The following is a 72,089-nucleotide window of genomic DNA, read 5'->3' on the forward strand; positions in this document are numbered from 1 at the left end:
GAGATGGGTGCAATGAGGAGATGGGTGCAATGAGGAGATGGGTGCACTGAGGAGATGGGTGCACTGAGGAGATGGCTGCACTGGGGAAACGGGTGCACTGGGGAAACGGGTGCACTGGGGAAACGGCTGCACTGGGGAGATGGCTGCACTGAGGAGATGGTTGCCCTGGGGAAACGGTTGCACTGGGGAGATGGCTGCACTGAGGAGATGGCTGCACTGGGGAAACGGGTGCACTGGGGAGATGGCTGCACTGGGGAGATGGCTGCACTGGGGAGATGGCTGCACTGGGGAGATGGCTGCACTGGGGAGTTGGCTGCACAGGGGAGATGGCTGCACTGAGGAGATGGCTGCACTAGGGAGATGGCTGCACTAGGGAGATGGCTGCACTAAGGAGATGGGTGCACTGAGGAGATGGGTGCAATGAGGAGATGGGTGCAATGAGGAGATGGGTGCAATGAGGAGATGGGTGCACTGAGGAGATGGGTGCACTGAGGAGATGGCTGCACTGGGGAAACGGGTGCACTGGGGAAACGGGTGCACTGGGGAAACGGCTGCACTGGGGAGATGGCTGCACTGAGGAGATGGTTGCCCTGGGGAAACGGTTGCACTGGGGAGATGGCTGCACTGAGGAGATGGCTGCACTGGGGAAACGGGTGCACTGGGGAGATGGCTGCACTGGGGAGATGGCTGCACTGGGGAGATGGCTGCACTGGGGAGATGGCTGCACTGGGGAGTTGGCTGCACAGGGGAGATGGCTGCACTGAGGAGATGGCTGCACTAGGGAGATGGCTGCACTAGGGAGATGGCTGCACTAGGGAGATGGCTGCACTAGGGAGATGGGTGCACTGAGGAGATGGTTGCACTAGGGAGATAGGTGCACTGAGGAGATGGGTGCACTGAGGAGATGGCTGCACTAGGGAGATGGCTGCACTGAGGAGATGGCTGCACTAGGGAAACGGCTGCACTGGGGAGACGGCTGCACTGAGGAGATGGCTGCACTGGGGAAACGGCTGCACTGGGGAGACGGCTGCACTGAGGAGATGGCTGCACTGGGGAAACGGGTGCAGTGTGGAGATGGTTGCACTGGGGAGATGTCCTCCGAGTATTTTGGCGTGCTCGGAGATTTAGTTTTCGTCCCCTCAGCTGCATGATTTATGGCTGCTGGACAGCCTGAATACATGTAAAGAATGCCTGTTTGTTAAGAAATCCCCACATGTATTCAGGCTGTCCAGCAGCTGCAAATCATGCAAATGCGTCAACATAAACTAAATCTCCGAGCACGCCAAAATACTCGGAGGACACCCGAGCAACGAGTATACTCGCTCATCTTTATTAATAATTTTATACGGCCCCCGAACGCTTTTATAAAATTCCAAATGGCCCTCAGCAGAAAAAAGGTTCCCCACCCCTGCTCTAGCACAACGGGCTGCCCGCAACCCCGTTCTGAATTCGTTTGAAGTCTAAAAGAAATTCCCTTCCACTAGGGATTCCCTTTCTCTCTGAACTTGCGAAGGGGATCCCAAGCTTACACCCTGCATTCCCCAGAGGACCTTCCATCATTTCTACCGGCGCTGGATCTCCCTATCTGGCCAATCTTGCCTCTTGGACCCGCGAGCTCGGGAAGAAGAGTGAGACACGCAATTTCTCCAACTGCTGCCTCTGCACTGAGGAGTTCCTCTCACCCCCCGTGAGACTCGCCGCAAAAGCCAAAAGTAGAAATCAGCATCTGCTCCAGAGGCCTCAAGACACAACTGAGCCTTATTTGAGCGCTATTAGTCAGCAAGTGTCAATATTTCTTTGACCACAGATGCATTTCTGTACTCATGCATTTTTGTATTCACCCTTCTTTATGGTTTTGTACGCTCTGCCCACAGAGGTTTAACATACGGCTTTGTTACAGCAACATGCTGTTGTGTTTTTCCTTCGGGATGGGGCTATGCAATGTTAACCTACAATCATATGTGTTGATTGTTGGTGTTAGGCTGTGTGCACACGCTGCGGAAAAGGTGCGGATTCATCCGCGCGGATTTTGTAAAATCCGCAGGTGAAACCGCAGGTCAAAATACCTGCGGTTTCACCTGCGGATTGCTCTGCGGTTTTGCCCTGCGGTTTTTCATCTCCTCAATGGAGGAGATGGCAAACCGCAGGAGAATCCGCAGAAAGAATTGACATGTCAATTCTTTCTGCGGATTGAAAACCGCAGATAATCCGCACGGAAAATTCCGCACCGTCTGCACTGCGGTTTTTGATTCCCATAGGGAATCATGGTACTGTAGCGGCCAAAACCGCTGCGGAACCGCAGCAAAATCCGCAGCGTGTGCACACAGCCTTAATCTTTATTTCCTGTTAATTGTTAGAGCTGTTCCTCTACCATTACCTCCACTCATTCGTGATTCTCAAACTCCTAAGTGATAAACATCTATCCTTTGTTTATGCTGCAGTAGCTATCCAACTGCTTTTCTATTATTATGTTGTTAACTATTCTTTCTTTCACCCTTTTCTCCTTGTTTTTCACGTGGTTATTAGGTCTACCCTAAGCGGCAGTGGCGGATTATAATGAGGTCAATTTGGGCAGTTGCCCCGGGCCCAGTGGGGTTAAGGGGCCCACAGCCCAGGCCAGTAAATTGCCCCATTATAATCCGCCACCGCGCAGGGCCGGATTATAGGCAGGGCAGGCGGGGCTTCAGCCCCGGGGCCCCCACCACAAGAGCTTCTAAGGGGGCCCCCACCACATTCCTGCTGGCTGCTGCAATGGCACTCCATCTTCTCCCCACCTAAAAGTGAGTGACCGTGGGGGCGGCATTATGTGCTCTGCTACCAGCAGCATCTACAAGTAGCGTGAACGCTGATGCTGCTGGTAGCGTGCAAAGGCTTGTGATGAGATCACAGGAGGGAAGGTGTCAGGGCCCCCGATCATGTGACCCCTGTCTCCTCCCCTCCTGTGACCTCATCACAGGTCCTGTGCGCACAGCACTGAGAACAGCCATGTATGTGGAGTGTGGCTCTGCGGGTGGAGGTCGGTGCTGGAGGCCCCATTATTCTCTATGTGGAGTGTGGCTCTGCGGGTGGAGGTCGGTGCTGGAGGCTCCATTATTCTCTATGTGGAGTGCGGCTCTGCGGGTGGAGGTCGGTGCTGGAGGCTCCATTATTCTCTATGTGGAGTGTGGCTCTGCGGGTGGAGGTCGGTGTCGGAGGCTCCATTATTCTCTATGTGGAGTGTGGCTCTGCGGGTGGAGGTCGGTGTCGGAGGCTCCATTATTCTCTATGTGGAGTGCGGCTCTGCGGGTGGAGGTCGGTGTCGGAGGCTCCATTATTCTCTATGTGGAGTGCGGCTCTGCGGGTGGAGGTCGGTGCTGGAGGCTCCATTATTCTCTATGTAGAGTGTGGCTCTGCGGGTGGAGGTCGGTGTCGGAGGCTCCATTATTCTCTATGTGGAGTGCGGCTCTGCGGGTGGAGGTCGGTGCTGGAGGCTCCATTATTCTCTATGTAGAGTGTGGCTCTGCGGGTGGAGGTCGGTGCTGGAGGCCCCATTATTCTCTATGTGGAGTGCGGCTCTGCGGGTGGAGGTCGGTGTCGGAGGCTCCATTATTCTCTATGTGGAGTGCGGCTCTGCGGGTGGAGGTCGGTGTCGGAGGCTCCATTATTCTCTATGTGGAGTGCGGCTCTGCGGGTGGAGGTCGGTGCTGGAGGCTCCATTATTCTCTATGTAGAGTGTGGCTCTGCGGGTGGAGGTCGGTGTCGGAGGCTCCATTATTCTCTATGTGGAGTGCGGCTCTGCGGGTGGAGGTCGGTGCTGGAGGCTCCATTATTCTCTATGTGGAGTGTGGCTCTGCGGGTGGAGGTCGGTGTCGGAGGCTCCATTATTCTCTATGTGGAGTGTGGCTCTGCGGGTGGAGGTCGGTGTCGGAGGCTCCATTATTCTCTATGTGGAGTGCGGCTCTGCGGGTGGAGGTCGGTGTCGGAGGCTCCATTATTCTCTATGTGGAGTGCGGCTCTGCGGGTGGAGGTCGGTGCTGGAGGCTCCATTATTCTCTATGTGGAGTGTGGCTCTGCGGGTGGAGGTCGGTGTCGGAGGCTCCATTATTCTCTATGTGGAGTGCGGCTCTGCGGGTGGAGGTCGGTGCCGGAGGCTCCATTATTCTCTATGTGGAGTGTGGCTCTGCAGGTGGAGGTCGGTGCTGGAGGCTCCATTATTCTCTATGTGGAGTGCGGCTCTGCGGGTGGAGGTCGGTGCTGGAGGCTCCATTATTCTCTATGTGGAGTGCGGCTCTGCGGGTGGAGGTCGGTGCTGGAGGCTCCATTATTCTCTATGTGGAGTGCGGCTCTGCGGGTGGAGGTCGGTGCTGGAGGCTCCATTATTCTCTATGTGGAGTGCGGCTCTGCGGGTGGAGGTCAGTGCTGGAGGCTCCATTATTCTCTATGTGGAGTGCGGCTCTGCAGGTGGAGGTCGGTGCTGGAGGCTCCATTATTCTCTATGTGGAGTGCGGCTCTGCGGGTGGAGGTCGGTGCTGGAGACTCCATTATTCTCTATGTGGAGTGCGGCTCTGCGGGTGGAGGTCAGTGCTGGAGGCTCCATTATTCTCTATGTGGAGTGCGGCTCTGCGGGTGGAGGTCGGTGCTGGAGGCCCCATTATTCTCTATGTGGAGTGCGGCTCTGCGGGTGGAGGTAGGTGCTGGAGGCTCCATTATTCTCTATGTGGAGTGTGGCTCTGCGGGTGGAGGTCGGTGCTGGAGGCCCCATTATTCTCTATGTGGAGTGTGGCTCTGCGGGTGGAGGTCGGTGCTGGAGGCCCCATTATTCTCTATGTGGAGTGCGGCTCTGCGGGTGGAGGTAGGTGCTGGAGGCTCCATTATTCTCTATGTGGAGTGTGGCTCTGCGGGTGGAGGTCGGTGCTGGAGGCCCCATTATTCTCTATGTGGAGTGTGGCTCTGCGGGTGGAGGTCGGTGCTGGAGGCCCCATTATTCTCTATGTGGAGTGCGGCTCTGCGGGTGGAGGTCGGTGCTGGAGGCCCCATTATTCTCTATGTGGAGTGCGGCTCTGCGGGTGGAGGTCGGTGCTGGAGGCCCTATTATTCTCTATGTGGAGTGCGGCTCTGCGGGTGGAGGTCGGTGCTGGAGGCTCCATTATTCTCTATGTGGAGTGCGGCTCTGCGGGTGGAGGTCGGTGCTGGAGGCCCCATTATTCTCTATGTGGAGTGTGGCTCTGCGGGTGGAGGTCGGTGCTGGAGGCCCCATTATTCTCTATGTGGAGTGCGGCTCTGCGGGTGGAGGTCGGTGCTGGAGGCCCCATTATTCTCTATGTGGAGTGTGGCTCTGCGGGTGGAGGTCGGTGCTGGAGGCCCCATTATTCTCTATGTGGAGTGGGGCTCTGCGGGTGGAGGTCGGTGCCGGAGGCTCCATTATTCTCTATGTGGAGTGGGGCTCTGCAGGTGGAGGTCGGTGCTGGAGGCTCCATTATTCTCTATGTGGAGTGTGGCTCTGCGGGTGGAGGTCGGTGCTGGAGGCTCCATTATTCTCTATGTGGAGTGTGGCTCTGCGGGTGGAGGTCAGTGCCGGAGGCCCCATTATTCTCTATGTGGAGTGCGGCTCTGCGGGTGGAGGTCGGTGCCGGAGGCTCCATTATTCTCTATGTGGAGTGCGGCTCTGCGGGTGGAGGTCGGTGCTGGAGGCTCCATTCTCTATGTGGAGTGCGGCTCTGCGGGTGGAGGTCGGTGCTGGAGGCCCCATTATTCTCTATGTAGAGTGTGGCTCTGCGGGTGGAGGTCGGTGCTGGAGGCTCCATTATTCTCTATGTGGAGTGGGGCTCTGCAGGTGGAGGTCGGTGCTGGAGGCTCCATTATTCTCTATGTGGAGTGTGGCTCTGCGGGTGGAGGTCGGTGCTGGAGGCTCCATTCTCTATGTGGAGTGCGGCTCTGCGGGTGGAGGTCGGTGCTGGAGGCCCCATTATTCTCTATGTAGAGTGTGGCTCTGCGGGTGGAGGTCGGTGCTGGAGGCCCCATTATTCTCTATGTAGAGTGTGGCTCTACGATTCGTGACCCCCGTCACGTGACGAGGGGGGCCCACAGAGTCTGAACTGCCCCGGGCCCTGGCTACCCTTAATCCACCCCTGCTAAGCGGACAACCATCCTCAAGGTGCAGCTAAAAGAAAATCCTAAATCTATCCAAAGGCAGACTTAAACATCACTTCCTTCAATGTGAAGAGTCTTATCACCCCAGAAAAACAAGACCAGATCATCCTCCACTGCCACAGACGTTATGTACACATCAACGTCGTTTGTTTCCAAGAAACTCATTTCAAATTTAACCATTCCCCTAAGATTAAAAATAAACACTACAGAAACTGTCATTTTGCCAATACTCCCGCCTCACCTTCAAAAGGAGTCACAATTGCGATCCATTGATTCCTCACCCACCAATCGCTTGCTCTACCGAACCAGACGCCAGATACATAATACTCTTCCTATCCATGGAAGGCCAAATCTTTACTATTAAGGTCTACTCCCCAAATCAAAATCAAGTAACCTTCTTATCTAATTTAATTTACCATTCCATTCCACTAGTAAAAGGTTCTGTGGTCTTATTTGGTCATCTTAATATCACCCTAGAACCAACTCTGGACAATTCCAAAAGCAAATCTCATCTCTCCTATGCAGCTATTAAGCGTACCAAAAAAGCCTTCACTCAGTTACAATTATTTGACAATTGGAGAATGCACTGAGTTTTTATTTAACTCCACACTGTTCGTACAGTCGCCTGGATTACATTTTGTTGCATTATATTACTCTACCATGGTTGGTTTCTACCAGCATAGGAAACATCCTCTGGTCTAACCATGCTCCAGTATATTGCTCTCTAAAAATTCCCTCCGGTCCTACTAAGACTAAGTGGTCCTGGCAAGTGAATGAAGCATTACTCACAGACCCATCCAATTAAACATAGACAACTTTATATTAGATCACTCATCTGATGACACTTCCCTGCCTATCAAGTGGAGGACCTTAAAATGTGTCCTAAGAAGGGTGTTCATTAAGCATGGCATAAGAATTGAGAAGGAAAGATCCCAGGCACTTAAAGAGGTTATACAGAATGTCACGAAACTTGAGCAATTACCAAAATATTGCCTTTCTACACTCACCCTCAGGGATCTCTGCCAGATTGGAGGTCAAGAGCTTATTGGAGAGCTTTTATGACCGCTTTGTACAAATAGGGCGTGGCAAATTTTATTAATACAGAAATAAGCCTGAGAGAATGCTGATGTGGGCTTTGAGAGCTAAGATAGAACAAAACCATATCCCCTTCATTAAAGATGCACGTCGCTCTCGGGTACTCACCTCCTCCAAAATCACCAGTATTTTATAGATCCTATTACTCTAAGCTATACAAGCTTCGTGAACCAAATTCAAACGTTATCCCAGCTAATATTTCCTCTTCCCTGTTCAAAAAATTGCTTGAAGAGGTTATTAAAAACTTAGAAATTCCCTTAACCCCCCCCAAGAACTTTCATATATAATAAAAGAACGCCCAGGGAATAAAAGCTCAAACCCGGATGGTCTTACCACTACATTTCAGCTAGTTACTTTGATGCTTCAAGCTTTCAACCATATTTTGGAATCTTCTCTCTTTCTGACACAAGCCACTTCTGCACAGATCACAATTATTCCCAAAATGGGAAAGGATCTTCTTTTGTGTATCAGTTATTGTCCATTTTCACTACTAAATGTTGATATAAAAATGTACACCAGTCTAATAGAAAATAGATTAAATCCGCTTCTTCCAGAGCTTATCCACCCAGATCAGGTTGGCTTTGTTCCTGGAAGAGAGGCCCGAGATAACACCCTCAAAACCCTAAATATTATTAATTTTGCCATCTCTCAAGAATTCCCACTTATGATCTTATCTCTGAATGCTAAAAAGGCCTTTGACAGGATTTTGTGGCACTCCATTGACCAAATGCTGGACTTCATGGAGTCAGGCCCAGTCCTAAAAGCTAAAATGTTAGCTCTTCATCAGTCACCACCCGCAAGACTTAAAATGAATGGTTGTCTTTCTGACCACTTCTCAGTCCATAAGGGCACACGTCAAGGTTGTCCTCTATGATCTCTACGATATGTGTTTGTTATAGAGAGTCTAATGAGAGCTATTAGAAACAGCCCTGACATCCGAGGGGCAGTTAATAGAGTTGAGCGTTACCGAATAAGCTGCGGAGGGAACCCGGCTTCCTGGATCGCATCGGCTGATCAATTGTTCGGCTCCACAGCTGAATGTGTTGCGGCTGTGTGCCAGTCACGATACATACAAGGAGGGCACAAAAAATAGGCTCTCGATGCATGTGTTGTGACTGTCACACAGCCGCGACACATGCAGCTGCGGAGCCGAACAATTGATCAGCCGATGCGATCCAGAAAACCGGGTGCCCTCTGCAGCTCATTCAGTAAGCGCTATAGCTTGCCGAATAAACAGGGACCCAAGCAAATGTGCTCAACTCTAGCAGTTATTAAAGACCAAGGATATAAATGTTCTGCATTTGCAGACAACCTTTTATTATATCTTTCTAATCCTCATATATCTCTCCCTTCCTTGGTGGCGGAATTGTACATGTTTGGGAAATTTTAAAATACTGTATATACTCGAGTATAAGCCAAGCCGAATATAAGCAGAGGCACCTAATTTTACCACAGAAAACTGGGAAAACGTATTGACTCGAGTATAAGCCGGGTATATATTGCCCCCTCATCCCTATCCTTGTATGCATGACTCCTCATCTCCATCCTGGTCTGCATGACTCCTCATCCCCATCCTGGTCTGCATGACTCCTCATCCCCATCCTGGTATGCATGGCTCCTCATCTCCATCCTGGTATGCATGGCTCCTCATCCCCATCCTGGTCTGCATGACTCCTCATCCCCATCCTGGTATGCATGGCTCCTCATCATCCTGGTATTCACGGCTCCTCATCCCTATCCTGGTCTGCATGGCTCCTCATCCCTATCCTTGTATGCATGACTACTTGTCCCCATCCTGGTCTGCATAGCTCCTCATCCCCATGCTGGTCTGCATGACTCCTCATCCCCATCCTGGTCTGCATAGCTCCTCATCCCCATCCTTGTATGCATGACTACTCATCCCCATCCTGGTCTGCATAGCTCCTCATCCCCATCCTGGTCTGCATAGCTCCTCATCCCCATCCTGGTGTGCATGGCTCCTCATCCACATCCTGGTCTGCATGACTCCTCATCCCCATCCTGGTATGCATGGCTCCTCATCCCTATCCTGGCCTGCAAGGCTCCTCATCTCTATCCTGGTTTGCATGGCTCCTCATCCCCATCCTGGTCTGCATAGCTCCTCATCCACATCCTGGTATGCATGGCTCCTCATCCCTATCCTGGTCTGCAAGGCTCCTCATCTCCATCCTAGTATGCACGGCTCCTCATCCCTATCCTGGTCTGCATGGCTCCTCATCCCTATCCTTGTATGCATGGATCCTCATCCCCATCCTTTTATGCATGGCTCCTCATCCCCATTCTGGTATGCATGGTCCTCCCATCCCCATCCTGATCTGCAGGGCTCCTCATCCCTATCCTTGTATGCATGGCTCCTCATCCCTATCCTTGTATGTATGACTCCTCATCCCTATCCTTATATACATGGCTCCTCTTTCACATCCATGTATGCATGGCTCCTCATCCCCATTCTGGTATGCATGGTCCTCCCATCCCCATCCTGATCTGCAGGGCTCCTCATCCCTATCCTGGTATGCATGGCTCCTCATCCCTATCCTGGCCTGCAAGGCTCCTCATCTCCATCCTGGTATGCACGGCTCCTCATCCCTATCCTTGTATGCATGGATCCTCATCCCCATCCTTGTATGCATGGCTCCTCATCCCTATCCTTGTATGCATGGCTCCTCATCCCTATCCTTGTATAAATGGCTCCTCATCCCTATCCTTATATACATGGCTCTTCTTCCACATCCTTGTATGCATGGCTCCTCATCCATATTCTAGTATGCATGGTCCTCTCATCCCCATCCTGATCTGCAGGGCTCCTCATCCCTATCTTTGTAATCATGGCTCCTCATCCCCATCCTTGTATGCATGGCTCCTCATCCCTATCCTTGTCTGCATGGCTACTCATCCCCATTCTGGTATGCAAAGTTTGTTTAAAAAAGTTAACTTTTCTTAACTCCCCCTCCTCAGGTCCAGCACTGAGTCATGGCTCTGTGATTGCCTGCAGCGCTGATGTCATTTTGACAACTCTGCAGCCAACAATTAAGCTTAGCAGCTCTGAGTTCTTCAGCTTGAGTAGAACCCCTGAGATTCTGGATTGGCTGCAGCGTCACTGTTTGTTACACCAGTTAGCGCTGGACCAGAGGAGGGTGAGTAAACAAAATGAGTCATTTTTGAAAAAAACAAACTTCAGTGAAGGGAAAGGGTTATTAACTCTGAACTACTTGGATGGATGCAGGTCCTAGACCGATAGCCTAAGTCTGTCTTTCATATACTGTACAGCGGGATCAAACTAGTGACATACGTAGAAAAGAGAGACTCCATAACAAAGGTCAAAATGGACATTCAATTAATAGGAAGGATTTTTTTTGACTCAACAACGCAGGATCTGTTATTTGGCCTTGTTGTTGCTGACCCTTATACCAATTTTTAGAAATATAGTGCTTCTGCCGAGAAGAATCCTGTACGGATTCTCTGTAGCAAAAGTGATTAGATCAAGCAGTACTGCCCCCTCTTCTCAAGGACCCTGGAGGGACCACAGGATCTACATGCTTTATGAGCTACACAATAAAAATCGACAGTGTAAGATAAATATTATCAACCAGAACACTTGATCCAGAGCGAAGAGGTTTGCAGCTCTTGACCACTGCTGGGTAAAACAGACAAGGTGCAAAAATACTATTTTATTGTACAATATTTTTTTTATAATATTAACGGGAACAAAAGAAAAAAAAAAACACTGCATCCACATTTTGTCCTGCCTACAATAGTCCTGGTGGGCTTCCAACCAGCAGCGGCTTTACTACAACGTACTTACCATGATTTAGAATGACAAACTCAGGACATTTAGGCCGTGTTTCCAAAGAACGGATTGTCGCATTTTTTCCACCACTTTTTTTTGTACAGAAAGTCTTCTGCATTTAATAAATTGAGCAAAGTGGATGCTATTGCATGAAAACTCATACCATTGTGCGTTTCAAGACGCTCTTGAAAAGTGCTTTTTTATGGTTGTGTTTTTTCCTTATAAACATTTTTTGGGGTCCTGAAAATTTGTACTTGAAGTAAGGCGGCATTAATGCTACGCGAGAACATGGCACGTGCCTCCAAAACGTCCACTTTTAGTCATTTTTTTTCTAAACTCCTTGAAACTGTGCTTGCGGAATCAGGACAGTTGGCCATAGATGGTGCACTGCTGGCCGTCACACCCTGGTCCTGGAATTTGAGGAGGTCCCTCAGTCCTATATGAAGAGACTAGTGCTATAAATTAGGTGCGCTATTTGGGGACTCTGTTAACATTTTGGCACCCAGAAGATTACACCTTTACATAACGTCCATCAGAGTCACATTTGGTGTGAAGTCTATGACCCCATGTCTGGATACATGTCACTTATTGCAGAAGTGGCTGGATCTTGAAGTAGTTCATGAAGTAATGGCCAGCACTAGCAGTCATACATAGTCTGTTCTTAAGGTTAGCTTTTCTTTTAAGATTTTCCATTCTCTTTTGTGTTTTTCCCGTCTTCCTGGAATGCCATGTTGCTGTACATGTGGGTGCCATTCTCCTCATCCCTCGCTTTCCCATCTCCCGGGAGGGTGGTCTCATTATATGCATGAGGATCAATCTGCTCCTTGTTGTCCTTGGCCATCTGTTCTTTCTCCTGATACTGCAGTAACACTGCTCGGTTTATATCGGGACCTGAAAATCAATGATTCCTTGCGTCAGAGCAGAAGACAAAACAAGATACATTTCCCTTTTCTTTAAGAGGAGCTCTTCTGACATGCCTATTTTAATACACACTTTCCCATAATATAAGAATTCTGGTTAGAATTGAACATTGTGCCGTTCCTCTGTTATTCCTCAAATCAAGTTTATGAATACATTGACAAGTGAAAATTACCATTTGGAGGTTTGTACTTACACAACTTTAACACAAGGGGCGTAATAACTGTTGTCGGAGAGGGCGCGACCATGACCAAGCCTGTGGGGAACGGGGGGGCTGTCAACGCCGAGACCAATTTCGGTTGGATGTGTGTCCAAGGATGCACATTCTGCTGAAATGCATAGTAGTGTAGAGACCCATCGGGTCCCTGCAACACCATACACGCCAGTTTGAGGCCGGCAGCTGACTTCATCATGCCAGTGACTGGGGTCCCATGGCAGTGACATCATGCACTACTCTTCACTTGCACACTGAAGGTTTAGGAGAGGACACCGCTTGGCGGGGGAGAGGAGGGAAGGTGAGTAGAATTGTTTATTTTTGATACGCTAAAGAATAGTAGAAGAACGAGGGACATATACGATGATGGGGAACATATATACCAAGATGGGCCCAGGATGGGTTTACATATATATACAGTGGCATGTAAAAGATTGGGCGCCCCTGGTCAATATTACTGTTATTCTGAACAGTTAAGGAAGTTGAAGATGAAATGATATCTAAAAGACCTAAAGTTAAAGATGATACATTTCCTTTGTATTTTAGGTATATATATATATATATATATTCATCTTTCATCTTTTACATTTTAAAAATAAAGTGCTATATGGAATGCCATAAGAGGGCATCCACAGAAGGTATTGCACAAGTCAACGTTCAATTTAAAGGCCTCCATACACAATAGACTAACGTGGCCAACAGTCTAATATGTATTGTGGAGAGAAAGAAGGATCGGGCCTGCTGGATTTCTAATGGATGGAACCTTGATTCTCTGGGAGATGATTCTGGCATCGGCTAAGCTGTTTGCTTCTGTGTATGAGGGATAAGAGAGATAGCTGCATAGGGGGGCTTAAGCCTGGACTTAATAAAAGGACAAACATAGTCTGTCTTCAATGTGCTCCATTATTGGTGCTTACAAGCGATGTTGCAATATGTCAGAACGTGATAATGATGAATAAAAAAATAATCTTCTAAAGTATAGTATGCAATATCAGACTGGGGTGCCAAGGGCCCACCAATAACACTGACTCTGGGGGTCCACTGTTCAGCTACATACAAATATTCACCCTCATTCACAAAATTACCTATGCTATTATATAATAATAATAATAATAATAATAATAATAATAATAATAATAACAACAACAACAGAGTAGTTTGTTTAATACTTGATGAGATGCTAACTTCAAATACTGCTCAGATAAGGTAGTGGGCGTTAAGCTTTTGCATAGGGGCCCACCCAGGAATTCACCTGTTTGCCAGTCGGCCAGTCCGAGTCTGATAGTATATAAGTATCTAGGTAGAGTATGTGCATACAAGGTTGTATAAGATTTTTTATTCCTTTTGCTCCAGCCATTCCACAGGTCCCATTAATGTTCTTGCCCATCTACATACAACTTACCAAAGTAGCTGAGTGCGACGGGGAGGAAGACGAGGCCATGCACCAGTCCTAGCAGAGTTATGGTCAGATTGAGACGGAAGAAGAAGATGTGAATGAGCTGCGCTTTGGCAAATGCTAAAACAATGATTCCTGGAAGGTTTGTCATTGCTACTCCTGCGAATACCTGTGTACAACATCAAGACATGGAATCAGACACAGGGGGGTCAAACAAAATGGGGAATATGTGTCAACGCGTGTCTCCTAAAATATTATTAGAGAAATCGGAGACATTTTATCAAAACTGTCTACAAGAAAAAAATGAATGGTAGCCAATCACAGCACAGCTTTCATTTTATCAAAACTTAAAAAAAAATGAAAGCTGAGCTCTGATTAAAGTAATTTTTTCTGTTAGTAAATTTTAATAAAATTTCCCCCATTTCGCAAAAATGTGTAAAGATGCACTACATTGCCAGTATTAATACCAATGCGCTGTCCACATAATGCACAGAGGTGCTGGGTCTGACAGAGTCCTAAATAGTTCCTCCCCCCACTCTCCCCTGATAACAAGTAGAATTTCTTAAAGGGAATTTGAATAAAGCTGACAATCCCTTTAAGACATTAAAATGCTTGCAACGCTTTACTATGAATTATGGCGTCTCCCTCTTGTTCCCATCCCGTCTCTTATACTCACAGCGCTGCCCATGTGGATAGTGGCATCTCTTGCCCGCTCTACTTTGGTGAGTTTGTTGCTCATGGCAAAAGATCGTGTAAGGTGAGAGACAAACTCCACTGAGATCCCAATGGCCTATAAGGGAAATGACAGGGATAGAAGGGACATTAGATAATCTATAGTAGGGAGAGAGCAGCTGCCTAGTATGCAGACACCCATGTATCCCTCTTATAAAGGGAACCAAACAGCTCTACACGATAAAATATTTTCTGCTGCCCGAAACCACCACTAGGGGGAGCACTTTACATATAAATTAGTACTGAGTTCTATAGGAGTTGCATCAATGTATAGCGTCGGTGAGCTCCCCCTAGTGGTGACTCCTGGAATAAATAAATATTATTTACTATGAACATATATATATATATATATATATATATATACAGTACAGACCAAAAGTTTGGACACACCTTCTCATATAAAAAGAGTTTTCTTTATTTTCATGACTGAAAATTGTAGATTTTCTTATTAACCCTAAATTGTCAAGATTGTTAGTCCTTAGTTTACAAAATAATACCTATCTGAAATAATAATTGCTAACCCCTGAACCACTATTATTGCTATCAGCAATATTTATCACTAATAATCATCCCATATAAAAACATGAGACATAGCAAGTTGGTGTTTTGCTATCTTTAGGCAATAAAAAAATAAGGAAATTGACGATTAAAACTCTTGCATTTGCCCTTGAACAATATGGAGTAGTTACTCACCGTTACCAGGTTGATAAGAGAGACAGCGTTATAATCAATGTCCCATATAGTCATGACGCCAACTGTGTCTATGATGATCATAAAAATGGTAATCAGGTTAATTAATCCCGAGCGCAGGTCCATGCCCAGGAGGATGCAACACACAGCGAAGGTGGGCAACAGACAAATGGCTAAGGTGAAAAGTCCCTCCTGGACAACAGACAGGTACTGTTCATAATAGACGTATGTGATCCTGTGTAAAGAAGGGTTATATATGGTGAGAAGGAGGATCATTTCCCATGAAAGTCAAGTAACACTATATATAAATATATACTGTACATAATGGGGTATTCCTAGTACATAATGTTCTGGCATATTACCATAAACCATATTATTAAAGGATAATTCTAAAGGATAGGGAACAATGTACTGATCGCTGGGGGCCTGACTGATGGGACCCACATGATCCACTAAGGAGGGCTCTGGAACCCAGGAAAGAACTCTAAAAAGCCCTATATTGAATGAGACAGAGGGGCACATGTTCCACCTCCCTCCATTCATTACCCATAGAATTGCAGGAAATAGTGGACCGCTATATTGGGCCTTCTCCAGCTGTTCCATGGACAATGAATTGAACGGAGGTCGAGCATGTGCAATTCTGGTGGGATCTCTAGAAATCAGTATGTTTTTCCCTATATTATGGGAAAACGTACTATTTTGGGAACATCCCTTTAATATCAGTGGAAGTCGGGGGGTCCAGCTTTTTCCTTCCACAGTAACACTCTTGGTTACTACCTGTGCAGGAAAGTGCAGCACAGCTTCATTTAAGTGGATAGGGATGTGCTGCAGTTCCCGGTGGTCTACTGGATTGCGGGGGAAAACATTAAAGGAGACATAGTGCTAAACTAGCTATGGCCCCATTATTTCTATGGATAAGTATCCTAGGAGTCAGCCCCTCACCCTTTGATGAGAAATCATTTGTAACTGACTTTACTTAAAACTAAAGTTGGTGTACATTGAATTGCAGGACTGGCTCCATCCATCCATTGGCCATGTCAGTAGGCCATTGGACGTCAGCCCTGAGAACTACCTGCCACCTGCCAGCATCTGCAGGTCTTCTTCAGATAAGCCAGCCTGGCACAATGTCATCGATGCACATATGATTACACAACAGTCAGGCTCATCGAGAGAAGAGTTAGAGCCACGGTTCCCGGTGGTAGGAGATGGTTTGTCAGGGCTTTCGGCCACTGATTACTGACGTGGCCGATGGATCTGGTCCTATGACATTAATTTGCATCAACTCTATTTAAAAGCAAACCCAAAGAATCACAATATTTGCTGTGATGCTTATGATGATTTTACAAGGAAAAGGTAGAAAACTCACGTGTAAGGGAAAACGGCAAAGTTAGGATCCGTGCCTGGCACCTTCCTTAATGACTCTGTTATATTAGCAGCCAGTTCTCGGGCATATTTCAGCGCTCCCGTATACTCTTGTGAGTTCTTCAAGGGTGTGTGGTAGGCCATAAAACGAGATGCTGCATCAGATAATAAACCAAAGTAAATTTATGAATATCGATCATGTACGAGAGATAGGACGGGGTATTTCCTACGTGCAACACAGGCAATGTTCCTTACCTATAATTTCTCCCGCATCATTGCGTTTAACAGCATTATCATAAGCACCCAGACCCCTGGAAAGAAATATAAGATCATGTTATATTTGGAACCAATCCATCCATGTAAACCAGTGGAACAATCAATGGAAAAAGCAGCATGGAGTCTTCATGCTGCACGGGGGACCTGGGTTTGAATCTGACCAAGGAGACAACATCTGAGTGAAGTTTGCACCTTCTCAATCTTTACTTGACTTCTCAAGTTTTCTTCTAGACTATCACAAACACACTGAGTGGTTAACATGCTTTTTTAGGTCAGCACTGTGGAATAGTAGTGCTACATCAGCACCCAAAAGTGACTAAATATCTGGTTCTGTATGACCCTCATTATTAAAACACTGGAATGCTGGCCGGATGTAGAGACTGTTTTACTCACCCTTTTGGACATTTTAGATTTGGATAGTCTCCCAGGAAGTTGGGTAGATAGTGGTTAAATTCTTCCACTGTTGGTCTCAGAGGTCCGTCTGGACTTTTCATACATTTCCTTAGACACGTAAGTGTGGCTGTCAAAAAAATAATCATCATTAGTTTCTACAGTCCTCCAAACCTACAAAAGGCAGATGTTATATTGACTAATCTATATTGGAGTGATTTTTTCTTATTATAAAACATACATTACCTTCCAGGAAGCTTTGGGACCCCAAAACAAAATATGTCTGCTCCCCCCATCCCACACACACACACACCTGCCATGTGCCACTATATCGAGGTTTCTTTTGTGGAAATTGGGCTTTTTGCTCCATGGCCATGATGTGACTAATCAGGGGTGTAACTATAATAGGTGCAGGGGTTGTATTTGAACGCAAGCCCTGGAACCTAGGGGGCCCAAAAGTTCCTTTTGGTCCCTATAAAAAGACTATCACAATTAAAGACCTGCAATAGTTGGGGGCCCTGACGGGGCCTACAACCTTCAAGTTACGCCACTGTTAGGCTACGTTCACACGTTGCGGGTTTTTTGCGTTTTCGCAGCATTTTTTAACGCGCAATTTTGCCGCGAAAACGCAAAAAAAACAGCATCCCATGCAATCCTATGGGATTTCGCAATGCTGTGCTAATGCTGCGGATTTTCCCACGCCGGAATCGCATCGCGGAAAAATACGCAGCGTGCTCATTATTTTGTGGAATCGCGGCGATCCCGCACCCATAGGATTGCATTGATCCTCTTACTTTCCACATGTGGCTGTGCCCACCATGTGAAAAGGAAGCAGAACATTTGCGGATGGTACCCACGGTCCGGGGGAGAGGAGACTGTCCTCCGGGCTTTGGGTACCATATCCCTGTAAAAAATAGAATAAAAAATAGTGTTATATTCACCTTCCAGCGTCCTGCGCAGCTTTCCCGGGCCTCAGCAATGCTTATGTTCCCAGTAATGCCTTGCAAGACCTTTGATGACGTCACGGTCTCGCGATAATGTAGTGGTCCCTATTCCTCGCGAGACTGCTACATTATCGCGAGACTGCGACGTTATCCAAGGTCTCGCAAGGCATTACTGGGAGCGGGAAGGCTGCGCAGGACGCCGGAAGGTGAATATAACACCATTTTTTATTTTTTTTATTATTTTTAACATTATATCTTTTACTATTGATGCCGCATAGGCAGCCTCAATAGTAAAAAGTTGGTTACACTAGTCAAACACTATGTTTGACGAATGTGACCGACCTGTCAATCAGTTCTCCAAGCGATGCTACAGATACGCTTGCAAATTGCTAGTTTTTCCACGGGAAAATTGCGGGAATTTAAAATGCGATTTTCCCGCGGAATGGAATTCCGGAATTCTCGCGGTAACTTCCGCGAGAGTTCCGTTATGTGTGCACATAGCCTAACACAATTGCATATGTTATCTATGTGCTCCCACTATGTAGAAAAGTGCAGCAGACTATGCTTTTCTAGTGAAGCATATGACAAAAAAAGATACCCTTTTGTCATATACTGGCCTGGCGTCACAACGTCCTATGAATACATTTAGCCTTTACTTCCCTGGAACAAATCCCTAATGTGTTCACAAAACAATATGTGAACAAAGCCTTAAATATGATGTTTTCCCATATTAGACATCTTGTGCAAATGCAACATGTCTTCTATATAGGAGTCACTCCACCGGTGGCCAGGTAAAGCATAAATGGGGAGATCATGTGAAAGTTACACCTGGTAGAATGTGGATGAGGGGACTCCTGTTCTCCAAATAGATGGAGGAGTCAATCAGAAATGTGCCCCCATTTCACCTTTCAGACATTTATGGCACACGTAGGATCTGCTGCAGATAGGTACTGTACATCGATGGGACATCTTTATGTTGCGGAATCTTTGAAATTCAATCTAAAGCTGGCCAAACACATTTAATATTTGTCAGGCATTAGATATTGATTCCTAACCCCCAATACACATGAATATTCGGTTCAGCTAGGCATGTATGTGGTCTCAATCATAGAATCATAGAATATTAGAGTTGGAAGAGACTTCCGGGGTCATTGTGTCTAACTCCCTGCTCAATGCAGTATTCACTAAACCATCTCAGACAGATGTCTGTCCAGCCTCTGGTTGAAGACTTCCATTGAAAGAGAACTCACCACCTCTCGTGGCAGCCTGTTCCACTCGTCGATCACCCTAACTGTCAAAGAGTTTTTTCTAATATCTAAATCTGTATCTTCTCCCTTTCAGTCTCATTCCATTACTTCTCATGTTTCAATGTGCAAATGAGAATAGGGGAGAGACAAAAAAGTGTTTTGACTCAACAGGTCTCATTTGAGTTTACCCCAACATCATCTGTTGGGGTAGAGTTGGAAGACCCCATACACAACCTGAAGATCAGAAGTTTGGCCTTCTTTGCTCTAATGTATATTGAGGCTTTTAAAATTTTGCTGATGATAGAGTAAGGTTAATGTGTGTAAATTCTGCTATTATGTATGAACAGCCTAACTTTAGGTAAAGAACACCTATATTCACGAAGAGTATAAAACAGGGGTCTCAAACTCACGGCCCGCAGGCCAACTGTGGCCCTCGGGACAATAGTTTGCGGCCCTCACCTCATGGGCCCTCAGGACAATAGTTTGCTGCCCTCACCTCGGCCGGGATCACACATGCGAGAAACACGGCCGAGTCTCGCATGTGAAATCCCAGTCATACGTAGTACCGCTCATTAAGGTGATGAATATGGACGCCACTCCACTCTCATAGGCGTGGCGCAAATATTCATGTGACATGTGACCGCGCGCTCATACAGGAAGATGTCGGCGCTGGACCATCGGAGCTGCAGCAGGAGGAGGTGAGTATGATGATGGCTAGACAGTCCCAGCAGCCTGCTGTCAGCAGGCAAGGCGTATGAGTCACACTGACAACACATGCAGCAGGAGCAGCCGAGCAGGGACCGGACCGCGCCACAGACTCATGTGCGCCAGGTTCAGAATGAGCGGTGGGGCGGTGCGGTATATTGCTCTCGTAGGCGGGACATCAGCCAGCCTTATTGCGAACTTGCGCCATTACCCCGGGCTCAGAAGCGGAGGCGGCCGCGGAAATTGCTGCTCAGCGGGACAGAAAAAAAAAGCAGAAAAGACGCATCGGCTCACACTGAAACAGTGAAACCAAGTGGAATTATCTATTACACAGCCCCAAACACGTCTTTTTCAAAGCCTCAAGTGAAGAGAAAGGTAGGTGATGAGCACAGACAATTTCAGGAAAAGAGGGAAGTGCAATATTTCTTTGTTGAGCACAGGGGCATCCCGACGTGTCTTATTTGCACAGAGAAAGTTGCAGTGCACAAAGAATACAATTTGAAACGTCATTGCATAACTAGACATGCTGAGGAGTATGCAAAATACCAGGGAGATGAAAGAGCCAACCGGGCGGCTAATCTTAAAAGATATCTACTGAGGCAACAAGATTTCTTTAAGAACCAAAGAGAATGAAGCAGCAGTCAAAGCTAGCTAGTGGTTAGTGAGATGATTGCTAAAGCAGGAAAGCCATTCAAAGAAGGTGAATTTGTAAAAAAGTGCATTTTACAGGCTGCAAGTATTGTCTGTCCAGAAAAGAAAGGTCAGTATAGCAACATCAGCCTTTCTGCCAACACCGTAGCAGAGCGCATGTCTGACCTGTCAAGTAACATTCATGATCAACTGTGTGAGAAAGCAAAATGTTTCAGTGTATACTCAGTCGCTCTTGATGAGACCACAGACGTCACCGACACTGCCCAGCTCACAATCTATGTCTGTGGTGTTGATGACAATTTTGAAGTCATAGAGGAGTTGCTCACAGTGATTCCAATGCATGGCCAGACCACCGCTCAGGAGGTATTTCACCAGCTGTGTGATGCCATTGAGAATGCCGGTTTACCTTGGAGGAGGTTTGTTGGAATAACAACTGATGGAGCGCCATCAATGACAGGGAGGAAAAATGGACTGGTGGCACTTGTTAAAAAAAAACTGGAAGAGGAAGGTGTGGAGGAGGTCATTGCTCTGCACTGCATTATCCATCAGCAGGCCCTTTGCAGCAAATGCCTGAAGTTTGACAATGTGATGTCTTTCGTTGTGAAATGCATCAATCAGATCCAGGGGCTTAAACCACAGAAGGGTTCGTGCTTTTTTAGAGGAAATAGAGTCAGAATATGGGGATGTGCTCTCCTTCACCGAGGTGCGTTGGCTCAGCAGGGGAAACATATTGAAGAGAATTTTTGAGTTGAGAGTGGAAGTGAAAGCCTTCATGGAGAAAGATGGGGCTGCTGTTCCTGTGCTAAGTGATCCAAAATGGCTCATGGACTTAGATTTTTTTGTTGATATCACACATGAGTTTAATGTATGGAACAAGAAGTTACAAGGCCAGGGGCAACTTGTCAGTGCTGCCTATGACAACGTGAGAGCATTCTCTTCAAAACTTATGTTATGAAAAGCCCAGCTTTCTCAGACAAACCTTTGCCACTTCTCATCATGCAAGCCACTCATGGAAGCAGGCGCACCATTCAGTGGTGAGGAGTATATGGATGTCATTTTGAAGCTACAGGAGGAATTTGATCACAGATTTGCAGACTTCAAGACGCACAGAGCCACATTTCAAATTTTTGCGACCCCTTCTCCTTTGATGTGCAAGATGCCCCTCCTGTGCTTCAAATGGAGCCCATTGACCTGCAGTGCAACTCTGAACTCAAAGCCAAGTTCAGGGAGGTGAGTGGAAAAGCAGACAAGCTTGGGCAATTTTTGAGAGAATTGCCCCCCAGCTTCCCTGAGCTTTCCCGAATGTTCAAGCGGACCATGTGTCTTTTTGGGAGCACATACTTGTGTGAAAAGCTCTTCTCTACCTTGAACTTGAATAAGTCCAAGTACAGGTCCAGACTTCCTGATGAGCATCTTCAAGCCCTACTGAGGGTCTCAACTGCTTCCTCCCTTAAGCCAAATCTGGCTCAGCTATGCGAGAGTAAGCGCTGCCAGATCTCTAGCAGCAAGAAGTAGGCAAAAGAAGCCGTGTTCAAAACAGTTTATGTCCAATGTTCCATTCATGTTCAGAAAGTTAAATGTTAAAGAACTGTTAATACAGACATCTGAATAATAATAATTACATTTCTCTAGTCAGCAACTATATGTGGTTTCTTCAGCCTTCTATATCTGCTGTATTATTATCATTTTCATTTTATTTATTTATTACTGATTGATTTATTTTTTTCTTATGATTTTGTTAATTTATTTTTATTTGATAACATTGGAATGTTTTTATATAAGCTTTTCTTGTGGAAAACCTGATGCGGCCCAGCCTCACCTAGATTCTACCTCCAGCGGCCCCCGGGTAAATTGAGTTTGAGACCCCTGGTATAAAACAAACGGACACTCAGGCAAGTGTAGGAGATTGTTGGAAATCACAATCCTGTGTACTACTTCTGTTCTTACTGGCTGTAGGCTGTGAATTCCAGAAACTTGTAAATTTGAGTTAGGGCTGCTGATAGTAACTCTACTTTTCTTGCAAACTTGTGCCCTCATTCGTCAAATTCCACCTCATGTAGGAATGTTTTTCAGCCACATCATGGAACCCTACTCTATAGACATCTACACTGACTGCTATGTACGTAAGAGTCGGTTTTTAGAGAATGTAAACTCATGCGGTAGCTAATACTTACGGGAAGCGGAGGAGCAGAAGGAGCCATTGCTGTTAAATAATCTGCAGCAATCCGACGTGGGATTTAGCCAGTCCACAAAATCATCAACCCATGAAGATGCTGGCACCGCCAAGTAAGATCTGAAAAGAGACAGCCATTTATTAATTACTCTGGTTTCAGCTCAATAGGAGTACAATGTACCAGAACAAGAGTTTTTTTTACAATTTATTTTGTAATACAATGGGGGACCCGAACCACAAAAATAAAGCAAATAAAAGTACAATCCATGTGAATGAGGTCTTGAAACCCCATGCTGAAAAATTCCATATCCTGTGTTGGATGAAATCTGAAGTAAATCCATAGCGCAATCTCTACATATGTGGAATTTTGTTATGGAATTATCACTCATGTGACACAAGATCCACAAGAGATTTTTTTTTGTCAGGTGTGGATTTACCCTTAAATGGATAATCCCACAATATGCCATTAAAGAGGTTGTCCGGAACAGAATAATTGATAAGTTATCCATATTACATCATCAATATGAGATTGGAGGGAGTCCGACACCCGACCCTCCCACAGCTCATCTGAAAACGTCTCAAAGATCTAAGCGACGTACGGGCAGAACACAGTAGTCGTCATCATTGCTTGAGTGGAAGATAAAGTGCATTACTCACAGCGCCAAGTGAAATGTGTACTGCGCTGTTTACTTCACATAGTTCCAGCTGCCGTCGGAGCAGTTTTCAGCAGTGCACCATGGTGGTGACAGATGTTGGATGCCCACATATCTCATGTTGATGACCTCAATTGTTCAGCCTAGGCCAAGCTTTTTATTTTTTTTTTATATGCAGGTATCACCTAGTTGGGTTCTGCACCTATTTTGTGAACAGGTCACTGCTTCACACCCCCTGTAAATGGAGAAGGGCCCCTCATATGCAGCTCTCTCCATTCACATCTATTGGAGTTCGGAAAGTATCCCAGTAAGTGTTTACATCCTACAAAAGTCTCATCAGCCATTTTGAATTGAACGTTTACTGAGGGCAATAATGGTTGACCTTCTACTTTATATTTCTCTGTATGGCGAATGACAGATAGACGGGTTGGCCTCTTTACCTTTACTTTAACAAATGTGTTGTAGACGTGATTTTGTAGCAATTGCTAATACTGTATATAAGTATTACAGGTGAAGCGCAGTCCACCTTCCTCACAGACCGAACAGCATTCATGTTCTCAAAATGGCTGCCGATGGAGGAGCATGTGACCAGACCTGTCGAATAGAATAACTCTGCACATGAGTAAGCTGTTTTCTCATTGGAGGAGGTTGATGGAAAGGTCTGGTCACATGTTCCTCAATCAGCGGCCATTTTGAGAAAAAGGAGTGCTCCGTATAGAAGACTATATTAACAAAATCGCTTCCGCTATGTATTTCGTGATACAAAAATAAAGTCTCTAAGTCCTGTAAAGGAGTATTTCCATCTTGTCCATTTATAACAAAGCCACAGGATACGCCATAAATGTATAGGAGATGCTGGTCCCACCGATAGGACACTTATTTATCTAAAAGACCAAGCCCCATTGCATGCTACTGTCAATATAAATAAATGAATGAAAATTGAGACTGCCTTCATACTGATAGCAGAAAGCACTGGGGCCCGGTTTTTGATGGGACCTGCATCTACTATACATTTATGGCGTATGCTGTTGATATTTAGGAATACCTCTTTAAATTTCTTTCACAAGTGTTTAGACCAAGTTGTGAAATTTTTCAATTTCCAGGAACAATAATTATAATAATCAGTGTAATGTTTAATAAATTGCAATGAAGTCCAAAGACTAATCTATGTATTATACACAATCAGGGGCATGATTAGACAGCAAGTGTGCACAGAGGTAACTGGGAGATAAGCTGTGACGCAGTGTGTGAACAGTAGGTGATGAAAGTAGAGCACAGATAAAGTAGATAATGCTTACAGTCCATTCACACGTAGCAGTTAGCATTAAAATGCAAGGTGGTCATTTTTCCATCAACTATCATTATGGAGAGACAGTACACCCTCCGCATACATTTGATAGTCTTCACATCTCGCAATGTCAGATTCTTTTTTTGATGGTCTAAACTTTCTATAATGAATGTCACTGTAATGTTTCGGTTAGGTTAATTTTCCCGTACATCAAATACATACATAATTATTCTAATATATTCCTTGCAATTAGAACTGAAGATGCACCAATAAAATCTACTAATTATTATGGGACAGCCTGGCCTAATTAGCAGTGCATTTGTAAGGAGGTGGCAGGTCCCCTCAGCAGCGCCCTGTCGTCCTCCCGTGTGACCTCTGTGCATCTTATGTAAATACGTTATGTTAGTCATGTACTCCGATTGTATTATGCTGTGTACCACCATATGTCTGCATTGTTCATATCTTGTGCTTTAATGTAATAACATGAATACTATTTCTGTATAATGCTATGTGCTAGAGTTAGGGAAAGGAACTAGTTAAAATGTGGGCTGGGCCAGCAGCAGGGAGGGAAGAGGAAGCTGCTGCTCCCGGTCAGTGGTCAGAAGCCCGGGCACATTAGCCCTGAGCAGATGTATATTGTAGACGGGACATTGCCAGACTCCCGGATGGGAGAGATCTGCTGCCCTGGACCTAAAGAAGGACTCAAGGATCAAAAGAAGGACTCATGGACCTAAAGAAGGACTCAAGGACTGAAGGACCACGACATGGGCCCCAGGACTCTGGAAAGGCCCCGCTGAAGTGGTTTTAAGTGCCCAGATCCCAGCGAGTGGATTTATGCAAACTTCGGCTACTGCGGCCATTGTGGGCATGGCCGTAGCAAGTATCAGAGAGAGAGCTGGAAGAGAAGTTAATCCGTGGGGGAAAAGCTTTGTCAGTCCTGTATTGCATGTGCAAGGGGCCGGGGTGTCTTCAAACGGTGTTTTGTGGGTGAGCTCAGTCAGGACTACCATTCTGGTCGCCCTTGTTACATATCTTTGACTAAATTTACAGTCATGGCTGAAAGTGTTGGCACCCTTGAAATTGTTTCAGAAAATGAATTATTTCTCTCAAAAAATTATTTTGATTACACATGTTTTGCTATACAATATTTTTTTCCTTTGTGTGTATTGGAACAACACAAAACCTCAAAAATGGTCCAGACAAAATTGTCGAATAACTGCAATCAATTGCTTCCTATATCCATCAACAAGTTTCTTACACCTCTCAACTGTAATTTTGGAGCACTCTTCTTTTGCAAACTGCTCCAGGTCTCTCATATTTGAAGGGTGCCTTCTCCCAACAGCAATTGTAAGATCTCTCCACAGGTGTTCAATGGGATTTAGATCCAGACCCATTGCTGGCCACTTCAAAACTCTCCGGTGCTATGTTTCAATCAATTTCTGAGTGCTTCTTGAAGTATGTTTGGGGTCATTGACCTGCTGGAAGACCCATGACCTAAGACGCAAACCCAGCTTTCTGACACTGGGTATTGCATTGCGACTAAAATCCTTTGGTAATCTTCAGATTTCTTGATGTCTTGCACACATTCAAGGCACCTAGTGGCAGAAGCAGCAAAACAACCCGAAAACATCTTTGAACCTCCAGCATATTTGACTATAGGTACGGTGTTCTTTTCTTTGCAGGCCTCATTCCATTTTTGGTAAATAGTAAATTGATGTGCTTTATCTAAAAGCTCTATTTTGGTTTCATCTTTCTACAAGATGCTTTCCCAGAAAGATTTTGGCTTACTCACGTACATTTTGGCAAACTATAGTCTAGTTTTTTATGTCTCTGTGTCAGCAGTGGGGTCCATATGGGTCTCCTGCCATAGTGTTTCATTTCATTCAAATGTTGATGGATAGTTTGCGCTGACACTGATGCACCCTGAGCCTGCAGGACATCTGGAATGTCTTTGGAACTTGATTGGGGCTGTTTATCCACCATCTAGACTATCCTACGTTGCAACCTTTCATTAATTTTTCTCTGATGTTCATGTATAGGGAGATTAGCTACAGTGCCATGGGTTGTAAATTTCTTGATTATGTTGTGCACCATGGACAAAGGAACATCAAGATCTCTGGAGATGGACTTGTAACCATGAGATTGTTGATATTTTTCAACAATTTTGGTTATCAAGTACACAGACAATTCTCTTCTCCTCTTTCTGTTCTCCACGCTTAGTGAGGCACACAATGCAAAGTTTGAGTCAACTTCTCCCCTTTTTGTTTGGTTTCAGATGTGATTTTCATATTGCCCACACCTGTTACTTGCCAAAGGTGAGTTTCAATGAGCATCACTTGCTTGAAACAAAGTCGTTTAACCACAATTATGGAAAGATGCCAACATTTTTTTTCACCCCATTTTGGGGGATTTTGTATGAAATGATGACCAATTTGCTTTTTTTTCTGTTTTTTTGTTGCTCGAATACCCACAAAGGAAAGAAAAATTGGTATAACAAAACGTGTATCTGCAATAATTTTCTGGAAGAATTTGAAGGGTGCCAACACTTTCGACGATGACAGTATAACACATGTCCTGACATTCAGTCCTTGATATTTATAGGCCAAACTATTAAATTGGAACCTGCCAGGGGAATTTTATTGCTGAAACTAGTGGTGTGACTATAAATCTTAGTACAACATTAAAAATTAGACCTGGCTCGTAGTAATCTGATGTGCTGTCGCTGAGAAATTAAAGAGCACCTGTCATTACCTCTGAAAAATTTCGAAAAATACTTTGTGAAATTCTTGAGCTTTGCTGATTCTGTTTTTCCTTTCTGTTTTGCACTATGTTGCTCTACTGGAGATATACTTTTCTTTCTTTTGGAGCGCACTATGTGAAATTTCTACTCTGCAGTTCAACTGCGTGTTTCTTCACAGTCTTCTCTGGGTGTGGGCACTTTCACCTCTTCCTCCCAGACTCTGCCAATCACAGCTCACCAGCTGATCTAGCAGTTTAGCAGACTGAATATGTGATTGGCAGGATCTGGGAGGGAGTGATGAAAGCACATGCCCTCAGAGAAGAGTCTGAAGGAACACCCAGTTGCTCTACCAGCAGCGATTTCACATAGTGTGCTCCAGAACAAACAAATGTGAATATCTCTGCAATGGAGTGACACAGCACAAAACAGAAAAGAGCGTCAAAATCAGGAAAGTTCCAAGATTTTTTACAAGGTATTTATCCTAATTTTTTGAGCAAGTAACAGGTTCTTTTTAAGCTTTGATTTCCCTGTATGAGCATTGGGGGTGAAGGGGTCCATGCATTCACAGTGAATCAGCATTTCCTTAGTATACTTCCGACAAGACAGGTGTAATCATAGCAGTGGTCAGGAGTGCTCACTGTTGGCAAGTACAAAATAATCATTTTAGCTGTGATCACTACCCCACACCACGAACAATACTATACTATAAGTATATACTAGATAAAGCAAGCTAGGATATTCATCTCAAAGTTCAATGTCACACTTATCTCTGCCGCATTTACCTGTCCGGAAAATCAGTAGCATACTGTATCTTCTGTGTCATTGAGTTATTATCACAGCCTGCGCTGGAGCAGATACCATTTATTCCTTCTAATGAGGAAAAGTTATATCCAGCCGTGGTCACAAAGTACGTAGGGACTCCGACCTCAAAGTACTCATTCAGATGATTAAAATAATTGAGTACATAGGAATCCTGTGGAGAGATAATTAATGGATAAATTCGATGTATGAAAGAAAATATGTTGCTTTACCAGAATAAGCATTTCTAGAATAAACTTTCAGGATTGTCAGCACCACATCCACAGCAGAAATCCAAACAGTTCTGTCACGGATCTCAATAAATAGTTTGAAAAGAACCTTTCGGCGTATTATAGACTTCCCTCTCTAGGAGGTGTTTCCCACATCACATTGTATAGCGGACTGCACTTTGTACCTTCCAGTTACTCTCAAGAGGGAAAGTCGAATTTTAGCTGGACTCTGGCCAAAGTGATACCACTTCTCCAACATACAAATCTGACTCAAATAATAAATACAGCCCAGACAAAGGGGTCAGTATTTTTGGAGAGGAATGTGTATTAGATGTATATAAAAATAAAATAAAGTGTCACTTACCATAAGGCCATGTTCACGTGTTCAGTATTTGGTCAGTATTTTACATCAGTATTTGTAAGACAAAACCAGGAGAGAAACAATCAGAGGAAAAGTATCACAGAAACCGGTCACCACTTCTGTATTTATCACCCACTCCTGGTTTTGGCTTCCAAATGCTAGTGTAAAATACTGACCAAATACTGAACGTGTGAACATGGCCTCAGAATTAGATTTTTATACCTAGGGAAGTTACGATGAATTATATATTGATGCAGTCTGGTCACTGAGACCCAATGAATGAGGAGCAACTTAACCAATTTTTGGTGAGTGTCAGTGAAGATGAAGAATGTGGGACAACCAACTCATGTAACTGCTCTACAGGATTCGTAATGTACTTCTTGAATATATAGTGCCACCTGGTGCCCCCTCTCTTTAAAAAAAAAAGTACGTCAAAATTATCGCTCCTTCTCCCAAAATGTTTCTATGGTCATATTGCTCTCTGAAACATAATATCATCCACATCTTTACTTATGCAATGTAATTTATATGCAAATTAGGCTATAGTGCTCTGGGCTTAGTCTGAGCACTTTCCAAGCATCAGCCTCCCCAGCTCTAATTCCCACTCAACCATATATTCCTCTGCTTGACTGTGGTGTCTGGGCAGGCAAGTTCTCTAACCACACCAGAGCACTTAAGCCTAATTTGCATATGAATTAAAAAAGCATGTTTACATAAGTAAATGTGTGGATGACATTATCTTCAAAGGGCATCATGACCATGGAAAAAGTATGGGGGAGTTGAATCATGCTGATTGGTTCCCTTTAATCAGCCCCTTACCTCTACAAGCAAAACCTATTGCTGTGACAAGTGCCATTTTTTCTCCAGTGCACTGTGATTGGTCTTTATGCCCCAAAATAAGTTACACTCCCTTATACTGGTACCCTTGGCAGTTCATTATCCCAAGCCTACAGAAATTCTACAGCCTGGAGTCCCAGAATCTGTACTGCATGCTACGCATAAATGTAGTTTTAAAGGGGTTTTCCAAGTTGGACAATCTATTTATGTTAGAACAATTCCTTGGAGACAAGAAGTTTTTAGCTTAAACCCTCAGTGATCATCTATAATTTGAAGAAAATCCTGGCAGCAAGTGTTCAATTTCCCAGCAGCACCACCACAGGAGAAATGAAGTATTACACAGTGCCCATTCAAAGTCATGGTTTGTGTGCGTATTGCAGGACAGGACAGGTCCTCCACAGAGAGGGATGCTCTTTCTAAATTATCTCCACTCTGGCCAAAAGTTGAGGATCCCAAATAGAGGACTCCTCTACATTAGCTCAAAGTCCTATATTATGGTATATAATTTGGTTTTTCTAAAAATGGAAAACCTGTTTACAATAGCGTCTTTGCCATTGTGACAGTTTTCATAGTGTTGTGAAGGTGGAAAAGACCCCAGAGCCAAGCTTCTCATCCATTTCTGCATTGGTCAGCATCACTTTGGTTTGGTAACATGTATGCACAGATAAATAATCTATTTACCAGAGGTACAGACAGCTCCTGATTTAGGCCCACACGAGAGTACATCATGAAATATATCCCACAGCAGAAGAGGAAGATGAATGTAATCATCTGTGAAGAGAGAAGGACATGGTGGTCAATAGGGAATGTAATGTGGAAGTAAAAAAACAAGGAAAATGGATCATGTGCAGAAAAAAATATACAAAATTGGTCATTATGGATTATAGATTACTCACCACTATCACACGGCTGAACGAATTCAGAAGAATGGGACAATAGACTTTCTTCATGAAAGAGACTAGCATCCCCTTAGATTTCTTCTTGGGTTTTTCAGTTTTGCTTTTGATACAGCAGCAGAAATCAAATCTATTTGCCTGTTGGAAGAGTACAATGAATATAACGATCAATCATATTAGATAATGTTGTCCTAACGCCATCTGCCCATGATATAGTCTTCACCCTGGTGCCCCAGTTTCCTCATGTTACCTCTTGCCGCTTAGTATCCAAAGACACGAGGGCCACAAACATGGAGATCTGCAGGACAAAATCAAAGAGGATGGAAAGGGCGGCATTCAGGGCGAAGGTCCGAACAGCAGGCATTTGCGTCAGGGAACCTGCACCAAAGAAGATATTTCAATATGTGACATGGTCGCAGAAAGTTTTAAAACAGGAACGCAAGCCTGCAATGATAACTACACCCTAGTAGACACATTAAAATGATTATTACCCAGGAAAAAGCACAGAGACTCTGACAGGCTGCAAAGTAGCATGCTGGGGGCCACACCACCAAGGACCCTTCCAATTTGTTCCTCTCGTCGTTCACCCTCCCGACGTTCATCTCTCTGAAAGAAGAACAACATTTTTTATACTGTAGATAAGAACTTATTGGCAATAATATAACATATTGTTCCAAACCTCTAAAACATGTAATTCTTATGGTAAACTGAAATGAGGTATCCACACATAGTTGGGTGAATATATATTTATGCTTAGGGAAATAAATAGGAAGAATCTCTTTAATTGCTCCATTACTGAGGCCGGAAATCTCTTGGTTCACTTAAAAATTTGACATGGAGCAAGGGAAGTTCATCCGGTTTATTTATGTTAACATTACGATGCAGAATTCAACTTTAGCCAGACTAAGCTGGAGCTCTGTTCTAATGATCTATATACTCATGGTACTGTATACATCTTCTTGGTTTATTTTTTTATGGTCAGCTTATTTATCCCAAGAAGACTAGATAGCATTCAGTAATGATGAGATTTTCAAAGTAATTGTTTTACCTGAAGCTCAAGGACAAAGATAAAGATGTTATCAGCTCCCACTGCTAGAACCAAAAAAGGCACAACTTCCACAATGATCAGCGATGAAGCTATCCCAATGTAGCTAAAGAAACCCATTGATGCCAAAACAGCGCCTAAGACAACCAGAATTCCACCCAGACCAAGGGTCACTTTAGAGTCAACCTGAGGAAAAATAATAGTCATTACAATGCTGTGCGATGAAGTCATAAACTTTAAGGTACAAGAGTTTGGCTTCGGGAACATTTGACCATGAGTTTGGCTTTGAGAACATTAGACCATGAGTTTGGATAAGGGAACATTTTTCAATTTATATTGTCTGACTGATCTTGATTTGGGTTATTTACTTACTAGGCCAGAAAATGTCTGGTTTAGATATCTTATTCTCATTTTCTAGAAGTCTTAAGGCCCCGTCCCACACACCGATCTCGCTAGCGAGATCGCTGATTTTGTGACACCACAGCAATCTCGCCAGCGAGATCACTGTGTGTGACGGGGATCAGCGACCACCCCTCCCCCCCCGCCGGGTATCGCTGATCGTTCTCGATCGGCTTGAGCCATTTTTTCATCGTTGTTCTCCCGCTGGCCAGCGCGCATCGCTGCGTGTGGCAGCGGGAGCCAACGATCAGCTGGTCTCTAAGGTAAATATCGGGTTACTAAGCGGCGCATGTCACTTAGTTACCCGATGTGTACCTTAGAAACCTGCGTGCTCGCAGCTTCCGGAGCAAGCACGGAGGTTTCTAAGGTACACATCGGGTAACTAAGTAACGCATGACGCTTAGTAACCTGATATTTACCTTAGAGACCAGCGTCCTCGCTGGTGCTGATCGCTGGTGAAGCTGCCTGTTTGGCAGCTCACCAGCGATCATGTAGCGACACACGATCCTGACAAGGTCATATCGTTGTCGGGATCGCTGGTGCATCTGTATGTGTGACGGTGCCTTTAGGCTTTGGTTTCTCTTGGCATCATGAAAGTATGGAGAAGCCTATCCTTGACGACAAGTGACTATATAGGTTCTGAACAACAGAATATCTTTAAAGAACCAGACCAAGTCCTCCAAATGTTTCTTCTATTCTTACATTTACTGTCAGAAGAAAGCTGGCCCAGGTTAAAGTATGGGTATCTTTATCATGTTGGGCTAGTGTCTTAAGCTGCCCAATATATCAATGAATGGGTCTAAAATACGGTATTCATGTAGGCATGGAGACTGTCCTATGAGGATAGAAGTACAGTAGATTGAAACAAGCATCAGGGATGACCATGTCCAAATCTGGAACAAGAACTTACTGAGGGGAAGATCAACCTAATGGGACTAATGTAAACCTAATTCTGTCATAGAGGCTAAAATAATTCCCTTGACATCATAATCCAGCAGATCCAATCAATGGATTCTGTCAAATTTGAACAGGATTAACAAAAGAAAAATCTAATTTATATGGTTGGAATAAAAAATATAAAGTTCGTCTCACCAGAACTCTCCGACAACTGCTATACTCTCCCAGGGCGAAAGCAATGTACAAGAAGATAACCAGGTAACTGATGGCAAATATGGGAATGTCTTCTGTTGTGGTTCTACTGATTTCATCCTCCAGAGATCTCTGTTGACAAAACAAAATTAGATATTACTGAAAAAATAATAGAATTCTATCAGACAAAGATTGAAGTGAAGTTAAAAGGAGATGTTCACTTATGAAATAGATGAAAACTACTTTCACTAAAATACAAAGTGAGGGAAAATGTCAAAAATTCCAATGAAAATTCTCATACTTGGTCAAGTCCATATGCTTATCCATAAGTTTAGTTAATGCTGGTGTGGTAGGACACTTACTTCTGCCATGTATGCGAAGGTGAAATTACTTTTTGGATTGTTCAAATATTCTTGAAGAATATCCAGGAATTTCTGCTCCCAAACCAGAACATAGTCAAACTTAGGGTCAGAACGTGGGAAATTGTTCAAAGAAATGGTCAAAATCAAAGCTTCAGATTCTGAGAAACGATTGTCTGAGGGCAAAGAGTAAAATATTGTTAGAGATACTAGTGAGAATGAGAATCTAGCCAGAAGTTGTCATTTGGTGTTCCAAAACTACCGAACGGAAAATTATTTTTGCCATACCGGAATAAATCTCCTGGTTCCTAATCTGAATGTTTATAAAACTGGATACCAACCCATGCTGAAACTGTAATTTTGGCCATATTTGAAATTTTTTTCATTGCCTTCAATTAATTAATAACCAAAATTCCAAGCCACAAGTAGATATTGCCAACAGAAGTTATACATGTCCCCTCCATGACAGCCATTCAAATGATTTGCCATCTAAATGATGAGCCATGCTAACTCTTCTGAGTCTGGCTTAGAAAGGGCATTCGTGTGCGCAGTTACCCTACTGAGACATCTAGCATGGGATGAATTGATGATTAGTTTGGGCTTTATTTTTCCTAGCACTGAATTAAAAATGGAAAAAAAATAATCCAGCTGGTTGCAACTGGTAATTCTCCAAATTTCTGCCTAAACTACATGATTTTACCATGTTTAAGGACACTTGTTCGACCAAAACGCGTCAATTTTTGCCATTATGCAAAAATGAATGTAGCTGGAACCTTTCAAACTTTACTAATAAATTAGTGAATTTCTATAGTCATGGATATATATATATATATATTGGATACCTTTGCTTTCTTTAACTATATGAGACTTGTTACTATATAAAATAAGAGACTGTTACCATCATAACCTCCCACGGCGAGGAAGGGGAAGACCGGCGCACCGTAATCTGCCATGCAGCTCAGTTCCAGATCTGTAATATCCTTAAACGACAGGGGTGAACTGCAACAAAAAAAGTGTATTTGGGCTTCATTGAATTTAGTATTTTGTGGACTTTAGGTCAACCACTTGGAGCCCAACCAATCACAAGAATGAAAGGGCCCCATTTTGTCTGTACAGTGGCTATCCTGACTAATAGAAAATGCTGCAGATTTGTGAAGGGGATGGGAGTGCGGGTTATTATGTAGTTTTACCATAAATTTTTGGGAAATGGTGCTTACTTTACGCAATACATGAAATGATCCCTCCATCCCACAAGACCAGTTTCTCCAGATGTTGTTTGGGTCACCTCCATGTTGAACCTCGTTTTGTTGTTCTGGAAATATTGCATCAAGCTATTTACTGCGCAGTCTGTTGATGTGGGATTTGTAGGATTCAGGGGTGCGTAACAAATATCCTTCAAGCTGATATTCACTTTGTGCTTTTCTGACCATACCTGGAAGGAAAGATAATTAAGATGTGACTCTGTGCTGAAAAAAGGTATCTCATGATCTACAGAAATGTCTGTCTTGCCTGCCTTGATGTCACGAAGGGAAGTAATGTAGGGGAACACATTTCAGATAAACAGGCAACCTTCTGACAACCCTACTAGTACTCCCACCGCCCTCCTCCCAAAATGATCTTATGTACCCCTAAATTTTTGTGCAATTTTTGTGCATTTTAAAAAAGATCCACAATAAAAAAAAATCCCCCAAAAAAAGATTTAAGACCATTTTTTACTTTGCATAAAAGTAAGACTACTTAACTGTATGTACCCTTTTGAAGAATTTGGCACAAAAACAGCTAGAAATACCACAAGGCAAAAATGAAACATGACATAAAAAAATCCTCTGCAAATAATGAATCGGGATCTTAATGTCTGATCATGAGAGTCACAGGATGCGCACCCCTGCGTTTAGACAGTGACCTGTGATGTGCGCTCAACTCTTATTATTATTATTATTACTCTTATTATGAGTAAACCCCTTAAAGGGAATCTGTCACCTATTTTTTCAACTATCAGCTGCCGGCACCGCCATCGGAGGCTTATCTACAGGATTCTGTAATGCTGCAGGTAAGCCCCCGATGTAACCTGAAAGAGAAGAAAAATGAGTTATATTATACTCACCCAGGGGCGGTTCGGGTCCGGTTTTGGTCCGATGGGTGTCGCAATCCAGTCTGGCGCCTCCCATCTTCTAACGATGACGTCCTCTTCTTTGCTTCCCATCGCGGCTCCTGCGCAGGCGCATTGCTCAGAGTACTGCAGTGCGCAGGCGCCGGACCGCTCTGACCTTTCCCGGCGCCTGCGCACTGCAGTACTCTGCTCTGCCCTCAACAGGGCGGAGCAGTGCAGCTGCGCAGGAGCCGCAATGGGAAGCAAAGAAGAGGACATCATTGTTAGAAGATGAGAGGCGCCAGACCAGACCGCGACACCCTCCGGACCTGGACCGGACCTGGACCGCCCCTGGAAGAGTATAATATAACTCATTTTTCTTCTCTTTCAGGTTACATCGGGGGCTTCTCTACAGCATTACAGAATGCTGTAGATAAGCCCCTGATGGTGGTGCCGGCAGCTGATAGTCAAAAAAAATAGGTGGCAGATTTCCTTTAAATCATCATCTAGAACATTTTGTAAAGAAATATTCTGCTATCAACACATGTTATCATTAGTCTTGTGTCCTGGTTGGTCATACATTCTTTTAAACATTACACAATCTTTCCAGTTACAAAAATGTATTACTTAGGTTAACCTGCAGCTATGTATGATTTCTACTAAAATACTGGAGAATTTTTTTTTTAATGAGTATGTTCTCTCTTGTGAGAGAATCAGGCCAATTATTCTGAGACTGTGAGAGTTTTAGCCGAGTGTCATCTGAGTGTGATCTGTTTTTCTCGCATGAGAGAATCATATCACAGGTATGGAGAAGATGGAGAACTTAATGTCTCCATCTTCTCCATTGTGCGTGTACATCGGACTACACTGTGATGGCATCCGAGTGCAATCCGATGTTTCACACAGCACCTATAGACTTTTATGGCTGCAAGTGATCCGTATATAGGAGCCAATCGCAGCATGCCGAATCGGTATGAGAAAATAAGGGTAGATCTGCACTGCACCATAGTATAAGATTGGGCATCGTGCTAGCCGAGAAAACATCAGAGAGCACTTGTCACCTGATCTGTTCATAGCTACACTTTTTGCAATTCCCATAGCCTTGACACCAACTTCTTGTCCATCAGCAACTTCATGCCTATTGGCCTCCATGACATGAACGTACCCAATACAGAAAATATGTGGCCCTAAAGAAGGAGCCCGAAATAAGTGTACTCCATCCTTCTTTACTATGGGTTTTTCTAACCAGCACAAGTTTCTCTCTCCACAAGGCAAATATAGTAATGGTAAAACACCCTAATAAGTGGTTTAAAGGAAATCTGTTGCCACGTTTTTGCCACCTGAGCTTCAGTCAAGTGATACATCGTTGGAATCAGGGTCTCTCCCTGCTACATTATGCTGTTATCAGATGGGGGTAGCAAAAATCTGGTGATACATTCCCTTATTTGTTTTACGCTGGAAGAAATGGGTCAAAGAATCGAAAAGCACCTGTCTGTCCTAGCACAAGGATGACATTTGAAATATCAATCACCACCGGGAGGTACCAGCTTTATTATTTCTTATAAATGGACCATTTATCACTTGAGCTTTTGATTAGAAGTATTAGAACATTAGATCAGATCAGCATTATAGATTAGAAGTTTTGAAAAGTAGTAACATATGGGTTAGGATTGGAGGTAAATGACTACTTCAAGATGGCCATATACCTTCAATAGTTGTTGGCCCACAGCTAGTTTTCATTTTTATTTGTCAAAGGGAAGAAGGGTGAACAAAGTATCTGACATTGAAATTCAACATATTCATCCCCTTGTATATTGAAATTCAACATGTTCGACCCCTCTTCCTCCTGACAACTACTAGGAGAAAGGTAAGAAGTCCCTAGATGCATATATCAGTTCCACCGAAATCAGTGTGTTTCGATGATTTTCTCTAATGTATATTTGAGCCTTTAAGCTTGAAATACACATGAAATATTAAGCTTCATATTATCAACAGATCCATCTTATTTTAGTGGCATCTTCTGGTCTTCTTCTGTGTATGATCACTGAAGATGCCAGGTTCTCAGCAGATCTCACCAAATTTAACGGGATCTGAAAATTGTTTTCAAATATGCATCTTACTACTGCCTGAGACCTTCATCTCCAAAGAGGTATTGACCGTAGTAGTGCACTTACTTCAATACTTTGCAGCTGGTTCTGCAGGTCCAGAAGTTCCAGTAGAATATCATTGGAGAGAATTCCACTAAAATTCAGTTTTCCAAAGAAGATGGAATCATAAGAGTATGATGGCCGATTCTTAGCTGTGATGATTAGCTGATTAGTTCTGAAGAATGGACCAAAATTTGCATCATGAAAGTCCTTTTCCTGTCTGGCTCTACTGTTTGGTGCTGACCACAGTTCCACCGGATCTGTAGTCAATTTAATTAATGCCATTCCCGCTGACAGAACAACAACTACTACTACACAAATGCAAATGACCGTTTTCGGGTAAGTAGATATACGAGTGCCCCACCATTGAAATGCCTTCTCCAATGATCGATTAGTCATGTAGCTGATTTTCTCTGAACAGTTCAGGTCAGAACGTTGGACACGTGGTGGCTCTTTATTTTTTTTCTTGTCTTTATTGCACTTTTCTGCTGCACAATTTATACCCAAAAACACTATGAAGAAAAACAACAAAACTGCAAAAACCACAATGCTTATTATCAAGTACCCATCTACATATCCTAACTTGAAAGGGTCTGGCAGTGGCTTTAGCTCAGGGATTTTTGGGCATGATTCTTTACAGTCCTGGCAAGTGCAAGCAGATTCTGGAACTCCTCCTGGTCCAACACTACAGCTCCATACTGTGCTATCGTGTGGTATGATTCCTTCACGAACCTCAGTTGTATTATCTACAAGTTTGAAATCAATGACGAGAGGTGCCAGCCCATTGCTGATGTCTCCTTGAAAGTCGAGCCAACGTTGACTGGTGCAAAACTCTGCTCCATATCTTCCACACATTGTAGAAATAGCATACCCACCAGTGGCTGGCAAGCGGACATTCTTGCAGGAGTCAAAAGTTCTGTCAGCAAATTGGGTCTGATAAAAGCACTCATATTCCAGTACGCCCATTTTAATCTCCCCACTGTTATTGAAAGGGTGCGTTCGGGCGACATTAATGAAAGTGCTCTGATTCGGGCTGCAGGTGTTCTGGCAATGAATGTTTATAAAGTTTTCAGCACATGACGGACATCGATTCAAGATGGCCATAGAAAGGGTGAAGCTTTTCGTAAGGCTTTGCAGTTGTGCAGTGGAGCAGCATGCATACGTATCATTGTCACCATTGTACAGCATCGGGCAAACTTCTTTCAGACGATTGAGGTGTAACCCAGATAATTTCTTGGCTTCAGTGTTGGATTCACAAGGAATGTTCGTGTCGAGCAAAGCATTAGTCACCTCGGGATTTTTACCACATTCCTCGTACAAGCTACAATATCCATTCTGTTTTATGGTGGTCTTTCCTATAACCTATCAAAGACAACAACAAAAAATGGAGTTGACATGAAATATGGTAATGTTCTATCCGCACCTTAGCTGTAACAATACAATAACGTAAAATCTGGTAGGAAATTTCACCTAGCACTGAAGATAGAGGCTGAAAAACCAAAGTGAACTTTGTATGCGGATAGAGATAAAACAGAACAAAAACACACAAAAGATAAAGGTGACTATACAAAATAAAAGTAACAGACAAATTCATGATGAAGTCATGGAAATGGGAGCCAGAGCTGCCTAAACATATACAAGCCAATGATGCCCGGTTTCTCAAAATGGTTCTAAACTTCTTGGCCTTAATTAAGAAGAAGTTGGTCATTTTTACCCAAAGCTTCTCTAAAATTCTGAACGTAAGAGAGTTTGGTAAGGCAATGTTTAGAGCTATAATAAAGTACAATTATATATTATCTTCTAGTGTCTTATCAGGTTACTTAGACCAAATTAACAAAAGTTGATCACAGCTGCCACCAGCCAAGTACATGATATGCCCTGTGCAAAAATCAGCAAAATATGGACTGTACAGCCTTACTCATACGTATACCGTATGTCAAATATTCAATGCCAATGACTAGGACAACCCAACATAGTTCACCACCTATAAATGACCCAGTAATAAAATTAATACCAACATCAAATTATGGAGTGACTGTAGCCTTGATATTGGTTCCATCGAAAGCAAGTTCGGTTTGATGATTTAAAAACAATCTACCCATTGGATTCGTAAGCTCCAGACATCCACAGACCAAGCTTGCGAGGTTGCCATGCCATGGTCACTATACATGTACCACATACAGTACACACAGTGCCAATTCTTCTAGTGAACCATAGAAGTTTAGTATGTTCTGAAATCTTCCAAATCTGTCAAAAATACTCAGTTTTACCAACCTGAAGAGGGAACACGACTCCCAGTATCACCAGTGTAAGAATCCTAGGAAGCATCTTTCTTTCCTATAAACTAGTCCACCGGGTGGGTGTCAGGAAAGCCGGATGATATCTGTGCCAGGAGCCGGGATGTTCAACTGTACAAGCAACGCTTACAATGTAATATTGATCTGAGTTTTTCTAGCTCAGGATTTTGCACAGGAGCCAATTGGGATTGACAGATGTGATAAATCCTGCTTCTTATTAACTAGGAGAGGAGTGGGTGGAGGGACGGCTCAGTCTACAGCATTCACTCACAACGAGAGACAGTACTAAATGGGTAGAGACCAAGTAACTCTGCTAGACATTTACTGTAGATATGAGAGATAGATAGACAGATAGATAGATAGATAGATAGATAGATAGATAGATGCAGAAGATGAGAGCATCCTGCCTATGAGGGCTTACTGTATACACAGGAAAGGGAAAATGCCTAGATCCCATATATCAATCATATATCATATCTTCATTCATTATATACAAAGTCACTGACACTGAAGCTTATGGCCTGGATATAAGTTTTACATGAAGCTTAGCATGTCATTCCAGTGCAGTGGCCCTAAAGTATTGTTTTATAAAACAACTTATAAGAAAACCTACAAAAACAGTTGAAACTTTTTTTTGCTTCTATGAATAAAGTTATGATACTTTTGTCTTTTTTTCACACAGAATTACATTACCCAACTTTACAAAGTTCAGAGGTTTCAAAAAATAGGAATCTAATCTTACACTGTGCAGTACTCTCCCTAATCAAAATGTGTTTCCTTTCCCCTATATTCCCTTTCCCCCCTTGCCTTCCGCAGTTTCATTCCGTATATATATATGTGTTTATTTGCTTAAAAATTTTAAAACCTCAATAAAAAGGTATGAACAGCAAATTATCCAAATAGACTACTACAATGTGAATACCATCAGACAACGCACATAAGATGCCAAAAAATGGAACAAAAATGGATATACAGTAAATACCAGTGTTTCTCGGTTGCTGGGTTTTTTTTTTTACATAATTTCCTTGTTCGATTGTTTAATTTGGAAACTATTTAATTTGATATGATGGGAGTTTTTGCAGTGATAACAACTGTTTTCCTAGCAAATAAAAGTGGGTAAGTACTAGAGCTGTACAGCTGTATCTTTGTATAACCGTAAAAATAGGATGGCTTGATCATTAAAACAATTGAGTTTTGCATCATTATTCCCCGCACATGAAACCAGAGTTATAAGTAGCAGCTTGACAATTATGCACTAAGGGAGGACACAGCATTCCTACAACTTAGTGCTAATGTCAAAATAATTTTTGTAACTGAGACTTCCAGGATTTCAAGAAAGTTGCTTAAGAGAAGGAAATGTTGTAAAAAAAAATTGTATAAAAAAAAAATGAAACCTGCAAAACTAAGAGAGGACAAAGCATTAGCATTATGCACTAGGGGAGGACAAAGCATTCCTAGAACTTAGTGATTGTGTTAAAATGTGTTAAATATCAGCAATGTTTGTTACTGGGACTTCTAGGATTTTAGTAAAGTTGCCTTAGAGAAGGAAATATTGTGAAAAAAAAATTCTAGAAAAAATATGAAACCGGCAGCAGCAGAGCTATTGTGCACTAGGGGAGGACAAAGCATTCCTAGAAATTTCCATGATTTTAGAAAATTTGACTTACTAGAAGGAAATGTAAAAAAATTATAATGTTATAAAAAAAATATAAAAAACTTATGAGCAGCAGCAGAACTAATGTACATTTTGAGGACATAGCATTCTTAGAACTTAGTTCTAGAGTCAAAATATCAAAATCATATGACTGGTCCTTAATGGGATTTTCAGGATTTTAAGACAGTTGCTGGAGGAAACATTGTAAAAAAATGTATATAACGTTATAAAAAATAAAAATCCTATAAGCAGCAGTAAAACTAATGCACACAATGGAAGGACTTAGCAATCCTAAAACTTAGGGCTAGTGTCAAAATGTCAAAATCACAGCACTGGTGGTTAAAGGGATTTCCAGAATTTTAAGAAAGTTGCCTAGGACAAGGAAATGTAAAAAAATATATGGTATATTTTTTATCTAAAAAAAATGATGACTCTCATGTCCTGCAATGATTATCCCATGTACAGTACATCATTTACATTAACCCTGCAGCCAACTGCTCAGGCCAGTGATTGACTGCAGTGGTCATACAAATGATGTATGTGACAGCATTGCTGCAAGGCTTGTATAGATTTAACAAATGAGTAATTGTTTTTTTTTTGTTCTATATTTTTAATTACTTATACTTTTTGTTAAATTATTTTAAATTATTTTCATATTTTTAATGCTCTGCAAGTTGTTCGCAACCTACAAAAAGTTGAGTATCTTTTATATAAAGTAAGGCAAATTCCATCAACGTGGTCTTCAATGATTGATGACATAGCAGTGCATCCTTTCCGTGGCAATCAAGTGCAGACATTTGAGAACCAATGATATTATTTGATAGTCCTTGGTGATATTACATCAACCATTTATTAAAAAAAATAGCATTTGGGAAACAAATTTTTGAAGTTTAGAGTCAGTGAAAGCAACACTCTTCAAGTTTTACTATTAAAAAAAGAAGACATTCTACCACAAAATATTACCTTGTTACAAAACATAGCATTATAGCAATATAGGTTAAAGTTGTACGCATCTTATCATGTGGGGCCTCATGATATCTCTGGTTGCAGGGAACCTTTGTCCATTGTTTGCTTTGGAGCTTTCAAGCCCAAGATTGAAATTCGCCATAAAATCATCATAGAAACACGTCAAAAGATTTTATTGATTTAGTATCCATGATTAGTGATCTGTGAAGGGACCATAGTGTTCACTTAATGAAGAAGTAGCTTAAAGGAGACAATAGTCTTGGAAAACGCTTTTTTTAAAGCATATTTTGGTACATCGATGAGGACAAGACACATTCCCAATGAAACCATTGTGCAGCCAAATTGTTGTGTATGTGTGGCGCCCCTGAGGCTTCAGTTGCCACAGAGGTACTGCACCTCCTCCTGAGTTGTGGTGCCCCACCATCCAGGTAAGGTGGGAACTCCTAACCATGCTCCAACACCTGCACCCCTCACCACAAAGTAGTGTAGCAATGCCACATTGCGGCTCTTTGCTAGGAGAGTAGCAGAGCACCTTTGGTGGTTCCCTGCTTGGAAACACGAAACATGCTGGGAGGTGGGTGGAGTTTAGAATGCATAAAAGAGGGGGGAGGTTTAGAATTTCAGGAGTCAGTCGGGGAGAGTCACTCAGAGAGGAGTGAGGAGAGATTATCCCTAAGAGAGGGATGGAGGAAGGAGGTACTGCAGCAGATCTCAGTGACCTGGGTCTGCTGGCATGGGAAAGGAAAGAAGGAGAAAGACATTGAACTGAAGCCTGAGCTTCCATAAGAGAGAAAGACAAGTACGGAACGTAGGAGTAAAAGGGAACACAAGGGACGTGAGTTAGAGGAAGAACCCTGCCTAGAAGTTCTAAGCGCAAGGCCGGGGCCCGGTCCCCGAGGTTGAATGGACACTAATGGTTCTGCAGCAGACACCGGTGGAGTAGTGGGCTGTCAATGCACTACTCCCATCTAAGACTTGGGGCACAACAGCAACTTGGATAGTGAGCCGGGACTCAGGAGTAAGGAGTCCCCGAAGCAGGCTACAGCTGTCTGCCGTACAAGTAGAGTTCTTGGGAACATCTGTCAGGAGGCACTCCAGTGTAACTCAGTACTAGGAGTACTTCACTTAAAGGCGCTATAGAGAGACGTTCAGAAAGGTACATGTTGGCGGAGAGTTGGAAGGGAGCATCCTATCTTGCCTGGAGGTTGACTGAGCCCAGGACCCGGAGGACACAGCACGGAGGCAGGCATCTGTGTGAACTGCACACTGTGAGTAAAGCTTTGTAACAACATGCCCTGGTGTCCTCCACTTATTCCCGCACCACTACACCACACACTACTACATCTGGGCACCAGCCTCTACACCGCCTGTGCCTCTCCTCCATTGCTACATCTACACTGCCCTGGGACTACAGATCCACCTGTTGGGAGCTTCACCATCTTGGCTGCAACCCACCACCAGTCCCAGAGGATCTGCATGCAGTGTCGGCCTAACACCTCACTTGCCGAAAACCACAGGTGGCGTCACGAACTATTCATAAACTTTATTTCATTGTTCATTCATCCTCCTTTTGCCATGGAGCCCCAGGGCCACGGACCGGGTCACAGCTTCCGTGACAACTCCCATTGAGATCAACGGGACCAGTACCGAGTACCCCGCTAGACCCTGGTGGGGCGCTCCTTTCGGGCTTTGAGGGATTCCATCCGGTGAACTCTAGCCTCCTCCCCAAACCATTCCTCTAGCGAAGGCGGGTCTAAGGACTTCCAGTGTCGTGGAATTACCACCTTAGTGGCCTGGAGAAGGTGCCTCAATAATGATTTCTTAAAAGCATTCTTAGGCATGGGAAACATAAATAGCAGAATTGCTTCCGGGCTTTTAGGGATTGACACCCCTGTCATTTCTTTAATCGCTTTAAGAACACCTTCACAGAAGGCCGACAAGGCCGGGCACACCCACCATATATGCGACATTGAACCCTCATGGGCCCCACATCGCCAGAACAAGTTGGATACTCCCGGGAGAGACTACCATAATTTTAGAGACAATCATCTTGGCTATTTCATACATATATTTGACTTGCAATTATTTAGCATATGATTAATTATGCAGATTCTTGTCATGTCACTGCATCGTTGTACTGTTGTGCTCCTAATTATCTCAATTTTAATTTTCATTATTTTGCTCATCACTGTACATAGCATCGCTTTTGACACAAAGGACGTGTGAAATTAAACGGTCTTCCATTGGGAAATACATCTCCAGTTCTCTTCCCTACATTTCCCTACTCGGTGTCTTGCTGAGGGTTTTCTATTGGTAAATACCACTGTGGACTGCGAAACCCTCTGAATAGCCCTCTATATTAAGTTGGTGACTTCCTTAGGCTTGATGAAGGGTTTAAAAACCTGCACTGTACTGTCACCTTTTGTGAAATAACTATAATAGTGTGGAAATCAGATATGAAAAAGGAACCAATGAAATCAAATGTGCAGATTTGTGTCTAATGGTGTGCTGCTTTTATGACTTTACAGTATATATAACCGTTTCAGTGTATCCTATGTGATATATACAGCAGAGTCTCAGTGTATCCTATATGATGTATATAGCAGTCTCAGTGTCTCCTATGTGATATACACAGCAGTTCCAGTGTATCCTATGTGATTTATGCACAGCAGTCACTGTCATGTATTTTTTGATTGCTTTTCATGTGTGTTTTATTTTTCTTTTAATTTGCAACTTCTTTTAGATCTATTTTATGTGTATCGCTTTTATGTTTGTCATTGTGGCCACAAATGTACTCTAGTCTGTTTTTTACGTCTTCCTGAAATTTTTGACAGATTTTGTAATCATTTAACAAAACATGCAACTTTTTGCTCTAAAAATGCTAAAGAAATGTTAGAAACAAAAATAAGAACATTTTTTTATTTTGCGAGAAATTCATGCTGCACATTCGTCATTTTGAACAACTTGGTGAAACAATCGTCAATGAATACTACAAGACAAAAAATGTGTTTGAAAACAATGCAGATTATGAATCGTTTTTTTCTAGGAAGCAGGGGAGGGGGACAAATAATGTACTGATACAGGTGAGTAAGTGGCTCAAGGAACTTATCTAATAACGCAAGACACTTGGATGCAGTTTTCATCTAGGATTGGCAGTTTATTTTGTATAAAAGTGTTGGCTCAGGTCAGGGCAGTTTGGCCTTAAAATATAATATTAGTTATTGTTTTAGCTTGGAAAAACCTTGATATTTGACCCCAATAACTGATACCATCAGATTATCTCAGGGTGCAGAGCTCGGGAGCTGATAAGAGCAAATCCAAGGACTTCAGTAACATATTGAGCCAAGGTAATTCCTAGATGCTCCGCTACTAGTAACTATATGACTTATAATTAAGAATTAAATAAAGAGAAACGTGACAGCACACTGTGCTGCTGACATACACGTGAAGCTGCAATGTTTCTGATACTTAGAGATTAGTACGTAGAGTTGAAATAAAATATTATTTAATCAGCATTGCATAGTAGGTTTGTTACCAAGATGAACAAACTTTTTTTGCAATAAAGCAATGAAATCAAAACAATGTAAAATGTTCAACAAAACAAATATAGTAAGTGATTTCTCCAAATTTTACACAAAATTCCACTTTACTGATTGCTAGTGTCTTAGAATTATTTGATCCCTTACTTCAGGGGTGAGGAACCTTTTATTCTGCCAGATGCCATTTTCGATATTTATAACCTCATTCAAGGACCGTAACAAAGTATCAATTTGAAATGTATCCTGCTAAATTTGGTCAACTATTTAATTATCTCACCGCTAATGTGATGGCAGTAACTGCTATCCTTTGATTTGACGTGGGATGTTGGGTGGTATCGATGATACTACTCGCAACTGATTTTCCAGATTTGGATGGGTCTTGAGCGCAGTCGACTCTTTGCCATGAATTATGAAAAGAATGCAGAGGAGTAAGTTCTGAACACAGATGTAGGTCTCATCACAGTGGGAAATGTATCGGAGACACCGAGACTACTGTAATACATCACATAGGAGACACTGGGGCTGCTGTATACATCACTTAGGAGACACCTAGACTGCTGTATATACATCACACAGGAGATACTGGGGCTGCAGAATATGCATCACACAGGAAATGATGGGGCTAGAGTTTATACTGCACATCACACAGTGATGCTGGGGCTAGATCATATACATCACACAGGAGATGCTGGGGCTGAAGCATATATATCAAAGGAGATACTGGGGCTGGAGCATGTACATCACACAGGAGACATTGGGGCTAGAGAAAATACATCACAGGAATGGCTGGGGCTGAAGCATATACATCACACAAGAGATTTTAGGGCTGGCACATGTACATCACACGGGCGATATTGGGAATAGAGAATATACATCGCAAAGGAGACTCTGGGGCATATACATCATAGAAAACACTGGTGCAAGAGCATAGACATCACAGGAGATGCTGGGGCTGGAGCATTACATAGACGCTGGGATTTCTGTCTTCATAGGTGGTATTGGAGTGCAGAGCAGTCTAAGTCTGTGTACAAAGTATATCTTGACGCTGGCTAGTGTCAGGAAATAATACCACATTGCATGTGCCACTGTGCTCAGTAGTGAACGATGTGTGCATATTGTAAAAAGCAATTAAAGGGATGGCGGCGGCGTCAAAACACGGCCTCCTGCCAGAGCACTGTGATCCCCGGGAATCTGCCCAGGGACTGGAGAAAGGGACATTATGGGCTGAAAACGGACCTTGGCCAAAGGCTCACCTCCCCTGCATTAGGGTATGTGAACAGGGTAAGGATTTGCAGCAAAAATTTCCTCACCAAAAGTGCCGAACCAAATCCCTGCAGTTTACAGTATCAGCAAAGTTAATGAGATTTCTGAAATCTCATGCACATGCTGCTTATTTTTTCCTTGTGGATTTAAAGTAGTTTCATATACGTAGCATGTAAATTCTTTCAGCGTTTTTGCAGTGTTTTTCAACCATTTAAATGTAGAGGAAAAAAAACGCATCAAAAATGTTTTCAAAAATACGTAAAAAACGTGAGTATTTTTCGCAGCGTTTTTCTTGCCAAGAGATGCTTTTTTGATGCAGAGATTTCTGTTGCAAATACTTAACGATATATAAAGTGCTCTCAGTGAGAGAAACAAAATAGGAATCTTGTGGGTATGATACCTTTTACTTAATACTTAATAATAATAATAAATAAATAATAATAAATATAAATATAATAATAAATAATAATAATTAATAATAATAATTAATAATAATAATAATAATAAATACTTAACGTGCACACATACCCAAAATGACAAGCATCTTTTTTAACTTAGTTTGGCTATGACCTGCTGTAAACTTGATACATAGCCAGGCTCTGGCCTACTACATGGTAGATGGCCTCCAGTTCACCAATATTCTTCAGTTTGCGTATTGCACCAAATTTTTTTTTATGTGGTTCAAATCAATTTGCAGCAAGGCAGGTTATAACAGCCATTTACTAAGCTTTAGGCTTATCACTAAGGGGTTGAACGATTATAAGACTACAGTAGTCCATAAAAGTAGCATTTTGTGTTGAATTTGAAGAGACGACTTGGCACATTACTTGAGTTGAGCTATTTATATTGTTCTTTCTCGATTGTTTTTTTTTTTGCAAACACCAGAAAGTGCAGTCATTTAGCTCAGAAACTTCTAGTCTGTAACTGAAGGACAAATGCTTATCATAAGTACAGTATGTTGAACTTTTGGGCATAAAATAATCTTTAAAATCCTGGAGATATTATTTTGGTTTGGGCATGTGCAAATGCATCATGGTTATGTGCCTGAATTTTGGGGTCATGCCCAACCTCTATTACAGCGGTCCCCATGAACATATTTCTTTTCTCTCTTATCTTTATCTTTCCCTTTTTAATTATTTGTTTTGGCTAAATAAATTAATTCTTTAGTCAAATCACCTGTGAAGACCGGATCTGAAGCCGTTCAGTAAGCTCAGCTCGTGCCGTCATCTTGGGCTGAGCTCAGTGATTGACTGCAGTGCCATCAATGAGGTAATAAAAAAAAAAACAGCAGCAGCAGAGACCCAGCACTTGGACCCCATGAGGGTGAGTAGAAGTAGTAGAAGTTGGTATTTCGTCCAATGGAACATTTCTGTATTAGGTAGATACACATCACAAAAAAAATCAATGAATGAATCAGACGAGTGCAATCCGATAAAAAATTGGATTGCACTCTGCCCAGTGTTAATCTAAGGGGCTGTGCACATCTGCGATTATTTGCTCATGCCGATTCGACAGCACTCTGTGAACAGCCTGTCATGATCCAGTGTTGGATCTGGCGGTATTAAAAGCACAAAGTGAACTTTTTTTACTTTGGTTAAGTTCCAAGGTGTTTTGACTGTCCCCGGTGGTGGTGAGTGGTATCGCACCTTAGCTTTAGTTTTAGGTTAATGTGCACTTAATTATAATTCAGGTCTTGGACTCTATAAATGGGTCTCAGGGTGTTCACTCACGGCTGGTGATATTCATTCATTGATTTCTTGCTGAGTTGTTGGAGAGCCTGGTGGAAGGATGGAGCTGGATAGGAGTCCTGCGCAGTCAGCCAGAGAGAATGAGTGCCAGCTAATGGTGTCTGCAGGAAGGACTGGCATGGCTTGGTGGGGTCGCAGTGATGGTGTCAGCGGGAAGTGTCTGCATGGGCTGGTGGAGTGGCGACTATGGAGAGTGGCACTCACCATGTGGGACTTGGCCGCTGAGCTGGACTCAAGCATGCTCGACTTCGTGTCAGAAGCTGAACTCATCCATGGGACTCTGGTACTGAGCAGCTGCAACTGGTGGTGGACTCTGCTCCAAGGCTGCACTAAGGTGAAGGATCCTGTTATGGTGATGGATCCGGGTGGAGGAGAAGACGCACGCAGGTGGTGGGCTCTGTTGCTAGGAGCGCACGCAACAGAGCAAAGCTAAGTGGTGTTTCCCCTGTATTGTCTCTTTCCACATGTGTTATTAGTGCAGTGGTGGGATTAGTCTCCGCACCGACCCATTCCCTAGTGAGGGTTTAGGGTCAGGGTGAGCAAGGGCGTTAAGGTACGCGTGCGGCGACAGGTGCGGAGCCTGTATAGGGAATGTAAGGAGTGCAGGGACACTGGCTCAGGGGAGCTTAGGAGGTCTCCACGTCCCCCATTCCCTATCGCAGGGCCCACCATTGTTAAAGTTTCCCAGGTTCCCCTTTATTATTTAAATGCGCCTTACTGGAGGCGGGGTTTCCAGATTTATTGTATAACGTGTAATACCTAAATTCGCCAGGTGGAGGCGGCGTATCCACCTGCACGTTTTATTATTTAAATGCGCCCCACTGGAGGCGGTGTATCCAGGGTCACGTGTGTTATGGGTTCGCCTTGCGGTATCATCTGCGTCCAGACACACGTGATCATGACACAGCCATCTTGTTTAGCAATGACCTTTTGTGGCTTACCCTCCGTGTGGAGTGTGTCAGTGACTGCCTTCTGGACATCTGCCTAGACAGCAGTCTTCCCCATGATTGTGGAGCTACTGAAACAGACTAAGGGACATTTTTAAATGGTTAGGAAGGCTTTGCAGGTGTTTTTTTGTTAATTATTCTAATTAACTGAGACAATGACTTTTGGGTTTTCTTTGACTGTAAGTCATAATCATCAACATTAACAGAAATAAACACGTGAAATAGTTCACTCTGTGTGTAATGGCTCTATATAATATATGAGTTCCACTTTTTGTATTAAAGAACTGAAATAAATTAACTTTTTGATGATATTCTAATTTAGTGAGAAGCACTTGTATAAGCAAGATTATATGTACAGTATATGCACTTTATTTCTCTGGATACACCAAAAAAGCGCTCCAGGCAAGCACTGATAAACATAGCCTTTAAAATATATACAGTAGGGGAAAAAAAGTATTTAGTCAGCCACCAATTTTGCAAGTTCTCCCACTTAAAAAGATGAGCGAGGCCTGTAATTGACATTATAGGTAGACCACAACTATGAGAGTCAAAATGAGAAAACAAATCCAGAAAATCACCTTGTCTGATTTGGCAAGATTTATTTTGCAAATTAAGGTGGAAAATAAGTATTTGATCACCTAAAAACATGCAAGATTTCCGGCTCTTACAGACCTGTAACTTCTTCTTTAAGAGGCTCCTCTGTCCTCGACAATTGGTGGCTGACTAAATACTTCTTTCCTCACTGTATATATACTGCTCAAAAAAATAAAGGGAACCCTGGACACTCTTACTGACTCTCACTGAGCAGACACATGGATGTTAGTGACCTTCCTATCCTTTCTAACTGTTGTTTATTCCATTGGCACAACAGCAGGAGAAATTGAATCACAATCAGTGATTTCACATAAGTTTGACTGACTTGGAGTTACATTTTGTTTTTTAAGTGTTCCCTTTATTTTTTTGAGCAGTATATATATTTTACTTAAAAAAAATTAAAACTTCAAATTTGGACAACGACATACATTATTTTTCAAACAAAATGTAGGAAAAAATTGTTTTACTTATCCTGTTAAACCTAAGGGCTCATTCAGATGTCGGTGATTTTCTTGTAGCTGACAATTGGTGCAAGTTTCAACAGTATCAAAGTTTGGTCCGTGTCACTTCTTACCATCAGAGTTTCACCAGCCTTTTCTCAACATTCTCCTTTCAAACAGCCCGTGAAAAATGGACAATGCAAAGATGGCATCTGAGTTTGGACCAATTTTTTTCAGTGACCCACTGACTTTCATTGCTAGAATTATCAGATTCGTCGGACAAGTCTCCGTGATTTTGTGGAGACTATTCGATCAGCAAAAATACACAGGCATGTGAACTGCCCAATAGACTGTAATAGATATGAGTTCTATACTTATAAGACAAAAACTTGGTTCCAATATTTTATATCAATGGAGAAGTCGCGAAAAAAAAACCCCTCAAATCGGGATAAGGGTGTTCAGTAAAATGTTTCTTGCTTTATATCCAAGTTTTATCTGACATATTATTAAAGCTGGATCTGAGCCTTAGCACTACCTTTTTGCTGATGGTTTTAAACAAATATTTTTCATAAAGAACTATAATTTAGACTTTGGTTAGATAAAAGAGAGGGCAGAGGGATAGGAGTAACTGCAACTGCAGGATCTGACTACACCGAGTTTATTTGTTGTCTGTTACCATGGAGATACTGTACATAGTTCTGCTTAGAAGCTGAAGATTTTAAAAAGAAAAACTGTGGAAAATTTGTAATATTTGCCTTCATTTTTTATTTTAGGTTTATTGAAACATTTGGAGAAAATAATGTAGTTTTTAAAGGCACAAAATGGGAATAAAGCATGAAGTTCAATTCATAAAAACAAACCTCTTCTGTGTGCTCCTCTGCAAAATAGCGCATCTTGTATGACTGGCCTAAAAGATAAAAAAAAAAGCGTATGTAGGATAAATCTGTGAGGTAAATGGGAATAGGGGGTGAGGAAGTGCTCACCTGATGGGGTTGTGGTAGTCAGCTTTTTCTACCTCACTATGTTGTTTATTCTTTTAAATTGCCATTGATCCATGACCTTAGGGGCGTCATCACACACATTGACGCTATTTTTTTTAAAAAAAATTTCATACATAAACCCTCTTTTGCTGTGTCTACCTTCATCTGTAGTTTGGTATGTTCAGTGCGTCACTTTTATTTGCTGTGCCTACAAAGTTCGGTTCGAACCTGAAACGCGTCGATAAAAAAAACTCCTTGAACTTCTCCAAGGGTGTGTAACAACTCTTCCCCAAGAGCGGCGTAGTCACTATTGTACGTCTATACCTCTTCACATATTGGTCTAAAAGATAAGACAGTATTATAAAATTAGAGAGACTTTTAGACATTTTTCCAAAAATGTCCTTGTAACTTGTTTTTTACATATATAGGCAATGCGTGAAAAACATACAGTAAATCTATAAGTTCAAGGTGTAAAAGCCACTGACACCTGTAATTGACCACAATTGGGATTGTCTGTACCACTGAGTACCAACGTATCCAATAATGGAGCATCCTGCTTTCATACAGTTACTCAGCAATCCTGAGTGTCCGTGATGTGTCACTTTGAGGAGTGGCTTTTCTGATTCTTACCAATCTGGAGGCCGTGATTGGAGATCTGGTGACATGACGCTGGGTAATACTGGGTGACGTCGTGTGGGGTGACTCTTATCAGCTCCTGGAATTCTGTTATTGCTGATCTGGGAGATACGTGAATTTCCTTCTAATGAGTCTGTGTACACACAAACACTGGCCGCCTATCTGCTTATAGAGCAGTCAGTGTATTAATATCTCCCTGGAATCCAACGTCTGATATTAGATGACTTATTTCTGAGAACATGTACAAAGGGCAGAAGAGTTTAAGGCATTGCTATGTAGCTAAGAGTTGCAGGAAATGTTCCTAGTATTTGGACAATCTGGAAAGGACAGAGGTGTAGTTTATTTTTTTTACTCCAATGCCAAATCTGTAACAGTGGCCATCACCAACCAAGTGTTATTTATATGTTTGGTGTCTTCTTAGGTTAGGTCCAGAAAAAATGCTGCAAAATAAGAATGCTTTAACAAAAAAATAATTGAATAGCTTATTTTTATCAATTAACATATTGCAAAGTGAATGAATGAAACAGAAACACTTATTCTAGGTACACAGGTTGTGAAGGCACTCGGAAGAATGGTTATTCCAAACATTTTGGAGAACTAACCACAGATCTTTCTGTCTCTTCATATAATCAGAGATCGAGGTTCTGTGGGAACCATATCATCTCTCCCAGGACTCCTTGTTCTTTTTCATGCTGAAGGTTGTTCTTATTGAGATTGGCTGTAATTTTGGGATCATTGTTCTACTGCAGAATACATTTAGAATCAATCAGATACAGTGGGGCAAAAAAGTATTTAGTCAGTCAGCAATAGTGCAAGTTCCACCACTTAAAAAGATGAGAGGCGTCTGTAATTTACATCATAGGTAGACCTCAACTATGGGAGACAAACTGAGAAAAAAAAATCCAGAAAATCACATTGTCTGTTTTTTTTTCATTTTATTTGCATATTATGGTGGAAAATAAGTATTTGGTCAGAAACAAGCAATCAAGATTTCTGGCTCTCACAGACCTGTAACTTCTTCTTTAAGAGTCTCCTCTTTCCTCCACTCATTACCTGTAGTAATGGCACCTGTTTAAACTTGTTATCAGTATAAAAAGACACCTGTGCACACCCTCAAACAGTCTGACTCCAAACTCCAGTATGGTGAAGACCAAAGTGCTGTCAAAGGACACCAGAAACAAAATTGTAGCCCTGCACCAGGCTGGGAAGACTGAATCTGCAATAGCCAACCAGCTTGGAGTGAAGAAATCAACTGTGGGAGCAATAATTAGAAAATGGAAGACATACAAGACCACTGATAATCTCCCTCGATCTGGTGCTCCACGCAAAATCCCACCCCGTGGGGTCAGAATGATCACAAGAACGGTGAGCAAAAATCCCAGAACCACGCGGGGGGACCTAGTGAATGAACTGCAGAGAGCTGGGACCAATGTAACAAGGCCTACCATAAGTAACACACTACGCCACCATGGACTCAGATCCTGCAGTGCCAGACGTGTCCCACTGCTTAAGCCTGTACATGTCCGGGCCCGTCTGAAGTTTGCTAGAGAGCATTTGGATGATCCAGAGGAGTTTTGGGAGAATGTCCTATGGTCTGATGAAACCAAACTGGAACTGTTTGGTAGAAACACAACTTGTCGTGTTTGGAGGAAAAAGAATACTGAGTTGCATCCATCAAACACCATACCTACTGTAAAGCATGGTGGTGGAAACATCATGCTTTGGGGCTGTTTCTCTGCAAAGGGGCCAGGACGACTGATCCGGGTACATGAAAGAATGAATGGGGCCATGTATCGTGAGATTTTGAGTGCAAACCTCCTTCCATCAGCAAGGCCATTGAAGATGAAACGTGGCTGGGTCTTTCAACATGACAATGATCCAAAGCACACCGCCAGGGCAACAAAGGAGTGGCTTCGTAAGAAGCATTTCAAGGTCATGGAGTGGCCTAGCCAGTCTCCAGATCTCAACCCTATAGAAAACCTTTGGAGGGAGTTTAAAGTCCGTGTTGCCAAGCGAAAAGCCAAAAACATCACTGCTCTAGAGGAGATCTGCATGGAGGAATGGGCCAACATACCAACAACAGTGTGTGGCAACCTTGTGAAGACTTACAGAAAACGTTTGACCTCTGTCATTGCCAACAAAGGATATATCATAAAGTATTGAGATGAAATTTTGTTTCTGACCAAATACTTATTTTCCACCATAATATGCAAATAAAATGAAAAAAAACAGACAATGTGATTTTCTGGATTTTTTTTTCTCAGTTTGTCTCCCATAGATTAGGTCTACCTATGATATAAATTACAGATGCCTCTCATCTTTTTAAGTGGTGGAACTTGCACTATTGCTGACTGACTAAATACTTTTTTGCCCCACTGTACCTCACAGAATGATTTGCATTTATCTGTTATGACTGTCAAAGCAAATTCACACAGATAACATACAAACCAGGAAGACAGATACCTGAACCGTCCCTGTTCAGACTAGGAATAGCCCTTCTCTGACCCAGATCTTTCCCTGCCTGACTGCGGAGGTTGGTACCCTAAGGTAACGCAATGGAAACCCCATTCAATGGCGGCTTACTCTGAATATCCTTAACAGCTTCTACGATCGCTAGAGTAGTGGTTCCCTAAGGAATAAAGGAATCACACACAAAGCAACTGCAACCAACACAAACTACAGCACAGTGAATGAATCCAACAAAGTCTATCACCAGCAGGAAGTACCTGTATGGAAAGGTATTTAAAGCTGCACCCGAAAGATGACAGGACAGAGAAACAGAGTAAATGGAAAACACCTGTTACCTAAAACCGAGAGAAACAAAGATAACAGAACTAAAGCATCCAAAGAAAAGATGTATCGGTTATGGCTCAGCGAAAAGAAACGCTGGCCACAGAACATGGATCAAGGTTTGGAATCCAGAAGCATGACATTATGGATAAGTATCTGCCTGTATTTATAAGACACCATTAATCCTGACCAAATCCCAATTCAACTTGCTGAAATGTAGCCCTAAACTTACAAGGAACCTCGACTGAACATCATTGTTCCTGCAGACACTCATTATTGTACTGCTCTCCAGCCCTTGGTGAACAAACTGCCTTCTGTTACAGCCAAATATTTCACATTTTGACTTATTAGTCCAGGGCACTTGCTGCCATTTTTCTGCAACTTAGTTCCTAGTTGGATTGCTCGGCCTTGTCCATGTCGCAAGTATTGGTTTTTGTCTATAATTCTTCCCTGAAGCACACTTAAAGCAAGGCTTCTCCGTACTATAGAATATAAGAGTAGAAATGTTCCACTGGTTGTTGCAAGTTCTGAGTTGATGGCACTGCTTGACATCTCCCAATTTTGAAGGTAAGTAAGCATGAGGTGTATTTCATTTGCTGCACTGTTTCCATGGCCAACCAATAAATCTATGGTTCTCAACATTGCTCATTTTTGGTGCTCCTTCAAAACAGCTGAACCGCACATCCAGAAACCCTAGTCTGTTTTAGAATCTCAACCTTGGAGAAAACTTGGTTATGCAGTATAACTACTGTTAGGGACGGCAGAATGCACTAAATAATAAATAATATAAAGTGCGTTCGCCACCCGGGGTCCACTGTACAGAGGTGTTACACTGCTGCTATGTACTGGCAGACGCTCGATATGGCGGTATTGCGCACGCGGGTTGAACGTCACCCGGTGTGCGCTGGGCGGACTCTGTTAATTCACAGAGATGCTGAGGCGTTAAACACAAATGCTGAGCCTGTTGAACTCACAGGTCTCAGCGGAATGCACGCACGTTATATGGTCACAGGACTCGGGCCCAAGACACAGGGTCAGTGTCCCTCTAGACCTACCGCGCGTGTGGCGTCGCAATCGCGGACGACAATAAATACTGCTGACTGCAGCACGGCAACAGACACTGCCGCAGGACGACAATGCCCGGTAGCAGGCACACTGTCGGACGCTAGTACCGTGGATGATATGCACTGTGGCCTGTAGCTCGCCAGTGACTGGCGCTGACTCTATCACTAGTTCCCTATCTACACACGTAATATCAGAGGGAGGGGAATCTTAATGAGTAATTTTCAAGTCCATGCATCCGTCATCATTCACACAGGTAGCAACTAGAGTCTATACTAGCGCATGGCTGAGCGGCCATGCAAACCTTTTATAGCCGGGACCTTCCGGAAGCTTCCAGATCCCTGAGATGGACCAATCAGATCTGGAGAAGGACCTGTGCATGTGACTCCCGATCTCCAATGGGAGATCGTCTCGTGAGCATGCTCAGTGGAGCGACGGAAGGACTTAGCCTCTGGAGTGGCTTGCTGCTGAGCAGCCTGCATTGCTATTGCTGGCCCAGAGGTGGCAGCAACAACCAGACCTACAGAGCTGATCTGAGCAGAGCGTCGGGAACGATGGAACTGCTGAGCAGGCTCCTCTGCGGTCGATGGAGAATGGGAGACCGCTGAATGTTAGGCTCTGGATCCCTGCTGTGCAGTTGCAGTAACCCGACCCCGAAACCTAACATTACCCCCCCCTCCTAGGGCCCCCTCTCCTCTGAGCCTCGCTACGCTCAAATGCCGCGACAAGTTGCGGGGATGTTCTCCACTGGTTCCCAGGTCCGGGTCTCTGGACCATGACCTTTCCAATCCACCAAATAAAACTTTTTGCCACGCACCACCCTGTGTCCCACAATGGCGTTGACCTCAAACTCGTCCAAAGACAAGTCTGATGTCCCGGCAGATGACTCGGAAAACCGGGACATGTGAACAGGTTTGAGAAGGGACACGTGGATGACGTCAGAGATGGCCAAGTGTGGTGGAAGAACCAGATGGTAGACCACCGAGCTGATCCACTCAAGGATTTTGAAGGGACCAATGTATCACGGCGCAAACTTGGTGGACTCGGACCGCAGTCTGATATTTCAGGCAGAAAGCCACACCAAGTCGCCAGGGGCAAAAGTTGGAGCAGGGCGCCGATGTGTGTCGCGGACGCCCTCATTCTCTTCTTAGAGGCTCGAATGGCATCCTGGGTGCTATCCCAAATGCCGCGAGCCTCCACTGCCCAGTCTGCCACCATGGAATCAGTGGAAGACACTGGCATCGGTACTGGGACGCGCAGATGCTGGCCGTAATTAAGAAGGAACAGCGTCTGACCAGTAGAATCAGCCACTGCATTATTCAGGGCAAATTCGGCCCACAATAGTAAGGATGCCCAGTCATCCTGCCTGGCCGAAACAAAATGTTGCAGGTATGTGACCAGAGTTTGGTTGGCTCTCTCAACCAACCCGTTCGTCTCGGGATGATAGGCGGATGACAAGTTTAGCTCGACACTGAGTAGGCTGCATAGCTCCCTCCAAAACCGAGACGCAAATTGGGGACCTCGGTCACTAACTATTTTGTTTGGCATGCCGTGCAAATGAAATACGTGCTTTATGAACAGTGCGGCGAGACCACGAGCGGAAGGCAGCCGCGCGAGTGGCACCAGATGCACCATTTTAGAAAAATGATTGGTGACCACCCAGATGACCGTGCTGCCACCGGACTTGGGCAGGCCAACCACAAAATCCATGCCAACCATCTCCCAGGGTCTGTCTGCCACCGGCAGGGGATACAGTAAATCAGCCGGCCTCTGCCTAGAGAACCTGTTCCGAGCACAAGAGACGCATGCCTGAATGTATTCTTCCGTGTCCCGAGCCATGTGCGGCCACCAATAAGACCTTGCCAGGAGTTATGTGGTCCGCTTATTGCCAAATTGACCACCCACCCTGGACGCGTGTGCCCACGCGAGAACCTCCGGCCGCAGGCGAGGAGGGACAAAGGACTTGCCCGGCGGCACTGACTTGATAGCAACCGGGGCCACGGTCCACAGACTCTCAGTGGGGATGATTAGCCGAGGCTCAGCCTGCTCCTCTGCCGAGACCACCAAGCGAGAGAGAGCATCAGCACGACGTTCTTCTCACCAGACAGATAGTGCAAGGTGAAGCTGAAGCGGGAGAAGAGCGACCACCCAGCTTGACAAGAGTTCAAGTGCTGGGCCGTTTGTAAACGGACCAAGTTTTTATGGTCCGTGTACACCTGAAAAGGGAACCGGGCTCCCTCCAGGAGATGTCTCCACTCGGAAAAGGCCAACTTCATTGCCAGCAACTCCCTGTCCCCGATGGAATAGTTTTTCTCCGCCGGTGAGAAGGTCTTAGAGAAGAAGAAGCAGGGATGCTTCCGACCTTGAGCATCCTTCTGGAAAAGGACTGCTCCTGCACCAAAGGATGAGGCATCCACCTCTAGGATAAAAGGTTTATCCACATCGGGACGGTGTAGGATAGGAGCGCCAGCAAAATGGGTTTTCAGAGACGAGAAGGCCATGGAGACCTGTTCTGACCAAACCTTGGGATTAGCTCCTTTTTTTGGCGAGGGCCACCAAAGGAGCTAGTAGCTACCAGTGTGGAGAAGTGGGGAATGAACTGAAGGTAGTAATTAGCGAACCCCAAAAAGCGCTGCACCGCTTTAAGAGAATGGGGCTCCTGCCAGTCCATTACCGCCTGCAGTTTGGCAGGATCCATAGCCAACCCTTTGGCCAAGATGATATAGCCCAGGAACAGCAAGGACTCCTGCTCAAATTGGCACTTCTCCAACTTGGCGAAGAGAGAATTCGCCCTCAAACGGTCGAAGACCTTGTAGACGTGTCTCCAGTGAGAGCCCAAATCTGGAGAAAAGATGAGGATGTCATCCAGATAGACCACCACCGAGGTGGAGAGCATATCGCGAAAGACGCCGTTTACAAAGTCTTGGAAGACAGCAGGTGCATTACAGAGGCCGAAGGGCATGACCAGGTACTCATAGTGGCCATCCCTGGTATTAAAGGCTGTCTTCCACTCGTCTCCCTCGTGTATGCGGATCAGGTTGTAAGCCCTCCATAGATCCAATTTAGTGAAGATCCGGGCCCCTCGCAACTTGTCAAACAACTCAGAGATCAAAGGAAGAGGGTATTTGTTTTTCACTGTAATAGCATTGAGACCTCTGTAGTCAATGCAGGGACGCAGCTCTCCACTCTTCTTCTGCACGATGAACCCTGCCCCAGCTGGCGACAAGAACTTTCTGATAAACCCTCTTGCCAGGTTCTCTCGGATATATTGTGACATGGCCTCCATCTCCGGGAAAGATAGAGGATATACGCGGCCTCTAGGAGGTTCCGCGCCTGGCCAAAGGTCTATCGGACAGTCGTAAGGGCGGTGTGGCGGAAGCGTCTCTGCTGATTTTTTGGAGAAGACGTCCGCCTATTGCTGGTAGTGACTGGGAAGCGCGGAGAGATCCGTGGGCACTTCCGTGGAGGCTACTTGAACGCTGCCCCTCATGCACCTTCCCTCACAGTCCTTGCTCCAGCCCAGTATACTCCCTGAGGACCACTCTATATGACGGGAATGGCAACGGAGCCACGGAACTCCGAGTAGCACCTGGTCGATGCCCTCTGGCATAATGAGCAGGGACAACGTCTCGTGGTTGGTGAGATGGTGGGATTGAGAGCCCAAGGGGTGCTGTCTGGTGGGTAATCTGGGATGGTAAGGCCGAACCATTGACCACCCTGACGGTCATGGGGTAAGGCAGTAGCACCAGCGGAATTGCGTGCTTTTGAGCGAAGGCCGAGGACATAAAGTTTACTTCTGCCCCGGAGTCCACCGTGACCTCTACCTCCCAGGTGGAAGCACCGCTATCTAACGTCCCTTGGAATACTGGTTTGGGGAAGAAAGGTTTCATATCAGATATACCCCCACCTACTACCAGTGGATGTGATCATTTTTTCGACCGCTGCGGACACCTGTTAGTCGGGTGACCAAACTGTCGACACTGGTAACAACGTGCGGAGCTTCGCAATGGGCGCGGCTTGGGACCGGTGCGAGACACCTCCATGGGTTCTGGAGGTATAATTTCCAGAGAGGGGGGTTCAAGAGGTTCAGAGAAAGTGGGAGCCAACTTAACCCTTTGTCTGGATTGCGCACGCTTCAGCCCGCGCTCCGGAGATCAATGCAGGTGGAAATGGAAATCAGCTCCTCCAGACTTACGGGGACCTCCCTGGTAGCTAGAGCATCTTTGACATGCTCCGCCAACCCTCTCCAGAACACAGGGACGAGTGTCTTATCAGGCCATTCCAGCTCGGAAGCCAGTGTCCGGAAATGGACGGCATAATGGATGACCGGGAGGGATCCCTGTGTTAGAGCTAATAACTGGAGAGAGGTGTCATGAGTGACCCGTGGTCCCAAAAAGACCTGCTTTAGGGACATTAGAAACTGAGCAGCGCTCAGAACCACGGGGTCATCACGCTCCCACAGCGGCATGGCCCATTCTAACACCCTACCTGACAGGAGAGAGACAATAAACCCCACCTTAGCCCGCTCTGTAGGGAATCGCGCGGCCAGTAACTCAAGCTGGATAGAGCACTGGCTCATGAAACCCCTACAGGTGGCACTGTCACCAGAAAATTTATTGGGCAGCGGGAGATGGGATACTGTCGGTGCAGGCGTGGGCGTGGACACACGAGAGACAGCCTCTGCGACTGCCTGGGCAGCGGCCACAGTAACCTTTGCAGCTGACATGGGACTCTCGAGAGCCGCCAACCTGCCCTCCAGCTGCCGAATGTACTGGAGTAGCTGCTGCTGGTCCGCCATTACTAGCCAGACCCTGGTGCTAGTATAATGTTAGGGACGGCGGAACGCATTAAATAATAAATAATAGAAAGTGCGTTCGCCGCCCGGGGTCCACATGCAGAGGTGTTACACTGCTGCTATGTAATGGCAGACGCTCGATATGGCGGTATTGCGCACGCAGGTTGAACGACACCCGGTGTGCGCTAGGCGGAATCTGTTAATTCACAGAGACGCCGAGACGTTAAACACAAATGCTGAGCCTGTTGACCTCACAGGTCTCAGCGGAATGCACGCACTGTATATGGTCACAGGACTCAGGCCCAAGAGACAGGGTCAGCGTCCCTCTAGACATACCGCGCATGCGGCATTGCAACCGCGGACGCCAATAAATACTGTTGACCGCAGCGTGGCAACAGACACTGCCGCAGGATGAGAATGCCCAGTTGCAGGCATACTGTCGGACACTTGTCCCGTGGATGATATGCACTGTGGCCTGTAGCTTGCCAGTGACTGGCGCTGACTCTATCACTAGTTCCCTATCCACACACGTAATATCAGAGGGAGGGGAATCTTAATGAGTCATTTGCAAGTCCATGCATCCGTCATCATTCACACAGATAGCAACTAGAGTCTATACTAACACATGGCTGAGCGGCCATGCAAACCTTTTATAGCTGGGACCTTCCGGAAGCTTCCAGATGCCTGAGATGGACTAATCAGATCTGGAGAAGGACCTGTGCATGTGACTCCCGATCTCCAATGGGAGATCGTCTCGTGAGCATGCTCAGTGGAGCGACGGAAGGACTTAGCCTCTGGAGCGGCTTGCTGCTGAGCAGCCTGCATGGCTATTGCTGGCCCAGAGGTGGCAGCAACAACCAGACCTACAGAGCTGGTCTGAGCAGAGCGTCGGGAACGACGGAACTGCTGAGCAGGCTCCTCTGCAGTCGATGGAGAATGGGAGACCGCTGAATGTTAGGCTCTGGATCCCTGCTGTGCAGTTGCAGGAACCCGATGCCTAACAACTACCTTGTGTCTTGTTCCTGTACTCATTCTTGCCATTGTGTATGACCTGTGACATCAGGGCTGCCACTAGGAATTTCGGGGCCCCATACTGGCAAAATTTTTGAGGCCCCCCTGAGACTCCGCGAAGGCTCGACCCCTCGAACTGTCCACAGCCCCACCGCTCTCTCTTGTAAAAACTCCACTTCTCACCAATCACACATTAACAGTTCCCATCTCCCGATCACACACATAGCCAGCAACTCTTGTTATGGCCAAAATATTTTTTAAATCTGCCACCACAAGGTAAACTCTTTTGGCTGGGCCCTACTCTACTCTAACCTAAACACAAAAAGAAAACACAGAATGACTAATGTGAAAAAATACCCTGCAGTAAAAAATATGACAGTAATCAGCAAGTGCTGGTAAAAAGATGACAACAAACACAGGGTATTTAGCCGATACCTTTTTTTGCAAAAAAGTGTATACCAAACCAGTCCACCTCATCAATATAACCCTTATTGGAGCAGTCCCTATCTAATGTATTTAAAACCTGAACATATGAACAGTGTCTAAATGAACAGGATTCAGACAGGTGCTTACTAGTATGGGCACGCGGTGTAAGACAGCTCTTTATGTGCTTGTCACACAAGAGAGGGGTGGGGTCCCTCAAACCATGCATAAGCAAGGAAAAAATGGATTAAAAACACATGTGACATGCACAAATGTGAACAAGTCGGTCGGACAGTGTTCACACCACCCACTGACTGAAACACAAAAAGAAAACACAGAATGACTAATGTGCAAAAAATACCCTGCAGTAAAAAATATGACAGTAGTCAACAAGTGCTGGTAAAATGATGACAACAAGTACAGAGTATTTAGTCGATAAGTTTTTTTGCAAAAAAGTGTATACCAAGCCACTCCACCTCGTCATACTGCAGGGTATTTTTTGCACATTAGTCATTCTGTGTTTTCTTTTTGTGCTTCAGTCAGTGGGTGGTGTGAACACTGTATGACCGACTTGTTCACATTTGTGCATGTCACATGTGTTTTTAATCCATTTTTGCCTTGCTTATGCATGGTTTGAGAGACCCCACCCCTCTCTTGTGTGACATGCACATAAAAAGCCGTCTTACACCGCGTGCCCATACTAGGAAGTGCCTGTATGAATCCTGTTCATTTAGACACTGTTTATATGTTCAGGTTTTAAATACATTAGCTAGGGACTGCTCCAATAAGGGTTACCTTGATGAGGTGGAGTGGCTTGGTATACAATTTTTTGCAAACAAAGTATCGACTAAATACCCTGTATTTGTTGTCATCTTTTTACCAGCACTTGCTGATTACTGTCATGTTTTTTACTGCAGGATATTTTTTGCACATTAGTCATTCTGTGTTTTCTTTTTGTGTTTCAGTCAGTGGGTGGTGTGAACACTGTCCGACTGACTTGTTCACATCTGTGCATGTCACGTGTTTTTAATCCATTTTTTCCTTGCTTATGCATGGTTTGAGAGACCCCACCCCTCTCTTGTGTGACATGCACATAAAGAGCCGTCTTACACCGCGTGCCCATACTAGGAAGCGCCTGTCTGAATCCTGTTCATTTAGACACTGTTCATATGTTCAGGTTTTAAATACATTAGATAGGGACTGCTCCAATAAGGGTTACCTTGACGAGGTGGAGTGGCTTCGTATACACTTTTTTGCAAAAAAACATATCAACTAAGTACCCTGTATTTGTTGTCATCTTTTTACCAGCACTTGCTGACTACTGTCATATTTTTTTTGCACATTAGTCAGTCTGTGTTTTCTTTTTGTGTTTCAGTCAGTGGGTGGTGTGAACACTGTCCGACCGACTTGTTCACATTTGTGCATGTCACATGTGTTTTTAATCTACTCTAACCTATTAAACATTTGCTAAAATATCCAATACAATATAGGTATATTTTTTATTTATTCTTCAATTTTTAAATGACCAATAATATCACATCCAAAGGGACAATTACCACCACATAATGTCCAGACACCATATTACCACCACATGGTGACCAATAATACCACATACAAGGAACAAATACAGCCATACCATGTCCAGACCACATATTACCACCAGTGACAGAATAATAGCACATACAAAGGACAAATAAGACCACATATTACCAGCACATGGTGACTGGATACTACAATACTGATCATTAATGAAAAAACATATTACTATCACCATAAGTGCCATTATACATAGGAGATCTGTACTTAGTATGTTGTGTCTGTGTACAGGTAATACAGTGATCACCAGTGACAGTATACACAGGAGCACTGTATATAGTGTCAGTGTACAGGCAATACAGTGATCACCGGTGACATTATGCACAGGACCTCTGTATATAGTGCCAGTGTACAGGTAATACAGTGATCACTGGTGACATTGTACAAAGGCACTCTGTATATAGTGTACGTCTCTAGGTAAAGTCCTTCATCTTTGCTTTTCATCTTTCATCCAGCACAGATCGCCATCACGTCTTCCAGCCAGGGCTCGTCTCTGCAGGAAATAACACAGTTATCTAGAGCTCCACTTGCAGAACACATTACTTAATTTTTTTCCCAACTTCTACACTACACCAGATGAAGAAAAAAAGGTGACATAGTGTCACTCTGCACAGTAACAGAACCTCCCCCCATTTAAAACAGTATCCTCAAAAAAATAAAATAAATACATTCCTGCAGTAATAATATCCCTTAATTAGCCCCTATGGTAATAATATCCCCCATCCTGGCTCCAGCCATATTTTCTCTCATCCTGCCCTCATGAGTATCCATTCTGCCCCCCACATGATCTCCAGATCCTGCCCCATCTGTCTACATCGTGTCCAACCTGCCCCATGATCCATAGAATCATAGAATCATAGAATCGTAGAGTTGGAAGGGACCTCCTGGGCCATCTGGTCCAACCCCCTGCTCAAAGCAGGATTCGCTAAATCATCCCAGTCAGATGTCTGTCCAGCCTCTGTTTGAAGACTTCCATTGAAGGGGAACTCACCACTTCTCGTGGCAGCCTGTTCCACTCATTGATCACTCTAACTGTCAAAAAGTTTTTTCTAATATCTAATCTGTGTCTCCTCCCATTCAGTTTCATCCCATTGCTTCTAGTCTTACCTTGTGCAAATGAGAATAAAGTTGATCCTTCTACAATGTGACAGCCCTTTAGATATTTGTAGACAGCTATTAAGTCTCCTCTCAGTCTTCTCTTTTGCAAACTAAACATTCCCAAATCCTGCAACCTTTCCTCATAAGACAGGGTTTGCAGACCGGTCACCATTCTGGTCGCTCTTTTCTGAACTTGCTCCAGTTTGTTGATGTCTTTTTTAAAATGTGGTGCCCAAAACTGGACACAATATTCCAGATGAGGTCTGACCAAAGAGGAGTAGAGGGAAATAATGACTTCACGTGATCTAGACTGTATGCTTCTGTTAATACATCCTAGAATTGCATTTGCCTTTTTTGCTGCTGCATCACACTGTTGACTCATATTCGGTCTGTGATCTATTAGTATACCCAAGTCTTTTTCACATGTGCTGTCACTTAGCCCTATTCCTCCCATTCTGTATAAGCTTTTTTCATTTTTATTGCCCAGATGTAGTACTTTGCATTTCTCCCTGTTAAAAACCATTCTGTTAGTTGCTGCCCACTTCTCCAGTTTATTTATATCTTTTTAAATCCTCTCTCTCTCTTCTCTAGTATTAGCTATCCCTCCTAGCTTTGTGTCATCAGCAAATTTAATCAGTTTACCCTCAATTCCTTCATCTAAATCGTTGATAAAGATGTTGAACAATACAGGGCCCAGGACAGAGCCCTGTGGTACCCCACTTGAGACATTCTTCCAACTGGATGTGCAGCCATTTACGACCACTCTTTGGGTCCGATCACTAAGCCAGTTATGAATCCACCTAACAGTTGCCTTGTCCATTCCATACTTAGTGATTTTTTCAATAAGGATTGTATGAGAGACTTTGTCAAATGCTTTTCTGAAGTCAAGATATACTATATCTACAGCATTTCCTTGATCCACCCAATCAGTGATTCCGTCATAGAAGGAAATTAAGTTAGTCTGACATGACTTATTAGTTACAAACCCATGCTGACTCTGTTTAATCACTTCATTCTTATCCAGGTACTGACATACATGGTGTTTAATAATTTGTTCAAAGATCTTTCCTGGTATAGAAGTCAGACTCACCGGCCTATAGTTGCCTGGGTCCACCTTCTTCCCCTTTTTGAAGATAGGAACAACATTTGCTCTTCTCCAGTCTTCTGGCACTTCTCCTGTTCTCCAAGAATTTTCAAAGATTATGGAGAGGGGTTCAAAAATTTCTTCTGCTATCTCCTTCAGTACTCTGGGGTGTAATTCATCTGGACCTGGAGACTTGAATTCATTTAGGTTAGCTAAGTGTTTCCTCACTATCTTTCTGTTTATAGATATCCTGGATTCTTCTATTCCCTTAATAGGACAGTGAAGAACAGTTGATGTTACATTTCCTTTCTTAGAGAAAACAGATGCAAAATAGGAATTTAAAAGTTCAGCCTTCTCAACATCCTGTCTTACCATTTCATCATTTTCATCCTGTAAAAATCCTATAGCATCTTTGACTTTTCTTTTACTTTTGACATATCCCCAAAATCCTTTATTATTGCTTTTGACATCTCTTGCAAGCCTCAATTCATTTTCAGCTTTAGTTAATCTGATTTGTGCCCTGCAGGTTCTGCAGACAGCATTATATTCTTCTTTAGATATGCCTCCCTCTTTCCATTTTATAAACATTTTTTTCTTCCTTTTTAGCATGTGTTTAAGTTCTGTGTTCATCCATCCTGGTTTCCTTAAATGCTTCCTATTCTTCCCTCTTTTCGGAATTGTTAACAACTGTGCTTTGAGAATTTCATTTTTCAAGATTTCCCATCCTTCCTGGACATTTTTGTCTTTAAGGATATCCAGCCATTGGATCCCTCCAATTCTCTTTCTGAATCCCTTAAAATCTGCCTTTCTGAAATCTAACCTTGACGTCTGAGTCTTCACAGGTCTTCCGCCTCTAGTTATCCAAAATTCTAAAATAGCATGGTCGCTACCTCCTAGGGTCCCAGCCATCCTGCACCATGTGTCTCCCATCCTGCCCCCTGTGTCTCACATTCTGCCCCCTCCTGTATCTCACTGTCACATTCTGCCCCCTCCTGTGTCTCACTGTCACATTCTGCCCCCTCTTGTGATTTACTGTCACATTATGCCCCCATGTCCATTCTGACCCCGTGTCTCACATTCTGCCCCCATGGTCATTCTGTCCCCGTGTCTCGCATTCTGCCCCCTCCTGTGTTTCACTGTCACATTCTGCCCCCTCCTGTGTCTCACTGTCACATTCTGCCCCCTCCTGTGTCTTACTGTCACATTCTGCCCCCATGTCTTGCATTCTGCCCATGTCTTGCATTCTGCCCTCACGTCCTGCATTCTGCCCTCATGTCTCACATTTTGCCCCATGTCCATTCTGCCCCCATGTCTCGCATTCTGCCCCCTCCTGTGTCTCACTGTCACATTCAGCCCCCTCCTGTGTCTCACTGTCATATTCTGTCCCCATGTCTTGCATTCTGCCCCCTCCTGTGTCGCACATTCTGCCCCCTCCTGTGTCTCACTGTCACATTCTGCCCCCTCCTGTGTTTCACTGTCACATTCTGCCCCATGTCTCACATTCTGCCCCCTCCTGTGTCTCACTGTCACATTCTGCCCCCTCCTGTGTCTCAATGTTACATTCTGCCCCATGTCTCACATTCTGCCCCCTCCTGTGTCTTACTGTCACATTCTGCCCCATGTCTGCATTCTGCCCCATGTCTTGCATTCTGCCCCCACGTCCTGCATTCTGCCCTCATGTCTCACATTCTGCCCCATGTCATTCTGCCCCCATGTCTCGCATTCTGCCCCCTCCTGTGTCTCACTGTCACATTCAGCCCCCTCCTGTGTCTCACTGTCATATTCTGCCCTCATGTCTCGCATTCTGCCCCCTTGTCTGCATTCTGCCCCCATGTCTTGCATTCTGCCTCCATGTATTGCATTCTGCCTCCATATATTGCATTCTGCACCCATGTCTTGCATTCTGCCCCCATGTCTTGCATTCTGCCTCCATGTATTGCATTCTGCCTCCATGTATTGCATTCTGCCCCATGTCTTGTATTCTGCCCCCACGTTCTGCATTCTGCTCCCATGTCCATTCTGCCCCGTGTCTCACATTCTGTCCCCATGTCCATTCTGCCCCCATGTCTTGTATTCTGCCCCATGTCTTGTATTCTGCCCCATGTCTTGCATTCTGCCCCCATGTCTCACATTCTGCCCCCATGTCTCGCATTCTGCCCCATGTCTGCATTCTGCCTCCATGTCTCGCATTCTGCCCCCATGTCTTGCATTTTGCCCCCATGTCTTGCATTTTGCCCCCGTGTCTACATATTTGTCCCTGTGTGTCTCCAGTCCTGCGCCCTGTCTCCATATTTGCCTGTGTGTCTCCAATCCTGCCCCCTGTCTCCATATTTGCCCGTGTGTCTCCAATCCTGCGCCCTGTCTCCGTATTTGCCCCTGTGTGTCTCCAATCCTGTGCCCTGTCTCCATATTTGCCCCTGTGTGTCTCCAATCCTGCCCCCTGTCTACATATTTGCCCGTGTGTCTCCAATCCTGCCCCGTCTCCATATTTGCCCCTGTGTGTCTCCAATCCTGCCCCGTTTCCATATTTGCCCTTGTGTGTCTCCAATCCTGTGCTCTGTCTCCATATTTGCCCCTGTGTGTCTCCAATCCTGCCCCCTGTCTCCATATTTGCCCCTGTGTGTCTCCAATCTGCCAGGGATACATATTGCCCCTTTCAAAAATAAAAACTTTCTTCTTACCTGACCTCACTCCTGCGCTGAAGATGGAGCTGCTGCTTTGTGAGCTGAAGGGACCTGTGGTGATGTCATCATCATGTGATCAGAGGGTGGAGCTGATCAATGGTGAAGGCCTGTGATAATGATGATGTCACCACTGGTCCTTCAGCACTTCTCTATCTTTCGGATGTCGGGCGCTGTGGCGGCTCTGCTGATGTGTGCGCTGCAGGCCCGACCGCAGCGCACACTTGGGGCCCGCCCGGGGCCCCTATGATGCACAGCACTTGGGGCCGATGACTGGCAGCACAGGAGCGGGGCCCCTGATCTGCGGGCCCCCTTCTGTACTGCTGTTCACCGGGTCCCATGCAGCAGTAAGGGCTGTCATGCCCTGATGGCGGCCCTGTGTGACATAAAACTGTCTTTCACAACCCCACCATAGTAGCAAAGTTTGTCAGTTTCTACTCCAGTTTTAAGTCTCCTACATTGTTTCTGTTTCAATTCAAGGGACTCTGTCAGTACAGAATGACTGTTCAACCCAAGTACAGACACTCGGTGCACGATGGTGGGGGCCAATAATTTAAATACACCTTCCCACCTGCTTATTTTCTCTCTCTCTCCACCCTTCCGTAGTCTATGAAGCCAGAGCTTTTAATCACATAAGAGGGGGTGGAGATAGAGGGAAAACAAGCAGGTAACATAGTTAGTAAGGCCAAAAAAAGACATTAGTCCATCCAGTTCAGCCTATAAAATTCTGTCAGAATAAATCCCCAGATCTACATCCCTCTAAAGAACCTAACAATAACTGTAAGATACAATATCGTTATGCTCCAGGAAGACATCCAGGCCTCTCTTGAACCCTTCGACTGAGTTCGCCATCACCACCTCCTCAGGCAGGGAATTCCAGATTCTCACTGCCCTAACAGTAAAGAATCCTCTTCTATGTTGGTGGAAAACCCTTTTCTCCTCCAGACGCAGAGAATGCCCCCTTGTGACCATCACCTTCCTTGGTATAAACAGATCCTCGGAGAGATATTTGTATTGTCCCCTTATATACTTATACATGGTTATTAGATCGCCCCTCAGTCGTCTTTTTTCTAGACTAAATAATCCTAATTTTGCTAATCTCTCTGGGTATTGTAGTTCCCCCATCCCCTTTATTAATTTTTTTGCCCTCCTTTGTACCCGCTCTAGTTCCATTATATCCTTCCTGAGCACCGGCACAAACTGTACACAGTACTCCATGTGCGGTCTAACCAGAGATTTGTACAGAGGCAGTATAATGCTCTCATCATGTGTATCCAGACCTCTTTTAATGCACCCATGATCCTGTTTGCCTTGGCAGCCGCTGCCTGACACTGGCTGCTCCAGGTAAGATTATCATTAACTAGGATCCCCAAGTCCTTCTCCATGTCAGATTTACCCAGTGGTTTACCATTCAGTGTGTAATGGGGATATTGATTCCTTTTTCCCATGTGTATAACCTTACATTTATCATTGTTAAACTGCATCTGCCACCTTTCGGCCCAAGTTCCCAACTTATCCAGATCCATCTGTAGCAGAATACATTCTTCTCTTGTATTGACTGCTTTACATAGTTTTGTATCATCTGCAAATATCGATATTTTACTGTGCAAACCTTCTACCAGATCGTTAATAAATATGTTGAAGAGAATAGGTCCCAACACCGACCCCTGCGGTACCCCACTGGTCACAGCGACCCAGTTAGAGAATATACCATTTATAACCACCCTCTGCTTTCTATCACTAAGCCAGTTACTTACCCATTTACATACATTTTCCCCCAGACCCAGCATTCTCATTTTGTGTACCAACCTCTTGTGTGGCACGGTATCAAACGCTTTGGAAAAATCAAGATATACCACATCCAATGCCTCACATTGGTCCAGTCTATAGCTTACCTCTTCATAAAAACTGATTAGATTGGTGTGACAGGAGCTATTCCTCATAAACCCATGCTGATATGGCATTAAACAGTTATTCTCATTAAGATAATCCAGAATAACATCCCTCAGAAACCCTTCAAATATTTTACCAACAATAGAGCTTAGACTTATTATATTATTATATTTTTGCATCCCTTTATTGTGAGAGGTGTAACTTTTTTTATTTTTTCACTCATGGAGCTGTATGGCATCTTGTCTTTTGCAGGACACGATGACGTTTTCAGCGGTACCATGTTTATTTATATCCGACTTTTTTATCGCGTTTTATTCCACTTTTTGTTTGGTAGTATGATGATAAAGCATTGTTTTTGCCTTTTTATTTATTTTTTATGGTGTTCACTAAAGGGTTAGCTAGTTGGACAGCTTTATAGGTCAGGTCGTAGCGCGTAGTGGACATGGCTATACCAAGTATATGTACTTTTATTGTTCATATTTCTTCATTCAAATATTTATTTGTAGATACAATATCTTTTGATTTATTATTATTATTTTAAATATTTTTACAATTGTTTAAAAAAATGTTTTACATTTTTTTTTACAGTTTTTAACTTTGTCTCAATATGGGAAAATAATTTTTTGCAGGCTGGCCGCTTGTATAGCATGGAGATGCAGCATAAACTGTCAGCTCTGCACTTACATAGAAAGTTGCTGATCATGCTCTGCGCATGATCAGCATGTTTCCTAGCTCTGGTGACCAGGATATCGTTATGATAATATATGATGTCACATGGGACCCTGCCCTGAAAGTGATGAAACACTGAGACACATGAATCTCCTAGTGTTTACTGATCGTACCTGGTGCTGGTCCTTATAATTCACCCATTCATAAGACAAAGCAAAGAGTAAAATGTCAGATTTTTAGACCAAAGACCCCTCTTGCCATCCTG

General features: G+C 44.0%; 1 protein-coding gene across 1 annotated transcript; it reads right to left on the reverse strand.

Annotated features, from left to right (window-relative positions):
- Positions 1-10,890: 10,890 nt before the first annotated feature.
- Positions 10,891-40,090, reverse strand: NPC1L1 (NPC1 like intracellular cholesterol transporter 1). The gene is made up of 20 exons (XM_073588635.1): positions 39,933-40,090; positions 37,686-39,020; positions 34,640-34,854; positions 34,321-34,421; positions 33,426-33,598; positions 33,067-33,195; positions 31,579-31,761; positions 31,022-31,136; positions 30,781-30,908; positions 30,531-30,668; positions 30,316-30,405; positions 28,191-28,381; positions 22,729-22,847; positions 17,011-17,137; positions 16,597-16,652; positions 16,346-16,496; positions 14,983-15,214; positions 14,234-14,347; positions 13,564-13,726; positions 10,891-11,920 (listed from the first exon to the last, which is right to left on the reverse strand). Exons 1-20 carry the CDS (start codon positions 39,984-39,986, stop codon positions 11,709-11,711), a joined length of 4,026 nt encoding a protein of 1,341 aa, XP_073444736.1. The 5' UTR covers positions 39,987-40,090; the 3' UTR covers positions 10,891-11,708.
- Between the last annotated feature and the right edge of the window lie 31,999 nt (positions 40,091-72,089).

Source organism: Dendrobates tinctorius, unplaced genomic scaffold, assembly GCF_039654945.1.
Source record: "Dendrobates tinctorius isolate UK_male_01 unplaced genomic scaffold, ASM3965494v1 ptg000104l, whole genome shotgun sequence".
Lineage (NCBI taxonomy): Eukaryota > Metazoa > Chordata > Amphibia > Anura > Dendrobatidae > Dendrobates > Dendrobates tinctorius.

Coding starts and splice junctions, on each gene's coding strand:
- NPC1L1 (XM_073588635.1), bottom strand. CDS start 39,986: ATGCTTCCTAGGATTCTTACACTGGTGATACTGGGAGTCGTGTTCCCT. Junction 31,137..31,578: donor TCTTTGTCCTTGAGCTTCAG/GTAAAACAATTA, acceptor TTCTTCTTTCAG/AGAGATGAACGTCGGGAGGG. Junction 17,138..22,728: donor CTTCTGCTCCTCCGCTTCCC/GTAAGTATTAGC, acceptor TTTTTTTGACAG/CCACACTTACGTGTCTAAGG.